Source organism: Trichechus manatus, unplaced genomic scaffold, assembly GCF_000243295.1.
Source record: "Trichechus manatus latirostris isolate Lorelei unplaced genomic scaffold, TriManLat1.0 scaffold00061, whole genome shotgun sequence".
In the NCBI taxonomy this organism is placed as follows: domain Eukaryota; kingdom Metazoa; phylum Chordata; class Mammalia; order Sirenia; family Trichechidae; genus Trichechus; species Trichechus manatus.
In genome coordinates, this window is record NW_004443997.1 from 12,370,616 (window position 1) to 12,440,971 (window position 70,356).

Sequence of the window (70,356 nt, forward strand, 5' to 3'; positions counted from 1 at the left end):
ATGGCAATGGTTTTGTTTCGGTTTAACCATTTTCTAGGACTTTCCTGCTTCCTGCTCAAGCTAATTTACTTTTCTTTAACACCACAAGATGGCAGCAAGAGTAGGGCTGCAGAGAGCAAAAGGAGTAAAAGAAAAGATCAGGCACAAAGAAAGAAAAAGAAGGAGATGGGGGAGGGGAGGAAGGAATGAGAAGGAAAGATGGAAGGTGTGAGTGGGACACAGCTCCGTGTGGATGGTGGCCCGGGGCTGCACACTAGGTGGCTCTGGGGCATTGACCAAGGTCCTAAACTACCCAGTGCAAGTGGGTGGACATGCTCAAACTTATATACCACGTTGTTTAGAAATCAATATTTTTCCTTTAACAGTGGGAAAGGGGAAACCCTGGTGGCGCAGTGGTTGAGAGCTACGACTGCTAACCAAAAGGTCAGCAGTTCAAATCCACCAGGCGCTCCTTAGAAACCCTATGGGGCAGCTCTACTCTGTCCTATAGGGTCACTATGAGTAGGAATCAACTTGATGGCCATGGGTTTGGTTTTTTTTTTTTTTTTTCCCTGTTAGTGGGAATTGAGGAAGCAGGGGGAGATTGGAAATTGGGGACAGCAAAGAACTCTCTCTGCCTATACATACACACCTGTCAGTTTGTCATACTGTGTGGCTTGCATGTTGCTGTGATGCTGGAAGCTATGCCACCAGTATTTCAAATACTAGCAGGGACACCCATGGTGGACAGGTGTCAACAGAGCTTCTAGACTAAGACTAGGAAGAAAGACCTGGCTATCTACTTCCAAAAATTAGTCAATGAAAACCTTATTGCTCACAACAGAACACTGTGTGACTCACTTGCTTTGGATATGTCATCAGGGGATCAATCACTAGAGGAGGACATTGTGTTTGGTGAAGCAGAGGGAGATCGAGGGCAAGGGAGACCCTCAGTGAGATGGATTGGCACAGTAGCTACAACAACAGACTTGAACGTGCTGGCCATCGTGAGGATGATGCAGGACCAGGCAATGTTTCGTTCTGTTGTGTGTAAGGCCGACATGAGTCAGAGTCGACTCGACAGCAGCTGACAATAAAAACATGGATACATACATACGTGCGTGTGTGCGTATATCCATGGAAAAGTATTTTACACAATAGCATTCTCAATGACAGTTGTGGTACCCTGTCAAAGAACCCAAAAGCATAAAAATAAGAAAACAGAACTCAAACCAGTTGCCGTCGAGTTGATTCTGACTCATGGTGACCCCATGTGTGTCAGAGTAGGACTGTGCTCTGTTGGGTTATTTAGAATACTCAAGTGTACAGAGACCAAAGTAAATTAGTGGTTACCAGGTGGACATGAAGGAGGGAGAAAGGACATTCTGAGCTTCTGTTAAGGGCACTTTGTCTTTATAGTTGTCTTTGCTTTGTCTTTGTAGTTCTGAATACTCTGAGATAGGTAAGGAATGTGCGCTCAGTTGAGTGGAGTTACTAGGATCCTTACATTAAGCTCCCATGCCCTGCTCCCATGCCGGGTTCTTCCCTCCTGGTCTATACCCCACTCCCAGTGGACTCAGACCAACTCACACAGGGCAGCACTAGGAGAAAGAGCCTCTGTCTTTTTCTGTCGGGGGTTTACCCCAAGCCAGTGTAGAGAACCAACACGTGATGATGTCATCCCTGCTCAGATTTGACCAAACTCAGCTGGAGAAGCAGCAGGTGAGAGGCGTTTGTAGCTAACTGTACACTGAGTAGATGTGTACCTAGGATGGTCATTCTTTCATGCTTCAACCTCGAGACATATGTCTTTGGCCCTCGTCCTGGTTATCAAGAGTATTGGTATTTGCAATTTGGCAATAATAAAACGTTAAGTGGGATCATATGAGATTTTGAGTCCCTGGGTGGTTCAAACGGTGAACGCGCTGGGCTGCTAACCAAAAGGTTGGAAGGTCGAGTCCAGCCAGAGGTGCCGCAAAAGAAAGGCCTGGTGACCTACTTCTGAAAAATCAGTCCTCAAAAACTGTAGGGAGCACAGTTCTACTCTGACACACATGGCGTCGCCATAAGTCGGAGTTGACTCAGTGGTAACTGGTTATTTACATGACGTTAAACTTTTAGACCTGTGAGTATCTTCGAAGCTAAAATCAGAAGAAAAAGCCTTTAGATTTGGCAAGAAGATACTTTATTTGGGACAAAGCGAGGCTCAGAAGGAAAAGGATGAACAGGCAATAAGGCAACCATTATAATTCAGGCCTTTGGAGAGTTCGAGGGTCTAATCTAAGGAAGGGGTTGGCTGGCTAGTTACTTAGAAGGAGACCTACACATTGCCAAGGATTGTGTGTTTGGAGGGAAAGAGACTGAGCTGGACAAGGCAGGGGATTCTGAGAGCAAGACCATGGAGTTATAGGACTGAAGGTGCAAGCAAAGGACTTCACTTTGGAGATACGGAGAGATTCCTCTTCTAAGAGTTGAAGGAAAAGGGAGAAACTTATCAGAAAAACGCTGAAAGGTTGACAGAAATACAGAGCCCATAAAGCTGGATAAGAGCAGGTGTTTTGAATGAAGTAGATCAATAGCAGAGTGAGGGTGCAGCAAGGGTAAGACTTAATGAAGGGCATTAAAGTTTTGATTTCAAGAGGAGTCAAAGAAGCGATGGAGGAGTAATATGGACTGGAAAGGGGTAATGGATCAGGGTTACACTTTTGCACGGCGAACAGATTCTTTACAAGCAATTGCCAGATGGCTTCTAGAAGTTCCTTCTAGCATTGTTATTCCAGGATTCTCTAACTACCAGATGAGAGCATCTCAGCGAGATCATGATGTAGCTTGGCTCCATAACTTTCCAACGTCTGCGATGTCTGAGAAGAAATACTTGTGAGAGAATAATATTTTCTAAGCAGTTACAACAATTGGTTAAAAGAATGAGAAAGGAAAAAGGGAACTGTGTCTGGGAGGGTAACTATTGCCAAAGACAATTTTTTGGTACTTATACATATTGCAAGGAGCCCTGGTGGAGCAGTGGTTAAAGGCTCGGCTGCTAACCGACAGGTCAGTGGCTCGAACTTACCACTCACTACACAGGAGAAAGAGCTGGCAATCTGCTTCCATAAGGACTACAGCCTTGGAAACCCTATGGGGCAGTTCTACTCTGTCCTGTAGGGTCTCTATGAGTCGGAATTGACTCAATAGTTTATAGATAATATAGATCTCAACAAGCAGCCGTAACTCTAGAGAGGGCTGGCGATTCCTTCGAAGCAGTGATTCTCAATGAGGGGATGATTTTGCACCCCAGGTGACGTATAGCAATGTCTGAAGACATTTTTAATTGTCACAACTGGGTAGCATCTATGGGTAGAGACCAGGCATGCTGCTAAAGATTCTATAATGTGCAAAACAGCCCCCCCACCCCACAGCAAAGAGTTATGGGGCCCAAAATGTCAAGAAGACTGAAGCAGAGAGACCCTGCTTTAAACAAAGGAGCCTGGTGGGGAGAACCAAATATACCTGGATGTCAGGTCTCTAGGTAGGAGGGGGGAGCTCCGGCCAGGTGTGACAGGCACTGTTGGTTGGTTGAACCGACTCACATCCACCATTGTCTCCACCCTCCTCTTCTTTGTAGCTACCTTTAAGTTAGGGCTAGCCCCTGACAGTTTGGGGCAACGAAATGCAAGGGCATTTGCTGCATAAGGCTTTTCATAAAATCCTTGGGCATCTTCCCCCTTTTCGTTCTTGTTGCCTGGCCTATGAACCTATGGTTGGCAGGTCCCACAGCCCATTGGTGATCCCATGAGACAAAGTGAACGACTAAAAAGGGTGGGGCCAACAGCCAGAAAGAGCTGGCACCATTGCACCCCCCAGGGACATTTGTCAATGTCTGGAAGCATATTTTTGGTTGTCACAGCTGGGGAGAATGCTACTGGCATCTCGTGAGTGGAGACCAGGGATGCTGCTCAACATCCTACAATGCAGAGGGCAGTCCCCCACGATAAAGAACGATCCAGTCCCAAATGTTAATAGCGCTACGGTGGAGAAACTCTGCTCGTAGAGAAAGCAACGTGGAGCTGTTGGGTGAATCCTGGACTGCCTGTCTCAGCATTTCTTGTAATGTGAGAAAAAACAACAACAACCACTTAAGCTCCTGTGGGTCGGGTTTTCTGTTAATTGCAGCAGAAATAATTCCAAGTTGCTATACTTGGAGCCCTGGTGGTGCAGTGGTTAGGAGCTACAGCTGCTATCAAAAGGTTGGCAGTTTGACTCCACCAGCCGCTCCTTGGAAACCCTACGGGGCAGTTCTACTCTATCCTATTGGGTTGCTATGAGGCAGAATCGACTCGATGGCAGTGGGTTTGGTTTGGTTTGATATAGTAGGAGAAGGGAAGCCTGTCACAGGGCTGTCTCCAGATTACACTTGCTTGATTCTTACCGGAACATCCCACGAGTTTACCGGACATCTACGTCCATCTTTGAAGCAAAGAGATGACAACAACCATGCTTTAGCTTCTTGGGCTAGAAGATGCCAACACCAGCGATCTCCTCCACCCACGTCACCAGTAGGTTCAGCTGGGTCCAAGATTACAGGCCTAAATGTGAGGTGAGAAGAAGGCATCAGAGGAATGCTGTAGACACCCGGTAGCTTTCGAATTTGAGGCCCATATGCCTTCTAAACTAAGATGATGTATAATGTAATCAAATATAATATAGCCAAGTAGGTCACAACCTGCAGTAGACAACCTATGGAATCTTGCTCTCACTCATCTTCCTCCTCTTGCTTTCCCTGTGTTCCTTCCTTTGCTCCCTTTCCTTTTGCTTCCATGCTTTTGTCTCCTGCTGGTGGAGCCGAAGGTCCCTGGGTGGCACAAACCATTAAGTGCTGGGCCAGCAACCAAAAGGTTAGTGCTTTGAACCCACCCAGAGGTGCCTTGGAAGAAAAGCCTGGCGATCTGCTTCTGAAAGGTCACAGCCATGAAAACTCAATGAGGAAGTTCTATTCTGACACACTTGGAGTCGCCATGAGTTGGAATCCACCCTATGGCAACCAGTTTGTTTGTCTGTTTTTGGTGGCACTGAGCAGACACGCTGAGATGGCTTACTATTCTTGAAGGTAAAGGTTTTGTGGTTCTAAGATCTGAAAGGGTAGGTAAAACCTGATCTAATACAAATTTTGCAGGACAAATCGGCCCACAGATGATAATTTGGTTTCTCTGAGGCACGTTACCAATTTCCACATCTCTTAGGTCTTTTAACAAATCTACACTTTTCCTTCCAACCTAGAAACATGAAAACAATGCAGGGATCTTGAGCCTTCTTCCATCCTTCTCTGGAAAACATTTTCTCCTGCCTCCCCCAGGATTTTCTCCCTGGAGACTTTGGGAGGTTCTGTTGGTTAGCATCCCCCCCTGCCTTGCTCTCACATGAGGAATCATGACCCAGTAGAGGAGGGCCCAAGTCACTGAAATCAAGTTGAAGGGAGTCAAGTTAAGAAAAGAAGGGGGTTGGGGCTTAGGGCACCTGGTTTTCTGGATCTGGGCCAGTAGGAACTTCCCCACAGTCACATCTTCAAAGTTGTAGTTGACCAGCCAGAAGACACAGAGCTGCCGATATTTTGTGACCAGCTCCAGGACTGCCTGGAACCCCTCAGCGGTGTGAAAATCCGGGGCCTCACTCCCTTTCTCCCAGGCGTAAACGGTCAGCAGCTCCAAGGCATACTTTGGGGGCAGAGATCCTTTTCCCTTCAGTTTTCTTTCACACTGTGGGAAGAGTGGGGGACATCAGACAACACAATGAGCTCAGTAGGAGCCACACAGACTGCATGTTAAGATAGTAGGGGACACAGCAGGGAAACTGAGTCACAGGATGGAGAGCTGGTACTCCAAGATGCAGTGTAGATGTGCAGGTGTTCGTTTAGCAGCTGGTAGGCAGTACTTAGAGTCTCTGGTGGCGCAATGGTTAAGTGCTTGGCCGCTAACCAAAAGGTTTGTGGTTTGAACCCTTCAGCGGCTCCACAGGAGAAAAGACCTGGCAATCTACTCCCATAAAGATTACAGCCTAGGAAACTATACGGGGGAGTTCTGCTCTGTCCTATGGGGTCATTAGGAGTCAGAATCGAATCGAAAGCACACAACAACAGGCAGCGAAAGGAGTCCCTGGGTGGTACAAATGGTTAATGTGCTGGGCTGCTAATCCAAAGGTTGGTGGTTCAAGTCCACCCAGAGACACTTTGGAAGAAAGGCCTGGTGATCCGCTTATGAAAATCAGCCATTGAAAACCTTGTGGAAGACAGTCCTACTCTGACACACATGGGGTCACCATGAATCATAATCAACTTTACAGCAACTGTAAAAAAGAAGAAAGGCCGCACACGCAGGTTTCTTTGTTGTGCTCTTGGCCATAGATGTCTTCCTAGGGAATAATATGGCACCAGTTTACTAAAAACCCACTATGTAAGGGGCGAAATGCAGAACAGAATTTCAAATTCTCATGGAATCCAAGTTTCTGTACCCATGGAGGCTGGATAAACCGCCAAGAAACTATTGCCCTGAGATAATCTTTAAACCTTAAACCAAAACTATCCTCTGAAGTCTTCTTAAAACCAAACAATAGTTCAGCTTAACTAGTAAAGAAATTCTGTCTTGAGCATTGTGCTCTTTTAAGATCTATCTATATGGGATCAAATTGACAACAGCAACTCCAAAGATTAGATAAGAACCTTAGGGGGCAGTGTGTTTATGTTAATGGGGGAGGAACAGCTTGGAAAAAGAGGGTGAGAATGGTTGCACAACTCAAAGAATGTAATCAGTGTCACTGAATTGTGTGTGCAGAAAGTGCTGAATTTGTGTATGTTCTGCTGTGTATATTCTCAACAACAACAACAAAAGAAAAATAAATTATATTTAAAGAACAGCCCACCGTGTGCGACTTACGGTGCCAGGCATTTAACTGCCACGATTCCTAATGCAACCTTGCAGAGCGGACATTGGGATCTCCATTCCAGCTGAAGATAAAGGCTTGGGGAAGTAACATGAATGGCACAAGAGCACGCGGTGGCGCTGAGCCCTCTGAGCAGTCACACCCTGCCACTTCCATGCTTTTTGGGGACAGAAACCACAGAGCTCAGGGTCCATCTCAGGCCTCCTGGAGCTGGAGGCAGAGAGGAGAGAGCTCAGGAATGAGCTGATACTGTGCTTGATGTCCTCTCTCGTGAAAATACTCGGAACCCCTCTGTGTGCAGGCCAGTTGGTGCAGGTGGAAGGACATTAACCAGCATTGGAAACAGCAGCCCTGGTCCCAGCCTGTAGCTCCACCTGCCTTCCCATAGATAGCATCCATGTCTACTACCTACAGGCACTGAGGCGCAGGTAAACCACACCAGTGACCTGCAGGCTTGCGAATCCCAGCTGCCAGCCACCCTTCGATACATGCAGGCTGGACACTTGGATTCCTGCAGAATTGTTTGGTACATGCAAGGGCAAAAGAAACCACTGTTGCAGTCTTTATATGAGGCAGTGGTGGGTCAGGGGTAGAATTCTCACCTTCCACGTGGGAGACCCTGAGTTTGATTCCTGGCCAGTGTACCTCATGCACAGCCATCACCCATCTGTCATTGGAGGCTTGTGAGTTGCTGTGATGCTGAACAGGTTTCAGCAGAGCTTCCAGACTAAGATGGACTAGGAAGAAAGGCCTGGCAATCTACTTCCAAAAATCAGCCAATGAGAACCCTATGGATCACAATAGTACACTGTCCGATCTGCAATTAATCTCGGGGATGGCACAGCCCCAGGCAGCGTTTTGCTCTGTTGTGTATGGAGTGGAGCTGCCATGAGTTGGGGCCAACTTGATGCAGCTAACCACAGCAGCAGCAGCAGCAGCCGCCCTGATAGGAGAAGGTGCTCTATGCCTGGCTCAGCTGAACAGGGTTAGTGATGGGCATGCCATAAAGGTCACCATGTTTAAGGAGTGGGCAGATTCCCTAAAGCAACTGATCCCCCAGCATGGGAGAGTGTGGGCTCACAGAGCACTGGGTGAGAGTTGGTTCAGTGGTTACAGCACACGGGTAAATGTATATAATAACTGGCATCTAGAACAAGGACTGTCGTACCTGTTTGTACCAGTGCTTCACCAGGCAAATTAAGCTCTTCAGCTTGGTGGGACGGGAGATAATGAAATCCCGCTGCAGCCCTGTGAAACAGGATGAAAATTCTCCCTCCACGTAGTCTGAGGATTCATACAGTTGGATGAGCTCAGCATAGACGCTGGGGCTAGGCGGGGAGACAGAGTCCCATTGACCTAGTGTGGAGGAGATATTTACATGATGCCTTCACATGCATAGTAATGAGCAGATTTGAAAACGTTCTTGACAAATTTAATTCTAGGGCATGATTTTGAACTGTATTAGCCTGTTTGAATTACTGGGTGGTGCAAATGATTAATGCGCTTGCTGCTAACCGAAAGGTTGGTGGTTCAAGTCCACTCAGAGGTACCTCAGAAGAAAGGCCTGGCAATCAGTCATCAAAAACCCTATGCAACACACAATTCTACTGTGACACACATGGGGTCTCCATGAGTCAGAACTGACTTGATGGCAACCGATTTTTAAGATTAGGGAGCATCTGTCTTCTGCTATGTATATTCTCAACAACGATAACAAAAAAAAAGTAAATTATATTTTTAAAAAAGATACAGGGAGCATCTCTAGAATAATGAGATATTCAAACAAACAAGCACATAGGACATTTCCATCATCGGAGAAAGGCCTCTTGGATAGTGCTGAGGTGGGGTTCACAAACTCTGGCCTCCTGGTCAAATCTGGCCCACTGCTTGTTTTTGTAAATAAAGTTTTATTGGAACATAGTCGTACCCATTTGTTTACCTATTGTCTACAGCTGCTTTCATGCTACAGCAAAGTCCAGTAGTTGTAACAGAGGCTGGTATGACCCTCACAGCCAAAAATTGTTGCTGTCTGACCATTTAGAGAAGAAGTTTGCAGACCCCTGATTTATACTGTTGTTACTGAGAGACGCTAAGAACCATTCAGAGGGAAGGTACCAGGGTCTTCATGATTTTGAATTTTATACAATTTGGAAAATGCCTGAAATAGCACCTAATACACCATTTTTAATATATCATTATGTATCCGTCACCCCTGCATTGAATTTCTAAAGGGGATTTTGCCTAAGAGTGAAGGAAAATGCCTAGATTTCCTGTGTCTTTGTATCAGAAATCCTCCACAAGGTTGAGGGTCGTGGTTTCATGGGACATCCCAGGTAATTAGCCTAATATTATTTTTAGTGCCTCTGTTCTACCCCTGGAAATCCTGGTGGCGTAGTGATTAAGTGCTACGGCTGCTAACCAAAAGGTTGGCGGTTCGAATGCACCAGGTGCTTCTTGGAAACCCTAAGGGGCAGTTCTACTGTGTCCTAAAGGGTCTCTAAGGGTCAGAATTGACTCAGTGGCAATTGGTTTGGTTTGTGGTTCTACCTCCTAGTTCATTGTCTAATGGCTGGGTCCTAAAAGCTTGCAAGCAGCCATCCCAGGTAAAACAACTGATCTCTATTTGCCTGGAGCAACAGAAGTAGAAGGAGAGTCAGGAATAGGAGGAAATGGAATGCGTGCCTTATTGTCTCCATGAACAACCGCCTCCTTTGCCATGAGAACAGACGAACTGGATGGTACCCAGCTACCATTACTCAACATTTTGATCAAAGATTCTATAGAGGAATCCTGATAAAAAGTGGAGGGGATATGGAACAGAATTCCAAACACTCATGGCATCCAGACTTTCTGGAGCCATTGAGGCTGGATAAGCCCTCTGAAACTGTTGCTCTGAGATAATCTTTAAATGGTAAACCAAAAATATTTCCTGAAGTCTTCTTTAAACCAAACAATACATTAGCTTATGTAGTAAAAATGGTTTACCTGAAAAAAAGAAGAAAAAAAAGGAATTCCTCCACAGTCTATTCTTTAATTACCTCTCTAATACTTGAGGCATTTTAGCAACAAACATGTGTGGAACTCCAGTGTACCCCATTCTCTGATAGATATTGTAGATGGTATGAGAGCACAAGATGTGGGCCTTCATGGTTCTTGGGCTACCTAAATGAGAAATGGGTATAAAATCTTCAACAGATTTAAATTATTGCTGTCATTATTCATGCTACCTGCTGAGGGTCCTGGACCTACAACTAGTGTTTTTTTTTGGTGAAAATATATACAGCAAAACCCACTCCCATTCCACCGTTTCTAGACATAATGATCAGTGACATTGGTTAAATTCTTTACATTCTGTCAACATTCTCATTATTTCTGTTCTAGTTGTTTCACTTCCATTTACTTAATCTCCCTGCCCCTCCCCCACCCCCAACCTTCTCATCTAAGCTTTAAAATAGCTGTTGACCCTTTGGTCTTACATAGATAACTTTTTTTTTAAGCAGCACAATACTCAAGACTGACAATCTTTACTCTTTGAGCTAAACTGTTACTTAGCTTAAAGCTGACTTCAGGGATAGTTTCCATTCAAGGTTTGAAGAGCAACTCAAGATCATAGTTTCAGGGACTCCTCCAACCTCAGTAGGGCCAGCAAGTCCGGGTTCTTTAAGAAATTTGTAGTTCTGTTCCACATTTTTCTCCCTGTTTATCAGGATTTCTCTATTATGTTGCTGATGGGAACATTCAGTAGTGGTAGCCAGGCACCATCTAGTTCTTCTCGTCTTCTAGCGTATGTCTTTGCAGCCCATTACTAAGTGGCTTTCTCTCCACCCCTTTCTACTGGCTTGTCCAGAGTCTGTCTCCCTGCTCGAGAAGCTAAGGTCTGGCGGGGTCTTACCTAGTACATTGAAGGCGAACAGCACATCAAACTTGACCCTTTCCTCCAGCTCTGCGTCGAACTCTATGGATTTCAGAGAGAAGCTGAGCACCCCGGGAGCCTTCTGTTTGGAAATCTCAAACTTCACTTTAAATTTCTTCTCCTGCTGACAGGCTTCCAGCTCCTTATGGATTTCCTTGATAATTCTGAATCGGTTGTGTTTTTGGGAGGGAAAGCTTTTAAGCGATTCAGGTAACACGATGAGGTCGGCATCAGAGCCACTCTTCAGAGCTGTGCCTTTGGCGGTTGACCCCCCCTAAGAAAGAAAGGAAAGCTGAGCAGCTCTTAAACTGTGAGCCCCTCACCTCCATGGGCTGGGACTAGTTGGGGTGACCAATGAGGCTGCTGAGGGCAGGTTTCACTTTAGGACCAAGTCTGAAGCAGAGTATTTCATGTTCCAAACTAACAGAATAATATAGTTACACAAAGTAGTTATTCTCATGCCCCTTGATGTACTTATTTACACACAAACAACTGGTAGGCTCATTATAAACTTCTTACTTTCATGGGTAGCACAAACAGTTACGTACTTGTCTGCTAACTGAAAGGTTGGAGGTTCGAGACCATCCAGAGACACCTTGGAAGAAAGCCCTGGCCATCTACTTCCAAAAAATTAGCCATTGTAAACCCTATGGCGCACAGAGCTACTCTGACACATGTAGGGCCGCCATGAGCCAGAATATACTTGATGGCAATAGGTTTGGGTTTTGTTTAAATTTTTTTCTTCTAAGGAATGCTTAAAGAGACCTGGTAGGACAGTGGTTAAAGTGCTCGGCTGCTAACCGAAAGGTTGTCGGTTCCAACCCACCAGCTGCTCCATGGGAGAAAGATGTGGCAGTCTGCTTCTGTAAAGACCACAACCTTGGAAACCCTATGGGGCAGCTGTACTCCGTCCTATAGAGTCGCTATGAATCAGAATCGACTCGACGGCATTGGGTTTGGCTTGGCTGGTTAAGGAACATTTAGCCTTGTTTGAGTTACTGTGACCTAAAAGAAATTAAACTGAATGTAATCATGACACTGAAAGTTTTATCTGTCCCCTGATTGATCAGTTTTCCTTCTAAAGTCTGGGAGTCAGCAAATTTTCTCTGTAAAGGGTAGATGGTAAATATGCTAGACTTTGCAGGCCATGTATATCTTTGTTGCAGCCTTTTCTTCCTCACCTCCTCCCCTTCTCCTCCTCCTCCCCCTTCACCTCTTCCTCCCCACTTCTTATCCTCACTTTCTCCAGTGATACCTTCCTCTTCACCTCAGAAGACACCCTTTCCAGCTTGCAAGCCACTTCAGAAGATAGCATCTGCCGATGGCCCTCTTCCTGTTCTCTTTTTTGATGTGCCATTATACCTTTCTTGACTTATTTACTATCACGTTTAATGGGGCCTCAGGAAGGAGACGAGAACATCTGCACCACAATTCTAACATTAGTCACTAGCTCAGCCTCGCTTTCACCCCAGTGACCCTCGGGGGGTGTTCACTCATCTCCGGTTGGGTATTGCTGGAGTTTCCAGATCCCTTTCAGTGCAGCACGCTCCCAGCTTGTTTTAGCGTCCCTGAGGATGTTTTTCCACAGGTATCGGTATTTCCCCCTCCCTTCTTGTGACCATGGGCACAGGTTTGTCAGGTCTGTGACGAGCAGACAGACCGTGCTGGCCAGTGGCCTTGAGCAACAGACAAGGGTGGCCCAAAGCTCTGAATCTTTAGTTCAGTAGATAGTGTGAATTGGGCTCCAGCCATTAAAACAAGAAGAGGTCACTTTCTGGTTTAATACCCACTGAGCTTGAAATCTATAGTGGTTTGAATGGTGGCCTCCTGTCTTAGTTATCTAGCGCTGCCGTAAAGGAAATACCACAGGTGGATGGATTTAACAAACAGAAATTTATTTTCTCACAGTTTAGGAGGCTAGAAGTCCGAATTCAGGGCACTAGCTCTAGGGGAAGGCTTTCTCTCTGTCCACTCTGGGGGAAGGTCCTTGTCTCTTTTCTTGGTTTTTTGGAGCTCTCCTGTGGCGTGGCATCTGTCTTCCCCCATCTCTGCTTGCTTACTACTCGCTTGAACTAGTCTTTCATATCTCGAAAAAGATCGACTTCAGACACACCCTACGCTAATAGTGCCTCATTAACATAACAAGGAAAACCCATTCCCAAATGGGATTATAACCAAGGGTTAGAATAGGGATTAGGATTTACAACACATATTTTTGAGGGACACAATTCAATCCATAACACCTCCCAAAAGATATGTCTACTGCGAATCTGTGAGTGTGATCTTATATGGAAAAAGGGTCTTTGTAGACAACATTAAATTAAGGATCTCAAGATGAGATCATCCTGGATTAGGGTGGGCCTTAAATCCAACGACGAGTGTCCTTACAGGAGAAAAGAGGAGAAGAAGGCACGCGGAGAAGGCACGTGGTGGGGAGGGCAAGTGGAAGAGAAGGCCATGTGAAGACAGAGGCAGAGATGACAGGCACGTGTCTACAAGCCAAGGAGGACCAAGGATTACCAGGATCCAAAGTATGTTGTTGGTGACATAGACGGTCTATCAACACCTTCACTGAGGATTAGTGTCCTAGTTGCCTGAACTCCTCAACTTCCCTTCCTTATCCCTTTGCCCTCAAGTTTCTGATGGTAGACAGCATTGTAGAGATACAGTAACTGCTTCGCTCCCTTCTAGTGATAGCCCTTAAGAGAAAGGTCAGTGCTCACCCTGATGATATCCTGAATCTTGATCTTCTGGTCTTCGGACCGTTGAAAGCACTTTTCTCTAAGGAATTTACAGATGATGTCAATAGCTTTGCTGGTCTGATCAAGGAAATTTTGGCTGGGCTGGAGAAACTTATGGATGAACTTATCTAGACGATGGCCTGGAGTCGCATAGAGTGTTGTTGGCTGGAGGAAAACACAAGAACTGGGCTGTGAACATCTTCCTTCAAGCTGACCCCAAGGTTTCCTACCTGCTCTGTTCATGGCTAGCAGGGTCTCCCACTCCTGCTACCCAACCCTCTTGCTGGACATATCCCAAGAATGTATCTGAGAGTTTGTGGTGGTACCCAAGAGCCCTCAGAAACAAAAATTCCCCTAATTGCCCCTCCTTAACCCCTAGAAGAGATCTGGACCCTTCTCCCAACAACTTAGCAATGCTGTTACCTAAATGAGTCAAAGGTAGTCTCTGTGTATAGACCTTGGCTTGTTTACTCTTTCATAGCAAGCTGAGGCGCAAGAGCCTCCAGAACACCTGCTGGTGCCAGACTCAAATTTCTACACATAGATATTTGTACTTTGAACCTGCCTGCTTGACACACCTGGCAAAGCTGTGCCCAACGTCTGCTAGCTCTAGATAAGACATATTTGTAAAGGGTCTAGAGTTGTAAAGACCCTAGAATGCTGCTATCCTTCAGAGCTGTCTGATTCAGAGACTCCCCACCTTGCTGCAGGAGGACACCATCTGGCGGCATGTAAGAACCCCCTCACTTTTCCTCTTTCCTCGGGTTTTCATGCCCTCTTCCCCTTCTGGTGGTGACTCCCTGTGCTGCTGGCCTCTTGAAGACCTCCTGCTGTAAGGCAAATTCACTGCCAGTACTTCCCCTCCCACAGGGCATAATATTGTGGTGTTGTGTGTGTGTGTGTGTGCGTGTGCACACGTGTGCATGTACGTATGTGGATATGTGTATTGTGTATGTATGTATATTCATGGGTGAAGGCATGTGTGCGTGTATGTATGTGTGCACACACTTGTGCATGAATGTCTATGTGTGTGCATGTACGTGTGCACGTGTATTGTATGTGTGTGGGCATGTGTGTGAGTGGGTGTGCACCTATGCACCCTCCAGTGCTTGGACCTCCTTATGCAGTGGGTCCTGACCAGGCTGGTCTCTAACAGCTGTAGCTGAGAAGGATGGTCTCATAGTTCCAGAAATAGAGGTTGATGGGTAGCAAACCAAAAAAAAAAAAAAAAAAAAAGCCAAAAGCAGGTATCAAAAAATGGTTTAGAAGTGGCATGAGAGCTAAATGCAATGTGTGGTCTTAGGTTGGAAAAAAGTGCTATCAAGGGCATTCTTGTGATAATTGCCAAAATCTGAAAATGGACTGTATTTAGACAATGTTGTTGTTGTTGTTAGGTGCCATTGAGTTGGTTCCAACTCATAGTGACTCTAGAGGACAGAGTAGAACTGCCTCGTAGGGTTTCCAAGGAGCACCTGGTGGATTCGAACTGCCAATCTTTTGGTTAGCAGCCGAGCTCTTAACAACTACACCACCAGAGCTGCATTTCGACAATAGTATTGTATTAATCTGAATCGACTGAATTGGATTATTGCATAGTAGTTATGTAAGAGAATATCCTTGTTCTTAGGAAATATCTAGGAAAGCACTTAGGGATAAAGAGAAGTGATGCCTAGCAGCCTGCTTTCAAATGATTCAGTGCAAATAATATAACGACAACAACAACAATCTGTGTGTGTATATAAGCAAGCACGTATATGTACGTTGCACACTTATACACAGCACACACACAGACTGAGGGGACATGACATAGCAAACATGGCAAAATGTTAAGCATTTGTGCATCTTGGTGAAGGGAACAGAGGAGTTCACTGAACTATTTTTGCAACTTTTCTATACTTTTCAAAGTTAAATGTAAGAATGTTGGGGTGAGGGGAGAAACAGTTTTTTGAAAAGCTGTCTTAGGAAGCCGGGAAAATTGGAGCGAAGACCAGGAGTCCAGTGCAGGCTAGGGGATACTACAGAGCATCAGGCTCCTTCTTGATGCAATGAGGGAATTTGCTCCGTTCTCAGCCTCCTTCGCCTCCAGGGACCCATGAATTTGGTAAGCTCATTTACATCTTCATTACAACCCAGATTTTTGCTCAGTTGGCCCCCAAATTTCTGTGCAAATGGAATGTAGATCCCCACCTCCCATTATTTGGAAACAAATTCGTGCAGTGTCTGTGAAATGTGGAATTTGATATACCCATCTGGCCTCAAATGATACATCTGACTGACTCCCTGTGGTCCCCACTAGGTGTCCCCGGGTGGCACAAATGGTTAAGCACTCCACTGCCAACCAAAAGGTTGGAGGTTTGAGCCCACCCAGAGGGGCCTTGGAAGAAAGGCCTGGTGATCTGCTTCCGAAAAATCAGCCATTGAAAACCCTATGGAGCACAGTTCTACTCAGACAGACACACATGGGGTTGCCGTGAGTTGGAGTCCACTCTATGGCAATTGGTTGGTTCTGGTGATCCTCAGGAACAAGGAATGGACTGAGTGGTCTAACCTGACAAAGTACTCATTGGATTGTTCTGAGGAGCCCTGGTGGCACAATGGTAAAGCACTCGGCTGTGAATTGAAAAGTTGGTGGTTTGAACCCACCAGCAATTCCGTAGGAGAAAGACCTGGTGATCTGCTTTTATAAAGATTACTGCCTGGAAAACCCTATTGGGCAGTTCTACTCTGTCAAATGGGGTCGCTGTGAGTCAGAATTGACTCTATGGCCCCTAACGACAACAATAGGCTCAGAGGGTACAGGAGAATTCTGTGTGATAGATTTGCTTCTTTCTCCATTGGGGGATGAAGAAAACCAAACAAACCAAACTCGTTGCTGGCGAATCGATTCTGACTCATAGTGACCCTATAGAACAGAGTAGAGCTGCCCCATAGGGTTTCCAAGGACTGGCTGGTGGATTTGAACTGCTGACCTTTTGGTTAGCAGCCGAGCTCTGAACCACTGCGCCACCAGGGCTCCATTAGGGGATGAGTGGGGATGGGAGAGGGAAAACCAGTGTGTCTATCGCAAGCCCCTTTCATTAGTCCTGTTCCAGCCCCATTCCTCACGCCCTTCACACCTGCTTGAAGGGCACCGAGAGCCTGTCCAGGCGTCCTTGGGCTCTGCTCCGTTTCATCTATCACCACCTTCTCTCGTGCTTTTTCTCTTGGAGAAATTAATTTAAGTCTCCCCTCTGTGGGTGCCCCACTTTCTCGTGTTCCCTTTTGCACTCCACTCATCACTTCAGTGGAAGTGGGGGAGGCTCTTGGATAAGACCGGAGTCTGGATGTCAGAAGGGCCCTCCCTGTAGCACGACACAAGCCCTCTCACCAGAATATTCCAGGATGGTCCAGGTGACTTATCATCCAGGCAGAGAGAAGATAACCATTCGTGAGCTTTTAGGTTTAGCTGTGCCCAGCATTCATTTTTATCTTGGCTTACATTATTCTTTGGGTTAGTTGGATCCAAGATTACTGGCCTATGAATTCCATTAGATTAAAAAAAATAATTAGTTGAGTTGCTGCAGGAGAAGAAATCCATTTTGGGGAAACAGCCCTAGTTAGGAATCTGGTAACCTGGATTTTAACTCCTGAGGTTCCTCTCAATTGGTGAGGGGCTTTGGCTAAGACATTCAGCCTCTCTGGCTCTGGGGTCTCTGCTTTACAGAGATGTTCCATTACTAAAGTAGTAAAATGGTCTCCTCTTCCTGCCAACTCTTCTCTCTCTCTTATCCCTTTCTCTCCAGGCTTTTTTTTTTTTTTTTTTGCAGGGTAGAACTGCATTCCATAAGGTTATCATGGCTGTGACCTTTCAGAAGCAGATTGTCAGGCCTTTCTTCTGAGGCATCTCTGGGTGAGTTCAAATTACCAACCTCTAGGCTAGTAGGCCAGTGCTTAACAGTTTGTGCCACCCAGGGACTCCTAGGGTTTGCTTTTGAGACAAAATGTGACCACAACTGGGAATTGTGAAAAGCATTGGTCGGGCATCTCTGCTTTCAGACAGACCTCTCTGCCTCCCCACCCAGTGCTGCTGACATTATTTGACATATCATTGGCTGGACAGGACAGGGCCGAGACCTCATTCTAAAGGGGTACAGCCTTGTCCACAGATAAACATGTAGAGGGAGAGGGCTGTGGGGAGCTTGGTACCTCTGTGCCCAGAGCTGAGAATGCAGAATTTTCCTGACAGTCACATCCTCAAAGTTGTAGTAGACTGTCCAGTAGACACACAGATGCTCGTACTGCTTGATCAGCCCCAGAACAGTTCTGATGCCTTCAGCTATATCAAATTGGTCTTGTCCACACCCCTGTTCCCAGGCATAAACTGTAAGCAGCTCCAGAGCATATTGGGGCAGCTGGGATGACTTGTCCATCTCTTTTACGCACTGTGGGACAAGAAGAAGGCAGCAGCTAATTTGGGGAAACAGGACTCCAATGTCAAGTGTCTGAAGTCAAGAAAGCCGAAGTCTATAAGAAGCCACTGTGCCCTACCAGAATGCCTAAAGTTAAATGGACTGACAATATCAAGTGTTGACAAGGAAATAGAGCAACTGGAACTCTCACCATTGCTGATGGGAGTGTAATTTGGTGCAACATTTTGGAAAACTGGTAGTATTTACTAAAGCTAAAATAGATACATACTCCCTATACATACATACATATATACACCATATACATATACACAATACATATTCATGCATATATATACACATAGACACATGTATCTTATAACCCAGCAATTCCACATCTGCATATTTACCCAAGAGAAATAAGTGCTTAAACTCACCAAAAGACATGTAGGAGAATATAGTAGCCTAATTCATAACAGCCCTAACTTGGAAACAACCCAAATGTCCATCAATAGTAGAATGTATAAATGTGTAGCATATTAATACAACAGAATACTACAAAACGATGAAAAACTATTACTACGCCTAACAAAATGGATGAATCTCTCAGGCGTAATGTTGAGCAGAAGACTGACAGAAAGTACATACAGTATAATTCCATTTATATCAGGTTTAAAAACAAGTTTAATCTATGGTGACAGATGTTAGAATAGTGGGTCACTTTTGGGAAGCATTGACTGGACTCAAGGCAGCCTTCTGGATGTAAAAAATGCATTGAGCTGTACACTTAAGATTGTTGTATGTTATTAACTGTAAATTATCTCAATGAATGATAATGATAGATACCATTTGAAAATTACCTTTTGATACCAGTACTTTACCAAGAGGATCAAATCCTTCAGATTTCTGGGACAGTTGTTAAAAAACTTCTGCTGGAGCTTCGTGAAGCAGACTAAGAACTCACCAGGGTAGGCTGCTGTTGAATGCGAGAATTTTTTGAGTTCTCGATAGATCTGGGGGCTGGGCTTCGTACTAAAGCCTGATGTGAAAGAGAAACACGGGCATTTTGGTAATCACATGATCTAGAGAGAGCAGGATTGCTCAACAGAAAAGGTCAGTCGTATTTTGCTAGCACAGGTCAATTGCTTAATCTCTTAGAAGATGTATATTTACATAAAGGATAATGGTGAGGAGTGGCTTGCCCTACTTGATAATAAAATGTATTCTAAAATGACTGTAATAAAAACGGTATGGTATCGGTCTTAAGACTATCCAGCAGAACCAAGAGAGGGACCAGAAACACAATTATGAATGAAAAAGGGGATATTCAGTAGCAAAAGGGTGCTTTCTTTAAAAAATGATGCTCGTCAATTTGGCTTTTTATCTGGAAGTAAATAATATTTATATATCACATACCCAAAAACCCCATTGCCGTCGAGTTGATTCTGACTCATAGCGACACTATAGGACACAGTAGAACTGCCGCATACAGTTTCCAAGGAGTGGCTGGTGGATTCGAACTGCCAACCTTTCAGTTAGCAACCATAGCTCTTAACCACTGTGCCACTAATGCTGTGATATATTCGCTATGAGTCGGAATCGACTCGACGGCAGTGGGTTTGGTTTGGTTCATTGAATCCATCCAATGAATGTTTTATTTCAGACAGTCTAGGATACAGGGAAGAGCCTTGGTGGCACAGTGGTTAAAGAGCTCAGCTGCTAACCAAAAGCTGTTCAAACTCAACAGCTGCTCTGCGGGAGAAAGATTTACAGCCTTAGAAACCCTACGGGGCAGTTTTATTCTGTCCTATAGGGTCTCTATTAGTAGGAATCGACTCGACAGCAGTGGGTTTGGTTTGGTTTTTGGTAGTGTACAGTGACTTGGAGGAAGCAGGAAAAGGAAGACAGGGCCTTAGAGGTCTAGGAACGGAGGCCAACGGGGCAGCTGAGTTCTCTCAGGGCTGGACCCTGTGGGGTGGGGTGGTGCTGGACAGTGGTTCTCAAACTCGGATGCATATCGGAACCCCCCACAGTACTCTTCTGGAACACAGATGCCCAGGATCCTCCCATGACAATAAGTCTGGGCCTGTATGCTCCAGATTACTATGGGGTGGGGTGGGGGGTGGGAGATTCTGATACACATTTGGGAGAGAGCATGGCCTCTGTATTTTTTTTTTTTTTAAACTGAGTTACCTAGGCGATTCTGATACGCACTGAAGTCTGAAAACCACTGGCGTGGGACCAGGAAACAAACAAATGCAGTGAGGGAGATGTCAATATTCTGGGGTTTAAGCAATGGGTTTCCCTTCTTGCTAGCTGAGCTCCAGACACAGGAAAAGTGCAGCCTCATTCTGATCATTCACCCAAACATGATACTGACTATACTGAGTCTTATCCATTTATCCATCCAATCAATCAGCCACCTAAACACCCATCCAAATATCCATCCATCCTTCCGTCCGTCCATCCATCCAGCCAGCCATCCACCCACCCACCTCCCATCCATCCATCCAACCATCCACCCATCCATCCATCCATCCACCCATCCATCCACCATCCATCCATCCATCCATTGACTATTATTGAGCATGAACATTGTACCAGAGGTGGGAAAAGAACAAGACCACCATGGTACCTGTTCTTATAGAGCTTATAGTCTAGGAGAGGGGAAAACCAAACAAATCATTATAATATCAGTGATAAATTCCATGCTAGAGAAAGCACAAGTTGCTTTGGAGCATCTGGGAGGTGGATTTCACCCAGACTTACGGATCCAGAGAACTTAAATAATGAGTTATCAAAAAATAAAGGGCCGGGGGAAAATGTTCTTGACAAAGGAACAGCATGAACCAAATCTGAAGTTGAGTGAGCCTGGGGGCTTGAGGCACTTAATGAAGTTCAGAATGGCTGGGGCAGAGAGTGAGTTGGTGGTGAGTAGTAGGGCTGAAGAGGTAAGTAAGTAGGGACCACTAGATCATCAAAGTATTCAGTCCTGCTGAGGAATTTGCCCTTGATCCTAAGTGCAATGAAAAGCCAGTAGAGGGTTTAATGTAGAAAGGGTGACACCTGGCTGCAGTAGGGAGTGAGACAGAAGGCAGGGAAACAGTGAGAAGGCTGTTGTCATATCTAGGCCAGCCCTGATCGTGGCCTTCACTAGGGAAGTAGCAGTGGATTTAGGAGCTAGTTAGGCAGAACTGGCGAGACTTAGGGGTGGGGGGGAGTCCGAGATGTGAACTGGGTTTAGGTGACAGGCAGGACTGTGGGGACTTTTGCTGACACAGGGGACACAGGAAGTGGGCAGGTCTTGGGGAGATAGGGCTTGTGTTTGAGGCACCCCTCAAGCCCTGGTAGACAGTTGCCCATGGAAGGTCATTGCCTTGATGTTGTTCATTCTTCTGGCAGTCCGTGGTATAGTCAATATTCTCCACCAACATCATAATTCATCCCGGAAGTGATTAGAAATGCAGAATCCTGGGGTCTTGCCCCAGATCTCCTGAATCAGAATCTGCATTCAACAAGGTTCACAGGTGATTTGTGCACATATTACAGTTTGAGAAGCCCTGCTCTAGACAATAAAGTCTAGAACATTTTCTCCAAAATCAACTAGGAGATGAGGGGAAAAGTTCCAGGGAAAAGAGGAGGCCTAGACTATAGCCCACCATTTTGGAAAACATTAGTGATGCTAGCTAGCCTAGACAGCACATTTCTAGCCTGGAGGGTCCATGTTGCTCTCTGGTACCCCATTCTTTGGCTTTGATCCCTTCACATGCCCCTGCAGACCCGCCCTGCACACACACCCAGAGACACTCACCCAGGGTGTTGAAGGCAGGCAGCACCTCAAAGATGATGCTTTGCCACTTTGTGGACAGCTGGAGTATGAGCCGGCCTTGGGAGCGCTGGGTCTGCAAGTTGTATTCCAGTGCCATTGAGTGCTTCAAGTCTTCTACTCGCTTCCAGATTTTATCAAGGATTATTTCACGTTGGCTTATCTTCTCATCCCCAGATTGTTTGAAGCCACTGAGAAGGACGACGAGGGTACCATCGGACTTGCCTCTGAGGACGGTACCCCGGCCGTAGGAGCCACCCTGCCGGCAACAGGGAAGCAGGTGTGAAGATCTGGACCCACTGGGCATACAGCAGGCAGTGGTATTTCTCAACACTGGGGCAAAGGCCAAAAAAGTCACTATAGTCTTAAAATTGTGAAGCAGGCATCCTGTTCACCAAAAGGCCTGAGTCAGGCTGTTCATAGCAGCATTTTTCATACCGGCCAAAAACTGGGGTCAACTCCAATGGCCATTAGCAATAGAATGGTCAAATGCGGTAGATTCACAGGATGGAATACTACACAACATTGACAATGGTAAGCAACAAATGCACACAGCAGCATGAACCTCACAAGTATGGTGGGTCAAAGACACGGCTTGCTAACGTACACCAAGTGCCCGATCCCATTTATATAGGGTGGCCAACCGGTCCTGGTTTGCCCGGGACGTTCCCAGTTTATCTTAGTCATCTAGCGCTGCTATAACAGAAATACCACAAGTGGGTGGCTTTAACAAACAGAGATTTATTCTCTCACAGTCTAGAAGGCTAGAAATCCGAATTCAGGGCACCAGCTTTAGGGGAAGGCTTTTTCTCTCTGTTGGCTCTGGGGGAAGGTCCTTGTCATTAATCTTTCCCTGGGTCTAGGAGCTTCTCAGTGAAGGGCCCCCGCTCCTAGCTCTCCTTTTTTGGTGGTAGGAGGTTCCTATCTCTCTGCTCGAGTCTCTCTCTTTCTCTCTCTTGTGAGATAAAAGGTAATGCAGGCCACACCCCAGGGAAACTCCACTTACATCGGCTCAGAGCTGTGATCTGAGTAAGGATGTTGCATCCCACCCTAATCCTCTTTACCATAACTTAATCTTGCCTCATTAACCACCGGCCTAGATTAGGATTTACAGCACATAGGGCAATCACATCAGATCACAACACGGAGGACAATCACATAATATTGGGAATCATGGCCTATTTTGGGGGGACACTATTCAATCCATGACACAGTTTTAGCACTGGGCAAACCAGGACGGTTGGTCACCCTACAAACGAACTTATATCCAGTTCAAAAATAGGCAAAACTCGGCTATTTTGTTAGAAGTCCTAGGAGTGGCACCCTGGGGTGGAGGTAGAGCCTGGCTAAAGGGTACAGAAGGCTCCTGGGTGGCTGGGAATATTTTGTTTCTCAGTCTGGGTGTGGGTTACACAGGTATGCTGTTTGTGAGAGCCCATTAAGCTATGCACTTAGATCTGTGCACTTTTTGCATATTTTACTTCAATTTTTTTTTAAATGTTAATATCGAGAGGCAGGATAGTAGAGTGGTTTAGCATGGAGGCTCCCAAGCAGATTACCTGGATTTAAGTCCCAGCTCTGACCCCAGCTGTTAAGTAACTACACTCACTCAACTTTTCTGTGTCTCTGTTTCCTCACCTGGGCCAGGTGGTACCAGGTGGCACCAGGTGTCCAGGTTTCTTTTCTGTTGAGCTTAGTGGGTGTGTAAAGGTGGATCAACAATCAACATCCACGGGTGCAGCAGTCAAAAAAATCAAACAACATAATGCATTGGGCAAATCTGCTGCAAAAGAACTCTTTAAAGTTTTAAAAAGCCAAGATGTTGCTTTGATCACTAAGATGCACCTGACTCAAGCCATGGTCTTTTCAATTGCCTCATATGCGTGCAAAAGTTGGATAGTGAAAAAGGAAGACTGGAGAAGAATCGATGCATTCGAACTGTGGTGTTGGTGAAGAATATTGAATGTACCGTGGACTGCCAGAAGAATGAGCAGATCAGTCTTAGACAAAGTACAACCAGAATGTTCCTTAGGAGTGACGATGGCGAGACTTTGGCTCACTTACTTTGTACATGTCACCAGGAAAGACCAATCTCTAGAAAAGGGCATCATGTTTGGTAAAGTAGAGGGCCAAGGAAAAATGAGGGAAACCCTCAGTAAGACGGATCGACACAACGGCCAAAACAATGAACTCAAACATACCAATGATCATAAAGATGGCGCAGGACCGGGTCATGTTTTGCTCTATTATATACAAGGCTGTGGCGAGCAGAGCCAACTCCATGGCAACTACCAACAACAAAAAGAAAGACAGGAGCCAGAAGTGCTGTGACAGCAGAGAGGTGGGAGGCCAGGACTAAAAAGAATGGTGGTGGAGGGGACCCTCACTGTCCCCCTCCTGCCCCAGGGGCCTGGTGCCTTCCCAGCGCCCCTGCCTCCCACAGGCTCAGAACACTCAGCCCCAGTCCTGGGACTTGTGCCCACAGCACCAAATGTTTCCAGCTGAAGAGAACAGCCCCCTTCCCCTGATGCCCTGCTGTTGTGAAACCCACAGAGCAAACTTGGGTGATTTTACCGAGGTCCTCTAGCCTCAGTCCACCCCTCTGTAATAACACTAGAAATAATAATAGAAAATAGAAATAATAACAGCGAGTAATCTCAGCTTATTTACTGAGTGATAACTATGTGCTGGGCCCTGTGCCAAAACTTTATATTCCTAAGCTTCACAACACTCTGAGGTGGGTATTATTCCTCTTCCCATTTTACAGATTTCAAAATTGAGGCACGGAGAGGTGAAGGTGAACCCTACAAGAGATACCTGCCGAGGGTCACACACCCGTAAGAGGCAGAGCTGGCTCCTAATCACTACAGCATACTCCGCCATCTCACCTGGGTGTAGGGAAGACAAGATGATGTCTAGCCCAGAACCTGGAGCATAGTAGGTACTTCGCACGTGATCCTGGGGCTGTGGACTCTCCTGACTCCCCGAAACCCTGACCCAAGCCCTGGACTCACTTTGGCCACCTCCTGCACCAGAGGGAACTCCTGGGGGTTCTGCAGGACGTCACAGATGGTGTTCACGGCATGCTCGATCTGTATCCAACAGTCTTCAAAGGGCCATAAGGAGTTCTGGATAAACACCCTCAGGTCCTTACCAGGCGAGGAGTTCTCTTTTGACCACCAGCTTCCCATGGCTCCCTGCTGGCTGCTGGTACGGAAGTGAATAGCGGGGAAGGAGGCAGAGAAGGCGGAGCTCTTGAGCCCCTGAGCTGGGAAACTGAAACTCACTGAGGGCTCCCAGGAGACTGCCCCTTCCCAGAGGCGCTGCCCCACCCCCAGGCTGTAGTCAGTAGCCCTCTGCCACTCGCTCCCCCAAGGAGTCCTGGTGGTTCCGCGCACAGCCTCCAGAGCCCGACTGTGAGCGCTTGCTACATGCTTGACTTGTGCCCTGGAGCAAATCCCCTGTCCTCTTTGTGCCCCGATTTCCTCGCTGGTAAAACAAGGATAACAATGGTTTCTCTTGTAGGGTTAATGTGAGGATTAAATAATACCTGGAGAGTGCTTAGAACAGGAGCTGGCACGTGAAAAATGCCATGTAAGTGTCTGTTAATAAATAAATAAAATTGTACATACTACCACAGCCTCCCCCAGACCGAGTCCTGCACAACTAGATGGTACCCGGCTACCACCAGTGACCGCTCTGAAGGGATCACAATACAGGGTCCCGGACAGAGCTAGAGAAAAATGTACAACAGAATTCCAACTCACAAAACAAGACCAGGCTTACTGGTCTGACAGAGGCTGGAGAAACCCCAAGAGTATGGCCCCTGGACACCTTTTCACTCTGTACTGCAGTCGCTCCTGAGGTTCACCCTTCAGCTAAAGATTAGACAGGCCCATAAAACATAACACACGTATTTCAACCATGTGTACGAGACTAAATGGGCACACCAGCCCAGGAGCAAGGACGAGAAGGCAGGAGGGGACAGGAAAGCTGGTAATGGGGAACCTAAGGTCGAGAAGGGGAGAGTGTTGACATGTCCTGGGGTTGGCAACCAATGTCACAAAACAGTATGTGTATTAATTGTTTAATGAGAAATTAATTTACTCTGTAAACCTTCTTCTAAAGCACTATATTTTAACAGTGGCAGAGGTATTTCTTTGTGGCTCTTTCTCTTCCTGCCTGTTCCCAATGGCCTGGGGACTCAGACTCAGTGAGAGCAGAGAGGAGAAAGATTCCCAGAGAGGGGCCTGACTTGCCCAGGGACACACAGCAAGTAGGGGCTGGGCCAGACTCAGGGCTCAGGTCAGCAACCACTTGGCAAACGCAGGTCCCGGAGTGGGTCAGTGGGCGGGATCACCTGTGTGCCCAGTTCTTCTTACACGCATGTGCATATACGCACACATGCGCATACACATGCATACACATGCATACACACGCACACACAGGCAGGGCCTCATCTGCACTTGCCCCGCCCAGCAATAGTAGAAAACGAAACTGGGAGTGCACAGGTCAAAGGGAAACAGAGAAACCACCATGTGTCCAGAAACGAAACTCCCAGGGGCTGCCTCTGTCCAGCAGTAGTAAGTTCATACCAAACCAAACCCACTGCCGTTGAATAGATTCCAGCTCATAGCAACACTACCCCATAGGGTTTCCTAGGCTGTAAATCTTTTTTTTTTTTTTAACTTAGAAATTATAATTTTTATTGCTTTCCCATCATTTCTTTCTTTCTTTTTTTAAATTATTGTACTTTAGATGAAGATTTACAGAGCAAACTGTTTCTCACTAAACAGTTAGTATGCATATTGTTTTATGACATTGGATGCCAACCCCCCGACATGTCAACACTCTTCCCTTCTCGACCTTGGGTTCCCTATTACCAGCTTTCCTGTCCCCTCCTGCCTTCTAGTCGTTGTTGTTGGACTGTTGTGCCCCATTAGTCTCGTTTTGTTTCATGGGGCTGTCTAATCTTTGGCTGAAGGGTGAACCTCAGGAGTGACTTCATTACTGAGCAAACAGGGTGTCTGGGGGCCATACTCTCAGGGTTTCTCCGGTCTCTGTCAGACCACTAAATCTGGTCTTTTTTTGTGAGTTAGAATTTTGTTCTACATTTTCCTTCAGCTCTGTCCGGGCCCCTCTGTTGTGATCCCTGTCAGAGCAGTCAGTGGTGGTAGCCGGGCACCATCTAGTTGTGCTGGACTCAGTCTGGTGGAGGCTGTGGTAGTTGTGGTCCATTAGTCCTTTGGACTAATCTTTCCCCTGTGTCTTTGGTTTTCTTCATTCTCCCTTGCTTCAGATAGGGTGGGACCAGTGGAGTTATCTTAGATGGCCACTCACAAGCTTTTTAGGCCCCAGATCTTGTGGATCTTTCCAACACTGCTGTTAGCAGAGTGATTTAAAGAGTTTGGCCCTTAACAGTTTGAAGGGGTGAGACAGACTGTGTGGTTCATGGTTCAGCCGGGTACATCAGGCATAAGCTGAGGCAGCAATAGGAATCATTATGATGGTTTTGTGTCTTGCTTCTTTCACTTAATGTTATGCTTGTGAGATTATCCACATTTTTTCATGAGGCTATGGTTCATTCCTTTTCACTGTGATATAGTATTCCACCAGAATGAATTTATCTGTTCTGCTATTGATGGATATTAAAAAAAAAAACCAACCCCAAACCCATTACCATCGACTTGATTCCAACTTATAGTGACCCTATAGGATAGAGTAGAACTTCCACATAGGGTTTCCAAGCTGTAATCTTTATGAAAGCAGACTGCCACAGCTTTCTCCCACAGAGCAGCTGGTTGGTTCGAACTGCCAACCTTTCAGTTAGCAGCCAAGCACTGTAACCACTGCACCACCAGGGCTCCTTGATGGCTATTTGGATGGCTTCAGTTGTTGGTTTATTAGTAGCAACGTTGCCATAGACATTCTTATACACATCCTGGTGACTATGAGCACCACTTGCCCCTGAAAATCGATAACCTCTTAGCCCAGGAGTTCAAAACTCATTTGGGATCGTGAGAATGGTTGCACAATTTGAAGAATGTAATCAATGTCACTGAATTGTACATGCAGAAATTGTTCAAAAAAATAAAATAAATAAAACCCTTTTGGAGTTATGAATGTCTTGGATAATCTGATGAACATTGGGTTCCATCCATGAAATGCACAGACACACACACACAGAAAAATAGGCAGATAGCAGCAAGATGGAGACACATAGAGATATCGAGACATAAAGCTGTGGTCCATTAGTCTTTTGGACTAATCTTTTGTGTCTTTGGTTTTCTTCATTCTCCCTTGCTCTAGACAGCGTGAGACCAGTGGAGTATCTTAAACGGCTGCTCACAAGCTTTTAAGACCCCAGACGCTACTCACCTAAGTAGGATGTAGAACATTTTCTTTATAAACTATATTATGCAATTGAACAAGATGTTCCCCAAGATCACGGTCCCCATATAGGTTGTAAATCTTTACAAAAGCAGACTGCCACATCTTTCTCCCACAGAATGGGTGGTAGGTTTGAACCGCTGACCTTTTGGTTAGCAACCAAGTGTTTAAACACTGGGCCACCAGGGCTCCTCTATAAAACCTGTTGCCATCGAGTCAATTCTGACTCATAGTGACCCTATGTAACATAGTAATAGAGCAGGCACAAATGCCTAAGGTGTGGGAGGAAAAGGGCCTTGCCCTGCCCATTAGCTTACCTGACTTTTACTGCAACAGGGACAGATAGGCAAGGCAGGGGGGCAGAAGGCCACTTTCCAGATGAGAATATGGAGGCTCTGGGACGTTGAGAGATTTGCCCAGCACACAGCTGGCAAGCTTCTAGTAAGCTAGGTTCTCACTCTATGATTATTTTTTAAACATTTTATTTTGAAGTGATTTGAAAAGCTGAGAAAAAGTGCAAAGAAACTCCCTAATACCCTTTACCCAGAACATTTGACCACATTTGCTGCATCTTTCTCTCTCTCTCTACATCGTGTGGGTGTTATTATTATTGAACCTTGTGAATATACTAAAAAACACTGAACGGCACACTTGAAATGGTGAATTTTATGGTACGTGAATTATATCTCAAGAAAAAACTATATCGGTAAAAAAAATTTTTTTTAATTAAATATTAAGTTTTAAGTACTCTCTTTTAAATCCTAGACTGGTCTTCACTTTTCTTTGTCTTCTGGCTGCAGATGACAGCTTCTTCATACATTACCAAGCAGGCCTGCTGGTTCTCACCCTTAGCTTTTAATTGCTGATTGATTACACTTTTTGTTACTTTTTTCCAGAGTTGTGGTAATAGCTGTCCAATTCCACGGCCTGTTGATGTTCTATTACCATGCTGTTTAAGTAACAGAGGCTTTACAGTGTGTTTTAATACCTGGTAGAGCTAGTCTCCTCTCAGAGCTTTTCTTTTTCTGTGTTTTCCTAGCTATTCTTGCATGGGTATTTTTCTATAAGAACGTTAGTGTCGCCTTGTCTGGCTCCAGAGAAAAACTCACGTAGGTATTGTCTTAGTTATCTAGTGCTGCTTTAACAGAAATACCACGAGGGGATGGCTTTAACAAACAGAAATTTATCTTCTCACAGGTTAGGAGGCTAGAAGTCTGAATTCAGGGCGCTGGCTCAAGGGAAAAGCTTTCTCTCTGTTGGCTCTGGGGGAAGGTCCTTGTTTCTTTTGAGCTTTTGTTCCTCTTTGATTTCATGTGACTTGGCATCTATCTTCCCCCAACTATGCTTCCTGCTTCCTTGCTTAATCTGCTCCTTTCACATCTCAAAAGAGATTGACTCAAGACACACCCTACGCGAATACTGTCTCATTAACATAACAAAGAAAACTCATTCCCAAAATGAGATTATAACCACAGGTATAGGGTTAGTATTTACATATTTTTGGAGGACATAATTCAGTCCACAACAGGTATTTTTAGGGGAATCATTAAATGTATAAATCAACTTGGGGAGAATGAGGTCAAGCCAGTCTATCTAAGAACAAAGGATGTCTTTCTATTCGTTGAAGTTTACTTTTATGTCTTTCTGACCCATTTTCATGTTTTCCTCATATAGATTTTGCACTTTTTTTTTTTTAAATTGTACTTCAGGTGAAGGTTTACAGAACAAATAGTTTCTCATGAAACAGTAGTACACATACTGTTTCATGACATTGGTTAACAACCCCACAACATGTCAACCCTCTCCCTTCTCGACCTTTTTTTTTTTGGTGAAAATATACATAGCCAAAGATACACCATTTCAAAAATTTCTACATGCACAGTTCAGTGACATCGACTACGCTCTTTCAACTGTGCTACTATTCTCACTTTAGATGAAGGTTTACAGAACAAAATAGTTTCTCATTAAACAGTTAGTACGCATGTTGCCCTATGACAATGGTTAACAATCTCACGATGCATCAACACCATCCTTACTCAACCTCGGGTTCCCTGTCACCAGCTTTCCTGTCCCCTTCTGCCTTCTAGTCCTTGTCCCTGGACTGCTGTGCCTCATTAGTCCCATTTGGTTTTATGGGGCTGTCCACTCCCCGGCTGAACGGTGAACCTTGGAAGTGACTTCACCACTGAGCTACAAGGGGTCTGGGGGCCATACTCTCGGGGTTTCTCCAGTCTCCTTTAGGCCAGTAAATCTGGTCTTTTTTTTGTGAGTTAGAATTATGTTCCACATCCCTCTCCAGCTCTGTCCAGAACCCTCTGTTGTGATCCCGGTCAGAGCAGTCAGTGGTAGTAGCCGGGCACCATCTAGCTGTACTGGACTCAGTCCGGTGGAGGCCTTGGTAGCTGTGGTCCATCAGTGCTTCGGACTGATCTTTCCCTTGTATCCTGTTCTCTTCACTCTCTCTTAGATTTTGCACATTTTTGTTAAGCTTATTCCTAAGTATTTTCTTTTTGGTTGCTATTTTAACCGGCGATGATCATCTAACTCAGGGGTGGGCAAACTGCCACTCACAGACCAAATCTAGCCCATTCCTTTTTTAATAAAGTTTTATTGGCACAGTCACGCCCACTGTTTACCTATCATCTATAGCTGCTTTCCTGCTACAACAGCAGAGCTGAATAGTCATGATGGAGTGTGGCCTACAAAGCTGAAAATATTTAGTAGCTGGCCTTTTATGGAAAGTTTGTTGACCCCTGGTCTAAATGGTTTTTATGATGATGGAGGCTCCTGTCTTCCTATTTCATATTTTGCTACCTCAATAAATTATTATTTTTCTTTGTGTTAGGTTTTATCTTTGATTCTCCAGGGGTTTCCAGATACGTTATCATGTCATAGGCAAATAACCCATTGCCGTCAGGTTGATTCCGGCTCATAATGACCCTATAGGACAGGGTAGAACTGCCCCACAGGGTCTCCAAGGAGCAGCTGGTGGATTCAAACTGCTGACCTTTTGGTTAGCAGCCAAGCTCTTAACCACTACACCACTAGTCTTTATTTCATTTTATATTTTATGTCTCAAATTGTCTTCTCTAATTGTACTGTGAAGCCTTTGACCATGAAGTCATACTGTCCTCTACTTGGGGGTGGTTAGTGACAGCCCCTCCTCCACAGGGCTGTACATGCAGAGCAAGTGGAATAAAACTTAGCATAGCGGCTGGCTCATAATTGTTGCTCTAAAGTAAGCTTGGGCTTCCTTACTCCAAATCCAGGATTTCTTCCTTCCACTGCGCCAGACTGACTCACTAAAGAGCAAGTGTGGAACATACAATGAGTGATAGCAGAGAAGAATGGTCAGGAGTTTGACAAGGAGAGGGGGGTTCCTGAGAGTCCCGGTGATCCAGGAAGCCTCCCTGGAGGAGGTGAGCCTGGAGCCAGATCTTAAAGGATGGATGTGAGTCACCCAGGTGAGATGAGGGAAAAGCACTGCAGGTGAGGTGGAAGTAGTCCTCGAGGAGAAATGAGAGAGATGAGGCTGTGAGTGGAGAACTTGGCCACGGTGGGGGAAGGCTGAGTTTGGATTTTGTTCAGGAGATACTGGGGAGCCATAGTGGATTCTGGAGCAGGTGTGGCTCTGTGAAGAGAAATATGGAATAGAATTCTCCATTCTCCAGGCTGCTGTATGCAAACCCATCTGGGTATTTGAGCTCTCTAGGCTCTGACCCGAGTGGATGGATTCCTTGGATATGTGGTTGGCTGACCTCACAGCGTAAGTCTCTAAGAACCAGTGCCCCAACGGGGATCTTGCTGTGACCACAGAAGAGTTGCCGAATCCAAAGGATTTTGATCCAAGATGGCAGATGGACACACCTGAAACTAGAAGGCAAAGACACAGGCCCCCCAAAGTTAGAGTGGAGTCAATATGCCAATATCAGTGTGCCCACTGTCAAAGACTGTAAGGCCAGAGTGAAATGACCCGCCCTTGGATGTGGAAGACTTCCTCTCTGCCTGGCCCAGAATGACAACCAAACATCTTCCACACACCTGCTGTCTGCTGGGGTCTCACTTCATGATGCCTGACTACAAAGCCCATGCTTTATTATTATTTTTAAAACATTCTATTTTGAAATAAGTTGAAAACCCCCTTTCCCAAAGTCTTACAATTCCCCTAATTCTTGAGCTATTTCAAGAGTGAGGCTTGGAGTCTGTCTTAGTTACCTAGAGCTCCTGTAACAGAAAAACCACAAGTGGATGGCTTTAACAAACAGAAGTTCATTCTCTCACAATTTAGGAGGCTAGAAGTCCAAACTCAGGGCACCAGCTCCAGGGGAGGGCTTTCTCTCTCTGTTGGTTCTGGGGGAAGGTCCTTGTCATCAATCTTCCCCTGGTCTAGGAGCTTCTCAGCGCAGGACTCCAGGTCTAAAGGACATGCGTGTTCCTGGCTCTTCTTGCTTGGTGGTAATGAGGTCCCCTTGTCTGTTTCTCTCTTTTATATCTCAAAAGAGATTGACTCGAGATACAACCTAGTCCTGCCTCATTAACATAACTGCCTCTAATCCTGCCTCATTAACATCTTAGAGGTAGGATTTACAACATCTAGGAAAATCACATCAGATGACAAAATGGTGGACAGTGACGTAATACTGGGAATCATGGGCTAGGCAAGTTGACACACGTTCTTGGAGGACACAATTCAATCCATAACAGAATCCATATGGTGGAGATGGAAGCTACAGAATTGGAACCGGCCACTTGGTCCACCCAGGAGGAGAACCAACGGCTCATAATGCACAAGCCAGGCACCCTCTCTGCTGGGCAATTCGGCAGGTCTGGTCTCTGCTGCCCCGAGCTCTTGCAAATGTGTGCAGAAGTGGCCAGCGCCAACCCTAGAGGTGTAACTTGGGGTCCTGAGAGCTTCAGCCCCGGCTTATCAGTCAAACAGTCAGCAAGATGAGTTTAAGAAGACCCACGGTTCCCTCGGCATTGGTTCAGCACCAAGGGCAGAGGGCACAGGCATGGGGGCTGTAACACAGCACAGGTACTAGGAAGGCCCTGCACGCAGACCCCTCAGCCCAGTCTCATAGGCCAGAGCCAAAGAGGGGCGAGAACAGGCTCCAGGTGCTGGCAGAGGAACAGCTCTTTGTCACTCTTCTCCCTCCAAGAGTGCTGGTTGTGAAGGGAAGGCTCTTCCTGCCCTCCTGCATCCCTAGTGGGCAGGGAGTTTGGCCTGAGGATAAAGGGTTTTGGGTCATGGGGGTGATGGAGAAGCTGAAAACCCAGGCTGGTGCCCAACCACGGAGTCTGCACTCCAGTGTTCAGGCCGTGGGAGGCATGGGCGCGTGTGAGATGGGGACCGTCCATTAGCTACGAGGTGGTATTTAATGAAGCTCAATCCAGCTGTAGGAGAGGGGAGAGCTGGAAGGCAGGGAGATCAGCTGGGGGGCTGGACTGGGGAGGAGAGGAAATTCACTGGAACACTCAACCACCCACAAGTGCACATCCCCACTCATGCACACACATGCACCCCCACACACACACCCACTCACGCACACAAGGGTGCACATGCACACACATACAGAAATGCACACACCCTCCCACGTGCACACATAGCTACACATGCGCACACACCCACACACACACAGAAGCTCATCTGGCAGGCAACCCTCAGTCTCCCCACATCGAGGCTGGTGTCTATCTGTCCATCCAGTATGACCACTGATTTCCTGGACTTCACACAGCAACCTAGGGGGAGTACAGAAGACTTTGGTTACCCCTATCCTTCCTGGAGAAGCTGGGACAACATGGGTAGACAGGAAATAGAGCACAGGGCACACTGGAGCCATGACTATCCCTGTCCCTCTGCGTGGAGCCAGGCCCCTCCCCTGCCTACACTGCCCCCTCCCTCCCACAAAGGGTACGTTCTTCCTCTTTGCAGGCTGCTCACCTTCACTGGCCAGGGCTGGATGGGGGTGCCGTCCCTGCCCATGCAGCACAGGGCAGACATGCAGGCTGTGGCTTCGTTGGCCAGCAGATCCCAGCGGGCACTGTGGCCCAGGTTGCCTGTCGGGTCAGCTGGATCCAGGATGATGGGCCTGCAATTGCCATCCAGGGTCAGTCTCATTCCCGGCAACATCTAGTATCCACTTGTGGGATTGGTTGTGCCATGCTCCTCCCTCACCCAACACTCTGCAGGGGACAGGGGCAGGGCTCAGAGCCTCCGCCATGCTTGAGGCACAAACCTGCGGGCAGCTATAGAAAACAAACTGCACGTGGGCCTCTTCTTTCTGTGTCCAGGGCAGGCTTCACTAATCAATCACAGTGCTCATGCCACCACTTACTGCATGTAAAGCAGGCGTTATTAATCAATCAGAGCGCTGTCTCCACCACTTTCCCTTCCTGCGTCTATAGCAGACGTCACTAACTGACTAGACTACTCTTCCTAGCTGAGCCGAATCACAACCTCAGAGTCTTTCTCACCCTGTAAGTAGTTACTACCCACTGACTGGAGAGGCATCGTGAGCTTGTGAAGGCCTCTGCTGTGTCTGTCTACCCATTTCAGAGGTAGGCAAAATCCCTACATGCTTATGTTACCTGGTGGATTCACAGGTAGGGTTGCCAGATTTAACAACTACAAATACAGGATGCCTGGTTAAATTTCAGTTTCAAATAGACAACGAATACTTTTTTTTAGCATAAGTATGTCCCAGATATTGCACGGGACAACTTACGCTAAAAATTATTCTTTGCTTATCTGAAATTCGAATTTCACTTGGGGTCTTGCATTTTATCTGGCAGCCCTATTTACAGGTGACTAGGAAGCTGGCTGCCTGTCCTCAGGTGCTAAGGATATCATGTCTAGAAAGGAACTGAGTTCTAGACAGAAGACCCTCCGGCCTGCTCTGGGGTGATAGTGAGTGACCCCGGGCCTGGGACCCCGGGACACTGGGGTGAGTCTGAACCTGGGCTTCTGCAGCTGCCGTTTCAGGAAGTCTCTGATGGTCTTGTCCTCAGTGTCGTAGTTGACGGTCCAGTAGACACAGAGCTGGTGGTACTGGCTGACCAGCTCTAGGACGGTGCGGAAGCCCTCAGCCATGTTGAACTGGGACTCCTGCCCGCCCTGCTCCCAGGCGTACACTGTCAGGAGTTCCAGCCCGTGCTGCGGGGGCAGGGAGCCTTTGCCCTTAGGCATCTTGTTACACTGGGAGAAGAGGAGAAAGAAGAGGTGTCAGTCCATCTTGGCAAAGATGAGGTGCGGGACAGACCTTTCCAGAGTTGGAACACCCATCCTCAAACTTTTATTGAGCACCTACATGTGCCAGATGCCTTGCCATGCTTTATCCCATCAAATCCTGGGACATAGTTACGTCACCCCCAATGCTCTGAGAAAACCAAGGTCCCACAGCTAGGAAATGGATAACCCTCTTTCTGCTCCACCACCCAAGGGGCCTGGCCACCAAAGTTAGATCCCAGGGGCGGCAGTGCGTGGCCCCGGCCCTGTGGCGAACCTGTCGGTACCAGTGCTTCACCAGCCGGATCAGGCTCTTCAGCTTGGTGGGGCGGGAGATGATGAAGTCCCGCTGTAGTTCCGTGAAGCAGGTGGAGTACTCGCCCGCATTGTTGTAGCTGTGGATGAGGTCCACGTAGACTTGAGGGCTGGGCCGGCCACCAGAGCCCAGCTGGCCTGGAGATGGGGAGAAAGTCGCCATTACTCCATTTCCCAGAGTCCCAGTGGGGCTGACTTAGACAGGACTTTTCCATTCTCCTTCATGAGCATTTCCCTAAGCGTGGTCTAGATCCACAGGGAGGCTGCAGGGTGTTTAAAGGTGGAACACAGATGTGGCATGACCCAACATTAAATCCTTGTTAAGAATCTTATTCCCTTTTCCATCCCCTCTCAACCCACCTCATCACCCATCATGAAGACAGTCTCAGTTTGGAGCTAACACGTCTTTAACACCTCTAGCTCTTGCTCTAACAAACGGAGAGCAGGCTTCAGGATTAAGGCCTCCTGCAGGTAGCAGAATTGTATGTGGGGAGAAGTTGATGTCACTTTTCTGGTTTCGCTGCACTTAAAGGCATTCTTTAACATCCAAACTCTCAGCAACTGAACAGACTCTGATAAATGTTTGGATGAATTCCTCTCTTGCTACTTGCTCACCAAAACTCAGGAATCAAACAGATTCAGACGCAGAGAATTTTCCAACTTTCCTGTACAAACTCAGGCCTGAATAAATACAAACAGATTTGCATCTGTTTGGTTCAGGCCTTTACCCGTGGTGCCTAGAAGAGTATCAGACACATAGTAGCTGCATGTGACTGACTAAATGAATGAAATGACTGGCTATATCTAGGGCAGGGTGGAGGTACACAAATACCCAAAGCTGGGGATGTGCTGAGATACTTCAGTCTCCACATTGTCAGACGAAGACACTGGGGCTCAGAGTGAGGGAAGCCAGTTCAAAGTCACCCAGCATGCTAATGGAATTGCTGGGACTGGAACTCAGCTCAAGGCCAGCAGTCACCTATATAATACCTCTGTGTGAATTAGAAAAAAGTGCTCTTTTCTCGAGACGCTTCGGTGCCATCTGCAGGAAAGTTGTGATAAACGTACACATCTATACTGCCTATGTGAACAGATGGGGCCGCCCTGTCTCTGCTCTTTCCCTTCCTGGTGCCTGGGCCTCTCACCTAGGGCGTCGAAGGCTGGCAGCACGTCAAAGTCCATGCTCTGGTCCGGTGTCGTCAGGGACGTCAGCGAGAAGCTCAGCACACGGGGGTTCTCCCACTTGGAGACCTCGAACTTCACCTTAAACTGCAGTTCCCGCTGGCACGCCTCCAGCTGGGTTCGGATCTCTGAGATGATCTCAGCCCGCTTGTTCCCCTGCTCAGTGAACTGTGTGAAGCAGCTGAGAAAGACCACCAGGTCGGCGTCCGAGCGGCCTCGCAGACCCGTGCCTTTGGCTGAAGAGCCGCCCTGGGGAGACATGGCGGGTGGCTTAACCTTTGACGTCCTCCTGCCAGAGCCTGTGGGCTTTGCACTCTGGATTATGGGCCTGCTGTGTGACCTTGGGCAAATCACCCAAACTCTCTGCCTTATATCTTTTAATATGGGGGTAATATCACCTGCTTGGCCCCGGCCCTGGAGAGACCACCAGCCTGCAGGACCCTCCTTGCCCACAGTTCTCTGCAGACCCCGTCATAGTTATCTAGTGCTGCTATAACAGATATACCACGAGCAGGTGGCTTTAATAAACAGAAATTTATTTTCTCACAGTTTAGGAGGCTGGAAGTCCAAATTCAGGGCACAGGCTCTAGGGAAAGGCTTTCTCTTATCTGTTAGCTTTGAGGGAAGTCCTTGTCTCGTTTCAGTGTCTGTTCTTTGGCTCTTTGGTGATCTTCATGTGGCCTGGCATTTATCTTCCCCATCTCTGCTTGCTGGCCTGGTTGCTTGCTCAATTAACTCTTTTATATCTCAAAAGAGATTGACTTAAGACATACCCTACACTAATACTGTCTCACTGACGTAACAAAGAAAACCCACTCCCAAATAGGACTATAACCACTATACCAAAACCAAACGCGTTGCCACTGAATTGATTCTGACTCACAGCAATCCTACAGGACACAGCAGAACTGCCCCATAAGAGTTTCCAAAAAGCGGCTGGTAGATTCGAACTGCCGACTTTTGGATAGCAGCTGAGCCCTTAACCCCTGTGCCACCGGGCTCCAAACCCACTGCCATCGAATCGATTCCGACTCATAGTGACCCCATAGAGTTTCCAAGGCTGTAAATCTCTGTGGAAGCAGACTGCCTCATCTTTCTCCCACGGAGCCGCTGATGGCTTCCAATGGCTGACCTTTTGGTTAGCAGTGGATGGCTTTAACCACTGTGCCACCAGGGCTCCTAACCACTACAGAGGTTAGGATTTACAACACATATTTTGAGGGGACACAATCCAATCCATAACACCCACCTTGACCACCTTGAGCACTTTGATGGGAGAGTTCCGGAAGCAGTTCTCCCTCAGGAACGAGCAGATGGTATCGACGGCCTTGCTCACCTGGTCCAGGAACTCGCGAGTGGGCTGGAGAAACTCACTGATGAACTTGTCTAGGTCCCCAGCTGGGGTCTGGTAAAGCAGGGCGGGCTGCAGAGAGAATCCCGGGGCTCGAGACAGGACTCCCCGGGATCACCCCAGGCCTGACCCCGGATGTCCTACGGGGACAAGGCTCTGCTGCCTCCCGCCTCCTCTCTTCCTTCTCAGCAGGTTGGCAGGTCCTTGAAGCAGCATCAGAGGGACCTGAGTTCAAGTTCTGGTTCCACCACCAACACATAGCCTCAGTTTTCCTATCTCTAAATGGGGGCAGTAATGAGGCCCAGGTCTCAATGGATTGGTGTGAGTAGTGAGATCCCTCTGCAAAGCAGCGGGTGTGGTGAAGACCGATCCCTTCTGGAGCTGCAAATGGCTCAGGTCTTTGGTCAGGTTCCTTAGAAGCAGGGCCTGAGACAAGGACTCCTGGGCACGTGATTAACTGGGGGTGTGCTGTTGAGAGCAGGGGAGCGTGGAGAGCAGGAGAAGGCAGGGAGAGGAGCTAAGCAGATGGGTCTCAGCTGGAGACGGGCTTTGGCCTGATCCCATGGGGAGCTCTGGAGGGTGAATTGCATCCCAGAGTCGGTAGGACAAAGTGAGTCAAGGGTGGGCCTTTCGTGTTTCCATGTCATTCAGGCAAGGAGCCCGGATGGCGCAGCGGTTAAGCACTCAGCTGCTAACCAAAAGGTGGGCAGTTCAAATCCATCAGGGGTTCCACGGGAGAAAAGACCTAGTGATCTGCTCCTGTAAAGATACAGCCTAGGAAACCCTATGGGGCAGTTCTAGTCTGTCCTGTAGGGTCGCTATGAGTCAGAATTGACTTGACGGCAAAGGGTCTGGTCACTCGGGCACCAACTGGGGTGTAACAACCTGTGGAGGGCATCTTCAGGGAAGGGGCAGCTGTGAGCTGTGAGCAGCCACCGCTCACAGCAGCTGGGGATGGGTGCATGGGCAGGTAAAGGGGACAGGGCACCAACAGCGTCTACCGCCCCAGAACTCCGCCTCTTACCATCACGTCCCAGGGCAGCACAGACGTCCCGTCTCCATTCACAAAACAGGCCTGCTTTTCCAGAGCTGCCGCTTCCTGGGCCAATAGCTCCCAATCGCCCTGGCCCACGTTCCAGGTGGGGTCTGTAGGGTCCAGGATTAGGGGTCTGGGGGCAGAATGGGTGGGCAGGCGGGTGGGAAAGGTGTGAATCACTGAAGGAGCAGGTGGGTGAGAGGGTCTGGGAATGGGTGTGGAGGTTGGGATGAGGGGGAAGAAGAGTGTCAGGACCTCAGGGTCAGCCCATCTTCAGCAAGCAGGGCCCTTAGTCAGGAAGCTATCGGTTTGTGCATGTAGGTGTGTGCGTGTGTGCGTGTGTGCGTGTGTGTGTGTGGGGGGCGGGGGGCTTGCTGACTGCAGAACCTGCTGGAAGGTGAGGAGGAGATGGCTTATCCAATCAGACTAAAATATGGCCCCGAGGCTTGTGCACAGAGTAATAGCCACGGCTTCTAGAGCTTTTACTAAACCAGGCCTGTTCTTTAAGTTCTTTTGAGTGTCAAATCACCTAATCCTTTCATCAGCCCTCTGAGGTCAGGACAATTATAACTATTCCAGTTCTACAGGCTCAGAGAGGGAAAGTCACCTGCTTGAGGTCACACAGCAAGAAAGTAGCAGAGCTGGGATTTGAACTCAGGCTGTCGGGCTCCAGAGTCTGGGCTCTCAGCCCTTACATTCTACCCCAACAAGGCAAGTGTGTGGACTCCTATGGAGGCCTATATAGGATTTTTTAATTTCTTCCATAAAAATGTCTCACCTCTGAGTGGGCCTCCACCAGAGAGAAGTGAGTCCCCTGCTCTGGGAAGGTGGGCCAAGCTCTGTTTTGAATGATAGTGGGGGTAAGGGTGGGGATGGACGATCATCCCCCCAAAAGAGCCATATATCGTATTGGGTTGGAGCATGGGCTCTGGGGCTAACTGCCTCCGGAAATCTTAGCTATGCCCCTGGGCAAGTTACAGAGCCACAGTGCCTCACTCTCCTCATGTGTAAAATGGGCATAATAATAAATTTGAGTCATTATGAAGATTAGGTAAGGAGCCCTGGAGGCACAGTGGTTAAGAGCTCAGCTGCTAACCAAAAGGTTGGCAGTTCAAATCCACCAGCTGCTCCTTGGAAACCCTATGGGGCAGTTCTACTCTGTCCTGTAGGGTCACTGTGAGTTGGAATCCACTCAACGGCAATGGGTTTTATGACGATTAGGTAAGGAGCCCTGGTGGCGTGGTGGTTAAGCACTTAGCTGTTAACTGAAAGACCGCTGGCAATATGCTTCTGCCCTGGAAACCCTACGGGGCAGTTTTACTCTGTCTGACAGGGTCGCTAGGAGTCAGAATCCACTCAGTGGCAATGGGATTTTTTTTTTTAAATGAAGATTAAGTTAATACATACAAACAACTTAGGACAATATCTGACACAGGGCAATACTCAACATGGGTTAACTACACTGTTCCCGTTACTGAGAGTAGGGGAGGCGCCCCACACAACCAGTTCATGACCTGGAGGACTCCTCACGCTGAATCGCTGCCAGCCACACCCCCCTGCGGGAAGAAATTAGGACGGGTTTGGGCAGTGTTCTTTGTCCATTTCAACTGATAAACAGATTGCCTTTTGTGTTTTGAGTGCTCGATTTGAAAAGTGATGGATAAAGTCACACATATGGGTGTGTTGGTGGGGAATGACTCTCAGTGGCTGGTTTGCTGCTATCTGCAACAGACGCTCTGCATTGGGGCTTCTTACGCTCAGGGATGATCTTATAATGAGGAGGGCTCAAGAGGGGGTTCGTGGGAAACGGGTGGATTTACTAGTCAGCACGGTACGCAAGGGCTTAATTGTGTTTACTTATTTATCCGTAGCGCACAATTTTACATGGGTTTCACCACATCAAAGATGCCAGAGGCCGGGACATTCAATGGGCTTTGTTACCAGCGGGCCTTAGAGGCACATTCAGCAGCTGTCTAGAGAGGGCTCTCTTACTATTTTTGCCCTGGAGAGGGCCTGGTCCTAGAAGGTAAGACCCAGCATCATTCTGGCCTGTTTCTGTTTGGTCAGGCAGGCTGATTGGGTAGGTGGGCTTGGAATCTGTTCCACAGTCCCAGCCATTCCAGGGTCAAGAGGATAGGAATTCCCACTTAGGCTTCCAGGCCTAAACCTCATGCCCCAGGTTTTCAGAGATGCTCTGCTTTGGGGGACATCAATGCCCACCCCCCCCCAAAATTTCAGAAATGCTCTTTTATTGTACTAACAAAACTGGCCCTAGTTTCCTTTGGGGCTCAGCAAGGAGTATAGAAGGAGACCCCTCCCAGATACAACGACTTTCAGGGTGAGGGTTGGGTATGAGAAGGACGCAGGATGGGCAGTGGGTCAGCACCTGGGTTTCTGGAGCTGGCCAAGTAGGTACTTTCTGAGAGCTGGGTCCTCCAGGCCGTAGTTGACTGTCCAGTAGACACAGAGCTGCCGGTGCTGCTGGACAAGCCCCAGGACAGTCCGGAGGCCTTGGGCCATGCTGAAACCCTCGTACCCGCAGCCCTGCTCCCAGGCGAAGATGGTCAGGAGCTCCAGTGCATAGGCTGGGGGCAGAGAAGCAGAGGCTGGCCGTCCGCCTCTGTTCTGAGCTGCAACCTATGTCACCCAAGGTCAACCAAAGAATACTGGGTATGAGCACCTACTGTGTGCTGACTATGGCCCTAAACACTTCAGGAAGGGAGGGGGGATATTAAAGGTAGACCCACAGAAAGAATAGAACCTTGGGGATGGCTGGTGTCATGGATTGAATTGTGGCCCCCCCAAATTTCTATCAACTTGTTGAGGTCATGATTCCCAGTATTACATGATTGTCTACCATTTTGTCATCTGACGTAATTTCCCCATGTGTCGTAAATTCTATCACTATGAGGTAATGAGATGGATTAGTGGCAGTTTTACTAATGAGAGCTACAAGATTACATAGTGTCTTAAGCCAATCTCTTTTGAGATATAAAAGAGAGAAGCGAGCTGAGAGACACGGGAACCTCACACCGTCAAGAAAGCAGGGCCAGGAGTAGAGCATGTCCTTTGGACCTGAGGTTCCTGTGCAAAGAAGCTCCTAGACGAAGGAAGATTTACGACACAGACCTTCATCCAGAGCCGATAAAGAAAGCCTTCCCCTGGAGCTGACGCCCTGAATTCAGACTTCTAGCCTCTTAGACCATGAGAGAATAAATTTCTCTTTGTTAAAGCCATCCACTTGTGGTATTTCTGTTACAGCAGCACTAGATGACTAAGACAACCGGGCTCACCCCTCTCATTTCACAGGTGGGTAAGTCAAGGTCCAAAGAGAAGTGTGACTTGTCCAAGGTCACACAGTGAGACTAAACAGCTCAGACCAGAACTTGGGACTTGCCTGGAGTCTCCCCTGAAGGAGTGTCTGAGGTGGTTGTACAGACTTGAGTGGGGCTGTGATACATTAATCTTGGTATCCCAGCATCCCTCACAAGCGGTAGCAATAGAGGGTGCTCAAGAGATGTGCACTGAACAAATGAGTTCATGGATGTGAATGGGCATCCAGAGACGTGCTTAGGAAAGGAGCTCTGAAAGATTTAGCATAACTTGCAAAGAAGATGGTGACTGGGGGAACAGCATAAGCGAAGGCTTGGAGGTAGGAAAGAACAGGGAAAGCACCTTGGTAGTGTGAGGAGAGAGGGGAAACATGGGCTAGAGAGGGACGGTGAACCCCAGCCACAAGAAATGTGAACTTTGGACTTGATGGAGAGAACACTTTCTCTCAGTCAGTGGCTCCCTGGTCTGGGCAGGAAATGGAGGATGGAGCAGGTGGTCCTTCCACTTGGGATGGCCAATAAGAAGTGAAGGAGGAGAGGTATCTGCGTAAGGGAAGAGCTGATTGGCTGAGGCAGCTGCCATAACAGTAGCTGCTTCCTGGTGGGGGGCTACAGTGTACCTGAGGACTCACCCGGTGGTACCAGTGCTTCACCAGCAGGATCAGGTTTTTCAGCTTGGCTGGGCGAGTGTTCACAAAGCTCCTGCGCAGCTCTGTGAAACAGGCCGCATGCTCGCCTCCCTGGCAGCTGCTGTTGAGGAGAGTGGAGTAGACCTGGGGCTTTGGTTTGATGCCGGAGCTGAGCTTCCCTGTGGAAGTTTGAAACACTGTGAGTGTACAACTCTACTTGAAGAGTACTGCAGTCCTATTAACACCAGACAAAAGGCTTTAAGACAAATAGAATTTTCAGGAATAAAGAGGATTATTACATAATTATAAAAGGAACAACCCAACAGATATATGTTATGTACTTATATGTTCCTAATAACACAGCTTAAAAATATTAAAAGCAAACTTGCCAAAATTATAAGGCAAGATTGACAAATCTACATTCAGAGCAGCAGATTTTAAGATATCCCACTCAGAAATTAATAGATTAAACAAGCAAAAAATTTGCAAGAAATATAGGCCTGAGCAAAATAAACAGTAAGTTAGATCTGAAGGACCTACTATATAAACACCTGCATTTAACAATGCATTTTTTTCAGTCACAGGCAACCTAGGAAGTCTCAACAAATTCCACATAAGCTACATTCTCTGACTACATTTTGAAAAGATACCAAATGCCTAAAGCAAACGGAGGAACAAAAACTCAGCACGTTCATTTGGAAACTCACTTCCAAATACTCATGGGTCAAAGAATAAATCATAATGTCCAACTAAAAGTACAAAATAGTTAGACCTGAGAGATAATAAAAATTAAACATAACAAAACCTGTGCCATGACGCTAAAGTAGTACCTTGAGGGAAATTTATAGCCTTAATTGCATTTATTAAGATTGACAATAACTAAGCTAAGATTCACTCCAAAAGGAACTACAAAGTAAGCCCCCACAAATAAGGAAGGAAATTCTAATATGTTTTTTTTTTTTTAAAAAGCCCAAGTAGATTTTTGTTAAAATTTGTTTTAAATTTTAATTGGCACACACGGATGTCTGTAGTTTTCTGTATACTAGAAACATTTCATGATTAAAAGCTTTGTAAAAATAAAAGCACTAAACAATTATAATATGTAATGATCATGACTGAGTATCTCAAAGTAGTTTGCAATGCTTGGTGATGCGGGGGAAATTAGAATCATAGGGAGGATGGCAGGCCCCTCTGTTGGATGTTCCCTGGCGCCCTGGTCCCCCTCAGTCTCCAAAGCACAGGCTAGGCTCTCACCTACGGCATCGAAGACAGGCAGCAGGCTAACGTCCACCCAGCTTTCCAGGGCCGTGGACATCAGCCGGAACTGTAGGGTCCCAGGCTCGCTCTGTTGAGGAAACTTGAGGCTCAAGCTGGGGACTGGGTCCTGGCACCACAATTCCAGCAGGGCCCGCATGTCATCAAGGATCTCTGCACGGCGGGCCCCCTGGTCCTGGTAGTCCTTGAAGCCGTTGAGGAAGATGACGAGTTGGACATCACAGCCACCCCTTAGGGCTGTGCCCCGGCCAAAAGAGCCCCCCTGCAGAGGGAAGCACAGCGCAGACAGGTGACCCTCTCCGACCCCAAGAGTCAGACTACGACCCCACCAGCTCTACCCCATCTGCACCCCTGAAACTGCTCTCTGCCTGCCACTGGGTCTGGGAGCACCAGGACAGAGGCAGACTGCAGGAGCCCTCTGACCTCCGACCTTTAGAAGCCTAGCAGGGAGCCAGATGACGTCTGCCTGTGCCTGCCTTCTGACCCATGAAGCCTGGGTAACATCACACCAACTCGCAGCAACAGGTAACTGGAGCGGGTGGAGTGGGGGCAATGACCAAACATCGTAGCCCAATATCTCTGGCACTTACTAACTGCACATCTGGACCACAGGCTGCAAATGGAGACGTCTGGTCCAAATGGGGCCTGCAGATGTGCTCTATTGGCTTTTTTGATTGATTCATTCATCCATTCAACAAATATTCATGGAGCACATACATGTACCAGGATATGTGAGTGGGAGCCCTCGTGGTGCAGTGGTTGAGTGCTCGGTTGCTAACCAAAAGGCTGGCGGTTCAAACCTACCAGCTGCTCAGTGGGGGAAAGATGTGGCAGTCTGCTTCCATAAAGATTACAGCCTTGGAAGCCCTATGGGGCAGTTCTACTCTGTCCTACAGTGTTGCTAGGAGTCGGAATTGACTCAACGGCAGTGGTAAAACAGACACAGATACCTGTTCTCATGGAACCTATATTCCAGCAGAGGGAGACAGTCAGCCAACAATAAAAAAACCAAAACACCAAACCCACTGCCATCCAGTTGATTCGGACTCATACCTACTCAATAGGACAGAGTAGAATTGCCCCATGGAGTTTCCAAGGCTGTAATCTTTATGGAAGCAGACTGCCACATCTTTCTCCCATGGAGCAGCTGGTGGGTTCGAACCACTGACCTTTTGGTTAGCAACCAAACACTTTAACCACTGCATCAGCAGGGCTCCCCAAGAGTAACAGTTCCTGAGAAAGTGCTAAGTGCTAAGTGAGGAGGTGAACAGAGAGTAAGGGCTCGGCGTGGGAGCGGAGGCAGCGACTTTAAGTTGAGAGGGTGGGCCTCTGCGAGAAGGGGACATTGGATCAAAGACTTGAAGGAGGTGAGGGGGAGCCAAGTGGATGGGGGCCAGAGCATTCCAGAAGGAGAAAACAGCCAGTGCAAAGGCCTTGACGGGGGAGTGCCTGTGAGTTCAAAGAACAGCCAGGAGGCCAGTGTGGCGCAAGCAGACTAAGTGAACGTTGGAGATAGCAGGCCAGATCCTATAGGCCTGAGGCTATGGTGCTCTGTGAAACCATTTTGAGCTGAGAAGGGAAGTGATCTGATTATTGCAGTAAAAACCACCAAGCCAAACCTGCTGCTGTTGAGCGGGTTCCGACTCACAGCAACCCTACAGGACACAGTACAACTAACTGCCCCGTAGGGTTTCCAAGGAGTGGCCGGTAGATTCGAACTGCCGACATTTTGGTTAGCAGCCGAACTCCTAACCACTGTGCCACCAGAGCTCTGATTATTGCAATAGTGGTTTGGAAAAAAAAAAAAAAAAGGAATCATTTAATAAACAAAATGTGCTACCTGCACACAGTGGAATATCAGCCATAAAGAGAAATGACGTCCTGATGTACGCTACGCCATAAAGAACGTTGAAAACATTATGCTGAGTGAAATGAGTCAGTCACAAAAGGACAAACATTGCATGATTTCCTTCTCGTAAAATACCTAGAACAGGCAAACGTATAGAGACTAAAGCCTATTAGTGGTTCCCAGGGGTGAGACGGAGAGAAAAGGAGGAGGCATTGCTTAAGGGGCACTGAGTTTCTGTTAACGGTGATGGAAAAATTGGGAAAAGCATGGTGAGGATGGTTGTACACCATGAAGAATGTAATCAATGGCACTGAATGATACATGTAAAAACTGTGGAACTGACAAACGTGTGCGTGTGTTTTAAATTGCTGTTGAGAACACAGGCAGCAAAGCATACGCTGCTTCAACAATTTCCACATGTGCAATTCAGTGACTGATCAGATTCAAGTTGTGCAACCCTTCCCACCTTCTTTTTCCAAACTGTTCCTCTCTCATTAACATAAACTCACTGCCCCCCAAGCTTCCTATCTAACAGTTCGAGTTGCTGTTGACAATCTGATCCCACACAGATAGTTCTTTGAAGAATTGATGTATTTGAATTATGTTGTTGGGGAAGAAGACTGAATATACCACGGATGGCCAGAAGAACAAACAACTCTGTCTTGGGAGAAGTACAGCCAGAATGCTCCTTAGAAGCAAGGATGACAAGACTTTGCCTCACGTATTTTGGACATGTTATTAGGAGGGGCCAGTCCCTGGAGAAGGACATCATGCTTGGTAAAGTAGAGGGTCAGCGAAAAAGAGGAAGACCCTCAATGAGATGGACTGACACAGTGGCTGCAACGATGGGCTCAAACATAGCAAGGATTGTGAGGATGGCGCAGGATGGGGCAGTGTTTCGTTCTGTTGTGCGTGGGGTCTCTATGACTCGGAACTGACTCAATGTCACCTAACAACAATAACATAGTTCTTTAGAAGAGCACTGTGCTCAAGGGAAACATTTCTTTACTAATTAAGCTAATCTATTGTTTGGTTTAAAGAAGGTTACCGGGGCTATCTCTGGTTTAAGGTTTGGAGACTATCTCAGGGCAATCATTTCGGGGGTTCATCCAGCCTCGACGGTTCCAGAGATTCTGGATTCCAAGAATTGGCAAATGTTTTGTTATATATACTTTTACCACAAATAAAAAACAATCAAAAACTGTACCTTTTTTGTTTTAAAAAGCTGGCACTAACATACAGACCTCCATCCAGCAAACCACCCCTCCCTGGCAATCTGGCCCCCTGCCCACCCTCAGCTCTGTTGCTGGGACACCCTCTGCTCCCCACTGTGGTTTCCCAGTGTCCTCACCTGCCCCACTCACCTTGCTGACTCTCGAGGCCTTGTGGACACAGTTCTCACGGAGGCAGCGCAAGATGCTTTCAATCGCCCTGTTTACCTGCTCCTGGAACTGGGGGCTCGGCTTCAGTTGGTCGTGGATGAAGCGGTCCAGCTCCTTGGGGGGGATCTGAGACAGATTCGAGACCGTCCCTGGCATAGAGAGGGCGTTGCTGGTTGTCTCCGAGGGGCTGGGAGCTGGGTACGACGGCTGCTCACACCCTGCTCTGGGGCGCACGGCACTGAGGCTCCCGCTGTCTGCGGGGGTCCTCTGGTCAGGGTCTTGCTGGATGGGGTGGCCCAAATCCGAGCACCCGGCACGTGGAAGGCCCTGGAAGTTGTGGAAGGAGCTGCTTTACCCAGTGGCAGAGGTTTCTACTTCTGACCAACGCTTCCTCTCACCAGCCCATCGTACAGCCAGAGCGACTGAGACCCAGAGAAAGGAAGTGGTAGGGCCACTGCTAGCCCTCATGGCACCTTTGTGCATAGGAAACAGTTGCCTTTCTTGGGGAATAAGTTACAAACGGCGCCCCCTATGGGTGGACACAGCTTGGTCAGCAGACAATAACTATGCAGAAAAAACGCCTTCCTTCATCCAAGCTGACTGTCAGTTAGATTGTTTTACATGCCGCTACCTCCACTTTTTCAACTCTGTACTCTTCACCCACATGGCCTGTGGCACACAGCAGATGCTTCGGAAACACTGGTTACAAAATTAGGCGTAACATCCAAGAGTCCTGGGGACCCCTCACTCACCGGCCCCTCCCAGGGCTGCACAGGGCTCCCAGGCGCCTGCAGGAAACACCGGTGGTCAGAGTGGGACCCTGCCTCTCGGGCCAGCACGTCCCACCGCCAGGCTTTCCCATTCCCTACGTCCCACGTTGGGTCTGCTGGATCTAGGATCACAGGCCTGCGATAAGAAAGTTCTGGTTAGCAAGATGGTCGAGAACAGGGGCTCTGGAGTCAAGCGGACCTGGTTCCAACCCCAACTCTGCTACTTTCCAGCTGTGTGACCTGGAGCAGATGACTCAGTCTCTCTGAGCCTCAGTTTCCTCATCTGCAAAATGGGGTAACAACAGTGCTTGCTTGGATGGGGTGTTGCAGAGACGAAATTGGAGCACTATCCCTCAACTCTGGTTGCACATTAAAGTCACAAGAAACCAGGGTCGCCCTGGGGATTCTGATTTACATCCTATGAGCCAGCAATTTCAATCCCAGATACACATCCCACAGATAAGCATATGCACTAAAAACATGCTCAAGACCGTTTCTAACAGCCTTATTTGCAAAAAAGTCAAACCAAACCCATTGCCGTTGAGTCGATTCCGACTCATAGTGACCCTACAGGACAGAGTAGAACTGCCCCATAGGGTTTCCAAGGAGCGCCTGGCGGATTCGAACCGCCGACCTTTTGGTTGGCAGCCATAGCCTGCCATAGCTCTTAACCACTGTGCCACCTAGCCTGTTAGAAAGAAATCAAAACTCAAAGATACTGAAACGTAGGGCTTATTCTGAGCAGTTATTCTATACGCATATAGAGAAACCATTCTGATTCCAAGGGAAAAAAGCAAATGGCTCAAAGTAGGCTAGTTACAATGACGCTTATAAAGACAAGAGGAGGGAGAACAATAGAAGATTCAACCAACGGCTAATCTTAACACGACTGAACCCTGCCCTCCCACTTTTACTGAGATCCACTGACATCAGGTCACAAGGTAGTCTCTGGCCCTCCACCCACCTACAGCCCTGATACCTCTTGAAATTTAAATTAAGTACGCCTGGCTTCCTTGAGGAAAGAAAAGATTCACAATTTTGGGTTAAAAAACAGCAACAACAAAAAAAAACCAAAACCACCGGCCAGATTAATTTTGGGTCAGGAATTGTTTTATGGTTAACATTTGGTTTTGTGGGTAAGAAGAACCTTAAAAAGTAAGGTGTCTGTTATTCATTTTTCTCTTTGACAAGCCCCAAACTGGAAACAACCCAAATGTTCATCATCAATAGAATGGAAACTATATTATAATTAACACGCACAATGGAAAGCTATACAGCAGCAAAAAAGAACCACAGCTGCACACAGCAATATGGATGAATCATATAAAGACTTCGCGTTGAGATAGCAAAGCCACACACGGAAGAGTAAGTGCTGTATGATTCCATTTAAGTGAAGTTTTAAAACAGGCAAAACTATAATGGCAGAAGTCAGGGTTAATTTTGGGGGGTCCTGGGAGGGGCACAAGGGACGCTTCTGAGGGGCTGGAAATACTCTACCTTGATCTGGGTGGTGGTTTCATAGGTGTGTTTGACTTCAGAGAAAATCATCAAAATGTGCATTTAAGATGTGTATATTATACTGTAGAGCCCTGGTGGCGCAGTGGTGAAGAGCTCGGCTGCTAACCAAAAGGTCAGCAGTTCTAATCTGCCAGCCGCGCCTTGGAAACCCTATGGGGCAGTTCTACTCTGTCCTGTAGGGTGGCTATGAGTCGGAATTGACAGCAACGGGTTTGGTGCTTTCTTTCTTAATGTTATACTGTAGTCATGGAGTATTGGTATAATTTTTGAAAACTCCCTCTAGTACCAGCTACTGTCAAGTTGATTCCGTCTCATGATGACCCTGTGTGTGTCCGAGTAGCACTGTGCTCCACAGGTTGATCTTTCCGAACTAGATTGCCAGGCCTTTCTTCCGAGGTGCCTCTGGGTGAACTTTTCAGTTGGCGTGAACTCTCTGCACCACACAGGGACTCAGAACTCCCTGGGTGGTTCAAACGTGCATCTGAGCCTGGAACCACTGATTTAGAAAATGCAAGTGTAGTGTTTCGAGTTGACCCCAACCGAGCCCTGAGTCAATATGACCTATTTCACGGTGGTTAATTATCTCCCCATGGCTCAGCTGCAGGGGAGCGGATGATGGGGAGGGTGAGGACATACCTGGGTCTCTTGAGCTGGCCCCGTAAGAACCACCCGACTGCAGGGTCCTCGAAGCCATAGTTGATGGTCCAGAAAATACACAGGTGCTGGTACTGGCGGATCAGGCCCAGGACGGTCTGGAGGCCTTGGGCCAGGCTGAAGGCATCCTTCTGGCAGCCCTGCTCCCAGGCGAAGATGCACAGCAGCTCCAGGGCGTAGACTGGGGGCAGCGCCCCCCTCCCTGCCTCCTGCAGGCACACCTGTAAATGGGCGAGCGGAGGGGCTCAGAGGACGAAGGGGAAGGACCAGAGCAAGCTCTCTGCGGAACTTCCCTGGGTATGGCAGTCTCCGGGTGGGGACCCACAGTCCCAGCCTGGGACAAGCAGCTACGCTCCGAGCCTGTTCCTGGAGCAGCCTGGCCCCTCTCTCTTGTCCTCCCTGCTGGGGCTTCACCCAAATGGCTGGCTCACGAGTGCCCCATCTGTCCATGTCTTCCCACCCTCTGATCTATCTCAGTCTAGCCGTCAGCCTCTCATCTGGACAACTGCCCTGGCCTCCTCGTGGTCCTCAGTCTGGGTCCCTCCCATCCACTGTCCGCCAAAGCAGACACACATAGGACCACATCACTTCGCCTTCCCCTGCGTATAAAGCACCATCCATGGCTCCCCATTGCCCTCGGAGTGATTTCTCAACTAACCTGCAAAGTGCTGCGCCGCCTGACCTCTGCCCACCTCGCCAGCCCACACTCCAAGTCACGTCCGTTCCTATCATACTGCTCACCGGTCCCCAAGTTCTCTCCCACCTCCAGGTCTTCTCATGTGCTGTTCCCTCCGCCTAGAACACCTTTCATCTCCCCTTAACTTGGCCAACCCCTCCTGATCGCTCATGGCCCAGCTTGACTCTGACATGACCCCCCACCCACCCCAGATATCAGATTTCAGGGTACTTTCTCCTAAGGTCATTTCTGTCACCTTTGTCAGCTGTCATGGACTGAATTGTGTCGCCTAAAAATCTGTGTCAACTTGGCTAGGCCATGATTCCCAGTATTGTGTGACTATCTACCGTTCTGCCATCTGATGTGATTTTCCTGTGTGTTGTAAATCCTATCTCTATGATGTTGAGGCAGGATTAGAGGCAGTTATGTTAATGAGGCAGAACTCAATCTACAACATTAGGCTGTGTCTTAAATCAATCTCTTTTGAGATATAAAAGAGAGAAGTGAGCAGAGAGACATGGGGACCTCATACCACCAAGAAAACAAGAGCCAGGAGAACAGCGCATCCTTTGGACTGGGGGTCCTTGCACTGAGAAGTTCCTCGACCGGGGAAGACTGATGACAAGGACCTTTCCCCAGAGCCAACAGAGAAAGAAAGACTTCCCCTGAAGCTGGCACCCTGAATTCGGACTTCTAGCTTCCTAGACGATGAGAGAATAAATTTCTCTTTGCTGAAGCCATCCGCTTGTGGTATTTCTGTTATAGCAGCACTAGATAACTCAGCCGTCTTATTTTGGGGGGCCTCTTTGCCACACCCCCAATGCCTAGCACAATACCTGACCTCAGAGGTATTATTTAAAAAAAAAAAAGCTGGCACTTAAATATATACCTCCAGCCAGCAAACCACTCCTTTACAGATGAGGAAACTGAGGTACAGGGGTGATGTTAACTTGCTCAAGGTCACACAGCACGTAAGTGGTAGAGCCGGAATTTGTCCCCAGGCAGGCTGGATCCAGAGTCTGACCTTTTAATAAGTACCAGGCTATTAGCATTTCTTGTCCCTGGAGAGCCCTATTTAGCTGGGAAAGACTTAGAGATCTGTATACAACCTTATACACAGTGGAGGAAACAGAGGCCCAGAGAAGGGTAGGAACTTGCTTGGGGTCACACAGCACGTCATGGCTGAATCAGAATTGGAATCCAGGATTTCTTCATACTCAGACCTGCTTTATGATGAATGAGTCCAAAAGAAAGACCAGGCCATGTGCCCCAAGATTTTAGGGGGCTTCCTTCTCCAACCCTAGGCACTGGCTGGGTACCCCTCTCCCAGTACACAAGAGTCTGTCAACAAGCATGGAAGCATGCTGGGGCAGGGGCATGCAAACTTCAGATCAACTCAGACCACGTACAGAATATTCCAGTTACGCCAAAACCCTAAACATACAAAGCAAAACTTAAAGCTTTTTGGAGAAAAACATTTAGGACAATAATTTTAGAAAGATGGGATAGGGAAAGATTTCTTAAACAAGACACACAAAGCACAAATCATTCAAGAAAAAGATTAATACATCTGATTACATTAAAATTCAAATATTTACTATGACAAAAGACCCATAAACAAAGTGAAAGTACAAGCTACAGACTGGGAGAACACATTTGCATTATATTGACTAAGAATTAGTGCCCAGAATATATAAAGAGCCCCAAGAAATCAACAACAAGAAGACAGCCAGCCCAACAGAAAATAATGGACAAAGGATATAACAGACGATTCCTAGAAAAAGAAACATGAATAGCCACTAAACATATGAAAAGATTCTCACTATCTTGAAAGCACAGATTCAGTCATATGCCTGGAGCAAGGACCCTCACAAATGTCCTCACCTGGTGGTACCAGTGCTTCACCAGCAGGATCAGGTTCTTCACTTTGGCTGGGCGAGTGTTCACGAAGTCCCTCTGCAGCTGTGCAAAGCAGGCAGCATGCTCGCCCCCCTGGCAGCCACTGTTGACGAGGGTGGAATAGACCTGGGGCTTGGGTTTCACACCAGAGCTGAGCTGTCCTGTGGGTGTAGAGGGCAGTGTTGGCACTGAGCCCAGCTTGTGGCACTGGGAGAGAGTGGGAGGAATTTGGAGGGGAGAATCCAACAAAGTGGTGGAGCTGGGGCTTGGAGGACTGTGCCTCAGTTTCCCCTGAGCGTCTCAGGAGGGGACAAGGAGGAAGGGTTGTGCTCCAGACTAGAAGGGAGTCTCCTCCCAAATAGCTAAGCAGCCTCCAGTGGGTGGGGCCTGAGGAAGAGCAGTCACATGTTTAAACAGGGAGGACGCTTCCAGCTAAGTCAGAAATACCTATACCTGGCAATTCGTTCCTCCCTCCAGTAACCAGCTGCCATCAAGTCGACTCTGACTCCTGGTGACCCCATATGCGTCAGAGGAGAACTGTGTTCCACAGGGTTTTCAGTGGCTGATTCTTTGGAAGCAGATCACCAGGCCTTTCTTCCGAGGTGCCTCTGGGTGGACGACTCAAACTTCCCACCTTTCGGTTACTCCCTCAGGCAATACTGAAACACCACTGTCAGACTAAACCAAACCCACTGCCGTGGAGTCAGTTCCAACTTAAAGCGACCATACAGAACAGAGTAGAACTGTCCCATAGGGTTTCCAAGGCTGTAAATCTTTATGGAAGCAGACTGTCACATATTTCTGCCTCGAGTGGCTGGTGGGTTCGAACCGCTGACCTTTTGATTAGCAGCAGATTGCTTTAACCACTGTACCACTAGGGCTCCTAAACACCACTGTGCACTCTTTTAATTAATTAGCCATACTCCCTGGTGCCATGGGGAGTGGAAACCCGGGAAAATGGTGAAACAGAAACATGACGCAAGGGGTCCTGATTCCTTAGCAGTGATCGCTAAGATTTCTTGAGCGTTTACTGCACGCTGGCATTGTGCTGAAAGCTTTACATGACTCCCCCGCACCGCATCCCTATCACCACCATATAAGGAAAGTAAAATTCTTCACCCCATTTTATAGCTCAGGAAACTGAGGCACAGAGAAATTCAGTGCTTTGCCCAAGATTACACAGCTGGCAAGCAACAGAGGCAGGATTCAAACTCAGAGCCATCTGACTTTACAGTATGTGTGCCCTTTCTTCCACTTCCCAAGGGCACGGCTTGGGGAAAGCAAACACTCTCTGTAATTTGCTAGTCGCTGTCCCACTTACGGTGTGCCTCTGGTGACTAACTGTACATCCCTGTGCCTCAGTTTCCCCATTCATTGGTAAAATGGAAGATAAAACAGTACAGACCTCATAGGCTTATTGTGAGGAGTAATGAGATGATCCACATCAAGTGCTTGAAATAGTCAAGCATTTAGTAAGTCGTAGTTATTAATGGAGTCCCTGGGTGGTGTAAATGGTTGACATGCTCAGCTGCTAACCTTAAGATTGGTGGTTCGAGTCTACCCAGAGGTGCTTTGAAGAAAGTCCTGGCGATCTACTTTTGAAAACTCAGCCATTGAAAAGTCTATGGAGCACAGTTCTACTCTGACATACAGGGGGTCGCTAGGAGTCAGAGTCGACTCCACGGCTACTGGTTTTTTATGGCTAATATTGTGCATGCAGACAGCTGGTATACTAGGCGTGGTGGAGTGTGGGCTGTGTGCCAGGACATCACAACCCAGGATAAAATCAAGATAGCTATTCCCTGGAATACCAGGGTAAATTATAACAGAGACATTAGTAATAATAATAGGAATAATAATAGCAAATATTTATTACGTGCTAAGCCCTGTTCTAAGTTCATTCCATACAGTAACACATTTAATTCTCCCAACCACTCTATAAGGCAGACTATTATTATCCCCATTTTACAGATGGGAGCACTGAGGTACCTTTTAATTTTAAATCAAGCATGGGTTTATCATGGAGAATGCAAAAATCACATTAACATTTTCAAAATGAAACACAAGATTCTGCAGAACTTTGGCTTTGTCCCCAGGCCCCTGCTGCTGGGCACATACCCCTTTGCGTCTGCCTTTGGGATGTTTGTGGAAGGCTTGGGCGGACTGCTCCAGGCAGTGGCTGAAGGACATTCTCCCAAGATGCTTGGGAGAGGGCCAAGTGTCCAGACAACAGTACCACAGATCCAGGAGGAACTAGGTCTTTCAGGCCTCTGTCTGGTCCACACCCAATATGTTTAAAGGCCCAGAGAGGGGTAGAGGCTTGCCCAAGTCACACAGCAAGTCCACGGCAGGGTCAAAAATGGAAGCCCTGTTTCACTCCCAGGAATCCCAGGGTGATACTGCCCCCTCCCTCACCCCAACATGGGCGCAGCACCTCTCACCCAGGGCATCAAAGGCGGGCACCAGACTAACATCCATCCGGTTTTCAAGGTCCTCAGACACAAGTCGGAACTGCAGCACGCTAGATGTGTCCCGCTCAGGAAATTCAAGGTTCAGGCCAGGGATGGGGTCCATCCACCAGGATTCCAGCTGTGCCCTCATCTCATTGAGGATCTCTGCACGGCGGGGCCCTTGGTCCTCATAGCTCTTGAAGCAGTTCAGGAAGACAACAAGTTCAGAATCACAGCCGCCCCTCAGAGCCGTGCCCCGGCCAAAGGAGCCTCCCTGTGAAGAGAAAAATCACTCAGAATTCTGCACTCTCCAGTTCTGGGGCCTGTGTAGGCTGGCAGGCAACTTGGGTGAGGCAAGTTGGCTGGGTGGGGACTGTGGCAACACAGCTGCAGACAATTGAAACTATGCGAGAATGCTGGCCGCATCTGAGTTTTTAAAAGAAGCAATGTCTATGTGTAAATCCATGATTTTTATATGTTGGCAACTAACTAACAAAATTAAAACTGTAGGTGAAACAAATTCTGGTTTGCAGAACACGTTTGTGACCTTTGCCTGGAATCAGTATAAAACAATGTATGATTCGCTGGATTTCTGAGGCCTTTCTGAGTAGAGTATCTTGCTGCAAAGCTTCCAGCCTGAAGATTTGGGAAGGAGACTCATATTGTTGGAGACTCACTTTACACATGTCTGACATGTGAAATCTCACTTCCAAACACACAACAACCCTGACGTGGTTACATATGGTTCCACATACGGGCAGCGAGGCTCAGAGCGGTGAAGTGAGTCACACAGCCAGTAAACAGCAAGAGCCAGGATCGAGCCCTTCAGGAAAACACTCCCCTCAAACTGGGACTCCTAATTACCCCAGTGGCTGTGCTAGTCCCTTTACCTCTAGGGGTTTACATTCAACAAACAAACAAACAAACCCATCGCTGACGAGTCAATTCCGACTCATCGTGACCCTATAGGACAGAACAGAACTGCCCCATAGGGTTTCTGAGGAGCGGCTGGTGGATTCAAACTGCTGACTTTTTGGCTAGCAGCTGAACGCTTAATCACTTTGCCACCAGGGGACTCACTGAAAAAGGGGGTACAGGGCAGGACACAGAGAAATATTATTGGCTGAGCACCTCTTGAGGCCCGGTGGCACAGTGGGTAAGCATTTGGCTGCTAACCAAAAGGCTGGCAGTTCGAACCCACCAGTCGCTCCCTGGAAACCTTATGGGGCAGTTCTAGTCTGTCCTACAAGGTCGCTATGAGTCCGAATTGACTCGACGGCAATGGGTTTGTTTTCTAAAGGGTTTGAGCATCTCTTATGAGTTACGCATTTTACAAGGAACCCTGGTGGTGCACCGGTTAAGTGCTCGGCTGCTAACTAAAAGGTTGGTGGTTTGAACCCACGCGGTGGCTTCATGGGAGAAAGACCGGGCAATTTGCTCCCATAAAGATGACAGCCTAGAAAACCCTATGAGGAAGTTCTAGTCTGTCCTGTAGGGTCACTGCTGAGTCGGAGTGGGCTCTACGGCACCCGACAACAACAGGCATTTTACACACAATCATCTCATTTAACCTTCCAAACAACACTAGGAGGAAGGTACTATTACTGCACTCACTTTACAAAAAGCAGAAACAAAAGAACAGGGAGGTTGTCACTTGCTTAAGACCCCTCAGCCAGCAGAGGCAGGGCCAGGATTTGAACCCAGGGAGTCAGGCTCTCTAAGTTAATTTACTTAAAGGTGGTTTTTATTATGAAAGTTCTCAAACGTACACAAACGAAGAGTATTTTGCAGCAGCCCTTTGCCACATTTGCTCCATAATAAATCCCTGGCTCAACTACTTTCTTACCAGCTTGGACAACTCACTTCTATTCTGTGCCTCAGTTTCCCCGTCTGTCAAGTGGGGGTTACTTCGCAGGGCTGTTGTGAGCATTAAATGATTAAATGTGAGCAGTATATTTTCACGGCATTTAGAACACTAACACATAGTGGGTTATATAAATGTTCGCTAAGGAAATGAATGAAAGAAACGAGGATAAAGCTGATAAGGCCAACCCTGCCGCCCGTCCAATCTTCAGTCTCGCCGTGTCGTCCGACGATCGCACCCACTTACAAAAGAACACTCTGAGGTCGCTCCCACCCCACCGTGACCCCACCTGCCCGGGCGCCTCACCTTGACAATTTTCAGCACCCGTGGCTCCGGGCCGGCGGCTCCGGAGCGCCCCCCGCGCTCTCTCAGGGTGGCGGCCAAGGTACCCAGGGCGCGCCGCGCCGCCCCCACGAACTCCGGCGGCAGCTGTAGGCTGCGAGCCACCAATTTATCCAGCGCGGCAGCAGGGGTGCTATACACGTCCATGGTCTCCCGCGGTGTGAGCAGAGGCGGCTCCCCACCCTCGCTCCCCGGGCCCGGAGTGCGAGGCTCCCATTGGCTTGCGTGTCTCGGGTTTCGTTTTCCTGCCGGAGTACCCGCGGGCCTTCTTTCCCGGTTTCAGTTTCGTTTCTTTCCAGCGGCTGTAGGCGGCTGGCTTCCACTTCCCGGTCCCTCCCCAGACCTCAACAACTCCTTGACCTCCCGCGCCTAGCTCCAAAGAACAAAACAAGACCAAGCAAAACGCCTCTAGGGCAGCACGTCCCCAGAATACGAGATTAGCACCTAGTCTGGCTGGTGCAAATGGTTAACGAGCTCTGCTGCTGACTGAAAGGTTGGTGGTTCTAGTCCACCCAGAGGCGCCTCAGAAGAAAGGCCTGGAGATCTACTTTCAAAAAAATCAACCACCGAAAACCCTACGGAGCACAGTTCTACTCTGACACATATGGGGGTCGCCACGTGTCAGAGCCCACTCTACCCCAACTGGTTTGGTTTTGGTTTTGGTAGTGGTTAAGAGCAAGATCTTTAGAACAGGAAGGATTAGGATCCAAGTCCAGACTCTGCCCTTGGTGAGCCTGAGCAAGTGCCCAAACCTCTCAAAACTTCAAGTTTCTCAGTTTATTTTTATGAGAATAATGATCAAACCCACCTCCTGGGGATGCTGGATGGTTAAAGAGAGGATTACATAGCCACTCAGGAACATGGGTGGTTCTTTTGTGAGTACCTATGTATGGAAGTTTGTATATTTTGGAGTCTTATGAAATGCTCTCTCTTGAAACTGAAGACAATGTGGCAATGTAAATTGGTATATACCAAAACACCAAACCTGTTGCCATGGAGTCAGTTCCAACTCACGGTGACCCCATGTGTTACAGAGTAAAACTGTTCTGTAAGGTTTTCTTGGCTGTAATCCTATGCACAGGCCTTTCTTCCACAGTGCTGCTAGGTGGGTTCGAACCACCAACCTTTAAATTAGTAGCCAAGTGCCAAAGATTTGTGCCACTTAGGGACCTTGTAAGGAGCCTTGGTGGTGCAGTGGTTAAATGCTCGGCTGTTAACCAAAAGTTCTGCGCTTTGAACCCACCAGCTGCTCTGCAGGAAAAAGATGTGGCAGTCTGCTTCCGTGAAGATGATAACTTTGGAAACCGTACGGGGCAGTTCTACTCTGCCCTATGGGGTCGCTATGAGTTGGAATTGACTTGATGGCAATGGGTTTGGTTTTGGTTAGGGACCTTGTAAACCGGTAGAGCCCTGGTGGTGAAGTGGTTAAAGTGCTCGGCTGCTAACTGAAAGGTTGGCGGTTTGAACCCATGAGCTGCTCCGAGGGAGAAAGATGTGGCAGTCAGCTTCCATAAAAATCACAGCCTTGGAAACCCTATGGGGGCAGCTCTACTCTGTTCTATAGGGTCGCTATGAGTCGGAATCTACTTAACGGCAGTGGGTGATGGGTACCCTTTAATCCAGTGATACAGCAGAGCTGTCCAACAGAGATATAACGCAAGCTACCTATGTAATTTAACATTTTTGTGTAGCCACATTAAAAAAGTACAAAGAAACGGGTGAAATTAATTTTGATTTATCGCAATAGAATCCCCAAAAATTGTCATTTCAACAGTTATCAAGAATTGGACGTTCTGTTTTTTGTACCGGATCTTTGAACCCCAGCATGTATTTTACGCTTACAGCATATCTCAATGTGGACTATTCACATTTCAAGTGCTCAATAGCCACATGTGGCTAGTGGCTATTGTATTAGCCAGGGCAGGTCTGGTCTAGATTTTTCCCTAGAGAATAACCAGTGTTGTGGACAGTGATTTATGAACCAAAGACATTCGTCTTAGGCTTATTTGCGATAGAAAAATTGGAAGGATCCTAGACTTCCGACATTAAAATGTTCCGCTTAAAAATGCCAGCTCCTTGAAGGCACATATTTTTTTTTTTTTGATTGTACGTTGGATGAAGGTTTGCAGAATAGTTTCTCATTCAAAAGTTAGTACACATATTGTTTTATGACATTGCTTAACAACTCCATGACATGTCAACACTCTCCCTTCTCCACCTTGGGTTCCCTATCACCAGCTTTCGTGTCCCCTTCTGCCGTCTAGTCCTTGCCCCTGGGCCGGTGTGCCCCTTTAGTCTCGTTTTGTTTTATGGGGCTGTCTAATCTTTGGATGAAGGGTGAACCTCAGGAGTGATTTCTTTCCTGAGCTAAAAGGGTGTCCGGGGGCCATACTCTCAGGGTTTCTCCAGTCTCTGTTAGGCCAGTAAGTCCCGTCTTTTTTTGTGAATTAGAATTTCGTTCTACATTTTTCTCCAGCTCTGTCTGGGACCCTCTGTTGTGATCCCTGTCAGAGCAGTCAGTGGTGGTAGCTGGACACCATCTAGTTGTACTGGACTCAGTCTGGTGGAGGCTGTGGTAGTTGTGGTCCACTAGTCCTTGGGACTGATCTTTCCCTTGGGTCTTTGGTTTTTGTCATTCTCCCTTGCTCCCGAAAGGGTGAGACCAGTGGAGTATCTTAGATGGCCATTCATAGGCTTTTAAGACCCCAGACTCTACATACCAAAGTAGAATGTAGAACATTTTCTTTATAAACTTTGTTATGCCAGTTGAGCTAGATGTTCCCCGAGACCATGGTCCCTACAGCCCTCAGCCCAGCAATTCAGTCCCTCAGGGAGTTTGGATGTGCCTATGGAGCTTCCATGACCTTGCCTTGTACAAGCTGTGCCAGCTTCCCCAGTATTGTGTACTGTCTCACCCTTCACCAAACGTACCACTTATCTATTGTCTATTTAGTGTTTTTCCACCCCCACCCCTCCCCTTCCTCGTAACCATCAAAGATTGTTTCTTTTTGTGTGTAAACCTTTTCATGAGTTTTTATACTAGTGGTCTCATACAATATTTGTCCTTTTGTGATTGACTTATTTCACTCAGCATAATGCCCTCCAGATTCATCCATGTTGGGAGATGCTTCGCAGATTCATCATTGTTCTTTATGGTTGCGTAGTACTCCATTGTGTGTATGTACCATAGTTTGTTTATCCATTCATCTGTTGATGGGCACTTAGGTTGTTTCCATCTTTTTGCTGTTGTGAACAATGCTGCAATGAACATGGGTGTGCATATACGTATTCGTGTGACGGCTCTTATTTCTCTACGATATATTCCTAGGAGTGGGGTTGCTGGATCATATGGTATTTCTATTTCTAGCTTTTTAAGGAAGTGCCATATCGTTTTCCAAAATGGTTTTACCACTTTGCATTCCCACCAGCGTACATAAGAGTTCCAGTCTCCCTGAAGCCTCTCCAGTATTTGTTATTTTCTGTTTTTTTGATTCGTGCCAGTAATGGAAGGCAGGGATTTTTGTCTGCATTGTTCATCACTGTATCCACAGTGCGTAGAACAATAGAAATATTTACTGACTACATACTAGGTGTTCAATAAATATTCCTAGTTGAATCAATGAACACACAGACATGCGCACCCACACACTTCTTGGCTTGGTGACTTGCAATTGATAAACACCCAATAAATGGTATTTGCTATTATTTTTATTATTATGATAATAAACTGGACCATAGCCTTCCCGCCAGGAACACAGAAGAAAGTCAAGGAGGCTGGGACCCTGCTCTCTCGTCTAAATCTCTTCTGAGAGATTTAGATTGTCAGAAAGAGGCTGGAAGTGCGATATATGATGGGAGAGAGATCACAGAAGAATGGAAAGGGTAAGGGTTGGGGACCTGGATTCTGGTTCTGGATCTGACACCAATTCACTGTGGACCGAGGGCCCGCCTGGGAATGAGAGGCTGGCCCTGCAAGGGGGATGACTCTGGAGCCCAGTTTCCTGAGGCTGCACTGCGTTCAGAGGATGGTGCACGTCCAGCCCTCTTCTGCCTGCGCAGTGGCTTCTGTGTCCAGTGTGATGTGTCTACTGCTATGCGCATGATCCTGGAAGGTCCAAATCAAGCTGTTTCTTTCAGGCTGAAAGGGTAAAACACATGATCGCATCAGAGGGTGGGCTGCCCACCATGGCACTGGGTCTCAGTGGCCATTTTTGGTGGACACTGTGATGTGCCACCTGGATCCCCTTTTAAAGAAGGACTTGTTCCCAGCTGCTGGGAAAGCAGCTGGCAGACAGCCTTCAGCTGTCAGCCCCTTTCAGGGGTGCCTCACCTGCAGAGAGGGAGTCCTTGGGTGGTGCATAGGGTTCACGGTAACTGAAAGGTTGGAGGTTTGAGTCCACCCAGAGGTGCCTTGGAAGAAAGTCCTGGCGATCTGCTTCTAAAAACTCAGCCATTGAAAATGGAGCACAGTTCTACTCTGACACACATGGGGTCACCATGAGTCAGAACTAGAGACTGGTCAGCTGCAGAGAGTGGTTCTTGGGATATAGCAGTGAACAAAACAAAACTCCCTTCACGTGCCATTTTTTTTTTTTTTTTTTTTTTTTTGTGAGGGAGACAGACAATAAATAATCAAACATAAACTAGCTCAGTTTTGACAAATGCTGCTTGAGGCCATGCCTCTTCCTGAGCTGCTCACGGGATCCATGTTGACGGTAAAGGCCCGACCATCTGAGTCTACTGTGGGGCCACTCTGAAGGGCCATTTGAGCTCCAGGGCTCTCTGTGGGATCAGCCTGTCACTGAGCCTGCGTCATGGTGCCACTTTTCCCTCTGCCCCATCCTGCTTCCCTTCCCAAAGGCGTTGTTCCAAGTTCACTACCCCATAAACATTCTGCATGTTATACTCCATCCCAGAGGCTGCTTCTGGGGGAACCCACCTGCAACATCATTAACCTCCAACCTCAGAGTGGTCCCACAGAAAGACCCCTCCTCTGGGAGTGGGAAGACCTAAGATCGGGTCCTTCTGCTCCTACCTAGCTGTGTGACATGGCCCGAGTCACTCAGATGCTCTGAGTTTCCTGTTTGTTAGAATATAGGTGGCGATGATGTAAGGCAGACGGCTTAGCACAGTGCAGTAAGGACTGGCCTTGGAGTCCACTTAGTGGAAATCCCAGCAGGCCACTACTCCCTAGCTGAGTGTCCTTGAGCAAGTGATTCCCCCCTCTCTGGGCCTCAGTTTCCTCATCTGTAAGATGGGGATGATAGAAAACATACCTCCTAGGGTCGCTGTGAAGATATAATGAGCTGATGTATATTAGAAGGCTTCGGACAGAACCTGAGCCCAAAGCGATACTCACTACGTGGTGATTGTCATGATTTATTATTATTCTCAGTGGGATGAGCCGACCGAAGCTGTCAGAAAAGTTACCTCAGGCCAAGGTGGCATTAATTAAGGAATGCACTCTGGACAAGGAACGTGAGAATTCCAGGAACCCTGTGACTGGGGCCCAAATGACTGTAAAATAGGGAGCAGAGCCTGCGACTATAGGAATAGGAGACAATTTCTTCGGGAAGAATGGTCTCCAGCTCCAGGCCCCAAGCTGTGTGCCGGGAGCTGGGGGGAATGGATGGCCAGGAAGAGGCAGAAGGTCTTACCGGCACATTCCAGGAGCCCACGGGAGACCCATCCCAATTCTTAAAACACGGGTAGCTCAGCCAGACTAAAGCCTCCTCTGCCAGCCGCTGCCATCTCTCTGGGTGTTCACCCAAATTTCCTGTAGGGTCAGCTGGGTCCAGAATCACAGGCCTGGAGAGCAAGGGTCAGAGAGGGACAGGTGAGGAGCAGGGGCTGGATCCAGAGAGCCTACCTAGATGGCCCTGGAAGAGCAAAGCACCAGACTGGGACAGGCTGGAACTTGGGGCACAAGAAGAGGCCCTGTAGGGCACTGCTCTTTGGGGCGCGTCCCGAGTGGCCCGCCTGACGATGGGCAGTGAGCACGAGAAGAGACGGCTGGAATTTGGGAGCTGACAAGCCTGCGTTTGACTTGCATCACCACCCTTTATTAGTGGTGTGCCCTTGGGCATGTCATTTGGCCTCTCTAAGCAGCAGTCAAGAAATCAAACGATGCGTTGCGTTGGGCAAATCTGCTGCAAAAGACCTCCTTAAAGTATTCAAAAGCAAAGTAGTCACTTTGAGGACTAAGGCATGCCTGACCCAAGCCATGGTATTTTCAATCACCTCATATGCATGTGAAAGCTGGACAATGAATAAGGAAGACTGAAGAAGAACTGATGCCTCTGAATTATGGTGTTGGCAGAGAATACTGAATATACCATCGATTGCCAGAAGAACGAACAAATCTGTCTTAGAAGAAGTACAGCCAGTGTACCCCTTAGAAGCAAGGCTGCTCAGACTTCGTCTCCTGTACTTTGGATATGTTATCAGGAGGGACCACTCCCTGGAGAAGGACATCATGCTGGTAAAGTAGAGGGTCAGCAAAAAAGAGGAAGACCCTCAATGAGATGGATTGACACAGTGGCTGCCACAGTGGGCTCAAGCATAGCAAGGATTGTGAGGCTGGCGCAGGACTGGGCAGTGTTTCGTTCTGTTCTACACAGGGTCGCTATGAGTCGGAAGTGACTCGATGGCACCTAACAACAACAAATCTCACTTTCCTCATTTGTGAAATGGGGAGAGATGAACATGCCTACCTCAGAAGGTGTGGTGTGAGGATAGAGAGAGACAAGCATGTGAAGTGTTCAGCACAGTAATTGAAACATAGTAAGTGGTCAATCACTGTGAGTTATAATTTTTACTATGATATTAGAATGTGTTAACTTACAAGTAAGCTTGCAATATCTGGGAGAAATTACTATTACCGCTGTTGTTACGTCAGTTCACATTCCAGCTATCTCACTTATTTTCCGTTCAGGTTTGGGCAAGCACCTTACCTCTCTGAAACCTCACGTTCCTCATCTGTAAAATGGTAGCATATGGCCTGCCTCATAGGGTTGGAGGTTGTTGTGTGGAGGAAATTAGATGGCAGTAGTGAAGTGCCCAGCACTGTACTTAGCAAGAGAAGATGCTCAGTAAAGGTGCGGCCCTCTCACCTCCTCCATTTCCAAGACACCGTAGCTGTATGCAAGGGTTTATTTATGTGGGCAGCTGAGCCATGCGGGAAAGGAGCCCTGGTGGCACAATGGTTAAACGTTCAGCTGCTAAACGGAAGGTTGGCAGTTCGAACCCACCCAGTGGCTCTGTAAAGATTACAGCCTAGGAAACCCCATGGTGTAGTTCTACTCTGTCACATGCAATTGCTGAGTTGACTCTACGGCACCCAACAACAACAGCAAGCCACATGGGGGATAGGGTACCTGCGTTTCTGGAGCTGACGGTTCAGATACTCTCCAATAATGGGGTTTTCAAAGTCGTAATACTTTGTCCAGTAGATGCAAAGCTGTTTGTAGTCCAGGACTAATTCCAAGACGGTCCGGAACCCCTGTGCTGTGTTGAAGTCTGGTTTGTTGCTCCCACGCTCCCAAGCATAGACAGTCAGGAGCTCAAGGGCGTACTGTGGTGGCAGTGACTTATTCAGCTGCTTCTTACACTGACAAGAAGGAAAACAATCAGGAAAATGTGTTTGTCCCACATTCGTGTAAAGCACGGGGCATGATACATGGTAGGGTGCCATGGTGAAGAGTGGGGATCAGCAAATCCAGCCCACGCATTTTTAAAAATTGTGCTTCAGATGAAGGTTTACAGAGCAAATTAGTTTCTCATTAAACAATTAATACACATAGTGTTTTGTGACGTTGGTTGCCAACCCCACGGCATGTCAAGACTCTCCCCTTCGTGGCCTTAGATTCCCCGTTTCCTTTAGTCCAGCTTTCCTGTCCCCTCCTGCCTTCTTGTCCTTGTGCCCAGGTGGGTGTGCCCATTTAGTCTCGTATACATGGTTGAGCTATGCATGTTATTGTTTGTTTTATAGGCCTGTTTAATCTTTGGCTGAAGGGTGAACCTCAGGAGTGACTTCATTACTGAGTTAAAAGGGCATCCGGGGCCATACTCTCAGGGTTTCTCCAGTCTCTGTCAGACCAATAATTCTGGTCTTTTTTTTTTTTAATTGTACTTTAGATGAAGGTTTGCAGAACAAACTAGCTTCTCATTAAACAGTTAGTACACATATTGTTTTATGACATTGGTTACCAACCCCATGACATGTCAACACTCTCCCTTCTCGACCTTGGGTTCCCCATTACCAGCTTTCCTGTCCTTTCCTGCCTTCTAGTCCTTGCCCCTGGGCTGGGGTGCCCCTTTAGTCTCGTTTTGTTTTATGGGGCTGTCTAATCTTTGGCTGAAGGGTGAACCTCAGGAGTGACTTCATTACTGAGCAAACAGGGTGTCTGGGGGCCATACTCTCAGGGTTTCTCCAGTCTCTGTTAGGCCAGTTAGTCTGGTCTTTTTTTGTGAGTTAGAATTTTGTTCTACATTTTTCTCCAGCTCTGTCTGGGACCTTCTATTGTGATCCCTGTCAAAGCCCACCACATGTTTCTGAAAAGAAAGTTTTACTGAAACAAAGCCATACCCATTCATCTATGTACAGCCTATGGCTACTTTCGTACTACAGAGTCTAGCTGTGACAGAGATCATGTGAGTCACGAAACCTAAAATATCTATTAGCTAGCCCTTTACAGGAGCCCTGGTGATGCAGTGGTTAAGAGCTACAGCTACTAACCAAAAGGTCTGCAATTTCAACCCATCAGCCGCTCCTTGGAAGCCCTATGGAGCAATTCTACTCTGTCCTATAGGGTCACCATGATTTGGAATCAACTCAACCGGAGCCCTTTACAGAAAAATTTTGCCAACCCCTGGTTAAGAGCTTGAGCTCTGGATTCTGACCTATGTGGGCTGGCGTCCTGGTCCTGCCACTGATTCTGGGCAGGGCAACGTATAGTCTTGGATGCATGGTCTTCTCATCTTCCGAGTGAGTGCTAATAATAGTAGCCACCTCCGGAGGCAAAGATGAAAATAGACTGAGATGAAGGACTGGTAGCCCTAAGAGACTCAAGGAAGCAAAGAAAATCCTCTCTGGTGGAAGATACGTCATCCAAAACCTCAGATTATTTCATAACTGTTTTTGAAATACAACGATCAGGCTACTCCTTTCACAAACAAGACAAAAGAAACCACAGAGAGGTTAAGTTGCTTGTTCAAGGTCAGACAGTCTAGAAGCAGGTGGAAGGGGAAGCTGAACGCATGCATGTTTGAAGTCTTTGCTCTGCCTGATTAACCTTCTGAAGAGTGTGGTGGACTCTATGAGTGTGTGTGTGTAGTTGTAACATTCATTCATTCATTCAACAATTATTTTTTGAGCACCTATTAAGTGCCGTGCACTGTTCAGGGTTCTTGAGATACAGCAGCCGACAAAACAAAACTCTCTTCCTTCATGTACCTTTTTTTTGTCGGGGAGACGGACAAAAAATAATCAAACATAAACTAGCTCAGTTTTGATAAATGCTGTAAGGAAAAATAAAGTTGCATAAAGTGGGTAGAGAGTGATGGGTGGGTGGGCTATTTTAGCCCTGGTGGGGCAGTGGTTATGCACTCGGCTGCTAACTGAAAGGTCGGCAGTTCGAACCCCCCAGCTGCTATGCGGGAGAAAGATGGGGCAGTCTGCTTCTGTAAAGAATGCGGCCCTGGAAACCCTGTGGGGCAGTTCTACTCTGTCCTACAGGGTTGCTATAAGTCGTAATAGACTCGATGGCAACGGGAGTCAGGGAAGACTTCTCAGAGGTGGTGACATCTGAGCTGAGGTTTAAAAGAAATGAGAGAGAGGAGCCAGGTGGCCAAGTGGGGGGAGAGCTTTCCAGGGAGGGGGGATGGCAAATGCAAAGGCCCTGAGGCTAGAGCAGATCTGTCCTGGTGTGGAGGGAGGAAGGGGAGAGGGGTGGGGGACTCAGGGAGAGGGCAGACCCGCAAGCCTCACGTAATGACTTGGACCAGGATGAGTGTGAGTGGTGACGACAATTGAGGAACTATAGATATATTTTGAATACAAGACTGAAATAATGCGCTAGATGGGGGTGAGGTATGAAAAAGAGGGGACTCAAGAAAGGTCCAAGGACTTTGGCAGGAGTCTAGAATGGTTGGGTTGCCATTTTCAGAGATAAGGAAGACTCCTGAAAAGAATGAGGTCCCCTGAGACCCACCCCAGACCCTACCCTTCCTCCCTTCCTCTTCCTCCTCCCCTTTCCCTCTTCTTCCTTGTTCTCCCCCCTTCTCCCACTCCTTCTTTTTCCTGCTTCCTCTCTCTCTTTTTCCTGCTCCCTTCACCCCCCTCCTTATTCCTCCCCTCAACTCTCTCCTTCTCTTTCCCTCCTTCCTTCCCCTCTCCTCTTGTCTCCCTCCCTTCATTCCTCCCTCGCTCCCTGCCTGCGTAGGGCCCACAGGGGCCTGGCGGGAGGGCCATACCTCTTGGTACCAGTGCTTGACCAGGCGGATGAGGCTCTTCAGCTTGGCGGGGCGCTGCTTTAGGAAGGCTCGCTGCAACTCCGTGAAGCAGGTGGAGAACTCGCCCCCCTGGGAGCACTCGGAGATGAGCTGGACGTAGATTTGGGGGTGAGGTCTGTAGCCTTTAGTCACCTGACCTGTTAGGGACGAATCTATCACTTTAGGACGTCAGCTTTGCTCTGAGGTTCCTTCCGTCCCTCTGGGGAGACAAACTCACTGGCTATGGGGTGCAGTGAGAGGGGCAGCAGGACTAGAGCCGAAACATCTGAGGTCCAATCCCCAACCCCGCCTTCACACATTTCCAATGCCACTGCCCTGCCCAAGCCACCACTGCCTCCTCATTGGTTCCCACAGCCCACGCTCCACCTAGCACCCAGGGGTCTTTTAAAATCTGATGACTCCACTTTTTGCTTCCCATCACAGCTAGAATAAAATCCTAAGTCACCACGGTGACCTACAACAGCCGGTGTGATCTGGCCCCTGCTACAGACTTTAAGCCAGTTCTATGCTGCCCCCATTTTTACAAAGATAAAATTCATGTACCCTGCTGTACGGAGAACTGGTAAGCCTTGCAGATATCCTATAAGAAATGTCTTTGTCCCCAAACAAACAACAACAAAAACCCAAACTAGTTGCCTTTGAGTCAATTGCGACTCCTGTTGACCCCATGCGTGCAGAGTACAGCTGTGCTCCATAGGGTTTTCAATGGCTATGATCTTCTGGAAGTAGATCACCAGGCCTTTCTTCCAAGGGTCCTCTGGGTGGATCCGAACTGCCAACCTTTCGCTTAGCAGCTGAGCACTTAACCAAATTTTGTTAATTTGCTGTTTAATGTGTCTCCGTGGCTGATTATGACCTTTTTCATTCTTGCCCCAGAAAAGATTGTAATATTGCCCTTCAATTTGAAGGGATGCCCTGGTTTGATAAAGCTTTCATGTTGTACGAGATATCACTCAGAAGTGAACAGAGAAAGAAAAAGAGGCCTTGTCAGAGGTCAGGGGCTGAGACCCCTTGTGGCTGGGAGCTCTCACCCAGGGCGTCAAATGCAGGCAGGATGTCAAAATCCACTTGCTCGTCCAAGTCCGGGGCAATCAGCGTGAAGCTGAGCACGCGGGGGTTTTCCAATGGACTCCGGACTTCAAATTTCACGTCAAACTTTTCCTCTCTTTTACAGGCTTCCAACTGTTTTCTGATTTCCTCAATGAATACTTTCCGATGTTCTAACTGGTCCTGAAAACTTGTGAGATTGCTGAGGAAGACGACGAGGTCGGCGTCAGATCGGCCTTTAAGGGCTGTGCCTTTTCCGGAGGAGCCGCCCTAAATAAGACAGCGAGAATAACGACTAACACTTATTGAGAAGAGCCTCCCTAAGTAAAATGATGAGAACAATCGCTAACATTGCTGACTGCTTTAAGGTTTTGAGGGCATTGCAAGTCTTAACCCCTGTAAACCTTATATGACTCTATGATTTAGGTATTATAATTCATTGCCATTTTGCAGATGGGGAAACAGATGCTCAGGGAGATTATGTAAGTAGTCCAATCATATAGCTAGTTGGTGCCAGAGGTGGGACTGACTTGGCTTCCTTGTTCTAGAGTCCATGTTCTTCTTCCCTGATCTTTACTACCTTATAACATATACCCCAGACTGGCCCAGGCCGAGTGTTTACGCACCTTATCTTACTTAATTCATATAGCCCTATGAGGTATCAGGGATTATTATCGCCACTTTATGGAGAAGGAAATGGCAATACAGAGAGGCTAAGTGACTTCCCAAGGTCTCCCAGGCAGTGGGGGCTGCCTGTCTTCAAACTCACACTCAACCAGCTCATGCCGCTGCGGAAATGGGGAGTCCCAGCTTGGCCACTAATTGCTGTTGTGGTTGTTAGCTGCCATCCAGTCTATTCTGATTTATGGTGACCCCATGTGTGC

At 47.6% G+C, this 70,356-nt stretch overlaps 3 protein-coding genes across 6 annotated transcripts in view; all 3 read right to left on the reverse strand.

Annotated features, from left to right (window-relative positions):
• Positions 1–2,174: 2,174 nt before the first annotated feature.
• Positions 2,175–25,007, reverse strand: OAS2 (2'-5'-oligoadenylate synthetase 2). 2 transcript variants are annotated; one of them, XM_004379060.3, is made up of 11 exons: positions 24,789–25,007; positions 21,760–22,033; positions 18,809–18,987; positions 17,749–17,984; positions 16,931–17,078; positions 13,546–13,728; positions 10,802–11,096; positions 8,078–8,265; positions 5,491–5,729; positions 4,406–4,562; positions 2,175–2,840 (listed from the first exon to the last, which is right to left on the reverse strand). In XM_004379060.3, exons 1-11 carry the CDS (start codon positions 24,963–24,965, stop codon positions 2,766–2,768), a joined length of 2,151 nt encoding a protein of 716 aa, XP_004379117.2. In that variant the 5' UTR covers positions 24,966–25,007; the 3' UTR covers positions 2,175–2,765. The 2 variants fall into 2 exon arrangements, with proteins under 2 accessions (XP_004379117.2, XP_023589551.1); XM_023733783.1 differs by lacking the exon at positions 2,175–2,840 and adding an exon at positions 3,569–3,625.
• An 8,806-nt stretch (positions 25,008–33,813) lies between these two features.
• On the reverse strand, positions 33,814–58,060 carry OAS3 (2'-5'-oligoadenylate synthetase 3). The gene is made up of 16 exons (XM_023733784.1): positions 57,878–58,060; positions 55,699–55,981; positions 53,243–53,418; positions 50,665–50,903; positions 48,493–48,646; positions 47,723–48,067; positions 44,489–44,771; positions 43,238–43,413; positions 41,660–41,910; positions 39,262–39,406; positions 38,136–38,309; positions 36,850–37,135; positions 35,667–35,842; positions 35,121–35,359; positions 34,106–34,253; positions 33,814–33,903 (listed from the first exon to the last, which is right to left on the reverse strand). The coding sequence occupies exons 1-16, from the start codon at positions 58,058–58,060 to the stop codon at positions 33,892–33,894; spliced, it is 3,270 nt and encodes a 1,089-aa protein (XP_023589552.1). The 3' UTR covers positions 33,814–33,891.
• A 3,530-nt stretch (positions 58,061–61,590) lies between these two features.
• OAS1 (2'-5'-oligoadenylate synthetase 1) overlaps positions 61,591–70,356 on the reverse strand; it is a 9,568-nt gene continuing 802 nt past the window's right edge. The window contains exons 2-6 of one of the 3 annotated variants that reach the window (XM_023733786.1): positions 69,457–69,742; positions 68,387–68,562; positions 65,290–65,522; positions 63,571–63,721; positions 61,591–61,998 (exon numbers count right to left, since the gene is read on the reverse strand). In XM_023733786.1, coding sequence (XP_023589554.1) covers positions 61,777–61,998; positions 63,571–63,721; positions 65,290–65,522; positions 68,387–68,562; positions 69,457–69,742 — 1,068 coding nt within the window. In that variant the 3' untranslated portion in view covers positions 61,591–61,776. Of the gene's footprint in view, positions 62,052–62,496; positions 63,722–65,289; positions 65,523–68,386; positions 68,563–69,456; positions 69,743–70,356 lie in introns of those variants that run through there. The other 2 variants (XM_012556308.2, XM_023733785.1) reach the window with 2 other exon arrangements.

Coding starts and splice junctions, on each gene's coding strand:
- OAS2 (XM_004379060.3), bottom strand. CDS start 24,965: ATGGGAAGCTGGTGGTCAAAAGAGAACTCCTCGCCTGGTAAGGACCTG. Junction 11,097..13,545: donor AGATTCAGGATATCATCAGG/GTGAGCACTGAC, acceptor TTTCTTTCTTAG/GGGGGGTCAACCGCCAAAGG. Junction 2,841..4,405: donor TAAACTCGTGGGATGTTCCG/GTAAGAATCAAG, acceptor ATTTCTTCTCAG/ACATCGCAGACGTTGGAAAG.
- OAS3 (XM_023733784.1), bottom strand. CDS start 58,060: ATGGACGTGTATAGCACCCCTGCTGCCGCGCTGGATAAATTGGTGGCT. Junction 50,904..53,242: donor TGAAGCACTGGTACCACCAG/GTGAGGACATTT, acceptor GCCCATTTACAG/GTGTGCCTGCAGGAGGCAGG. Junction 43,414..44,488: donor GCCTGTCTTCGATGCCGTAG/GTGAGAGCCTAG, acceptor AAACTTCCACAG/GGAAGCTCAGCTCCGGCATC.